General features: G+C 46.2%; 3 protein-coding genes across 3 annotated transcripts; 2 read left to right on the forward strand and 1 right to left on the reverse strand.

The window, feature by feature from the left end:
- The first annotated feature begins 14,561 nt into the window (after positions 1 to 14,561).
- LOC125536875 (cytochrome P450 84A1-like) lies at positions 14,562 to 18,709 on the forward strand. Its single transcript, XM_048700186.2, has 2 exons — positions 14,562 to 15,564; positions 17,874 to 18,709. Exons 1-2 carry the CDS (start codon positions 14,650 to 14,652, stop codon positions 18,516 to 18,518), a joined length of 1,560 nt encoding a protein of 519 aa, XP_048556143.2. The 5' UTR covers positions 14,562 to 14,649; the 3' UTR covers positions 18,519 to 18,709.
- Positions 18,710 to 25,040: 6,331 nt separating this feature from the next.
- LOC125542778 (putative thionin-2.3) lies at positions 25,041 to 26,352 on the forward strand. The gene is made up of 3 exons (XM_048705955.2): positions 25,041 to 25,443; positions 25,708 to 25,767; positions 26,001 to 26,352. Exons 1-3 carry the CDS (start codon positions 25,056 to 25,058, stop codon positions 26,087 to 26,089), a joined length of 537 nt encoding a protein of 178 aa, XP_048561912.2. The 5' UTR covers positions 25,041 to 25,055; the 3' UTR covers positions 26,090 to 26,352.
- Positions 26,353 to 45,524: 19,172 nt separating this feature from the next.
- On the reverse strand, positions 45,525 to 50,291 carry LOC125542789 (disease resistance protein RGA5). The gene is made up of 4 exons (XM_048705973.2): positions 50,061 to 50,291; positions 49,853 to 49,946; positions 48,899 to 49,757; positions 45,525 to 47,720 (listed from the first exon to the last, which is right to left on the reverse strand). Exons 3-4 carry the CDS (start codon positions 49,702 to 49,704, stop codon positions 45,761 to 45,763), a joined length of 2,766 nt encoding a protein of 921 aa, XP_048561930.2. The 5' UTR covers positions 49,705 to 49,757; positions 49,853 to 49,946; positions 50,061 to 50,291; the 3' UTR covers positions 45,525 to 45,760.
- Positions 50,292 to 72,089: the final 21,798 nt, after the last annotated feature.

The raw sequence follows: 72,089 nt of genomic DNA on the forward strand, positions 1-72,089 counted from the left end.
TATATTATTCATACCACATATATTAGCTAGCAATAATAAGCTCACATCGCATGCATGTGATTGGATTTTTTTTCATGTGATCAATTGAGTTAGATCTCGATTTTGAACTGTGTACTTAACACAATGTGCCTTGTCTATGTGTTTCGAGTGTCAGCTCTAGCTATCAACGTGAGCAAGGATATATATGGTTACATTGCATAAGATTATAACATTGGCGCCTTTTTTGAAATGGGAACTTAATGATAAGTTTTGTGACATATTACCAGTCTAATAAACAGTTAAAGTTGAACCTTAAATGATTTGATGTCTTACATTTGTGTTGGGGAGAGCATTTAATTTGTCTAGTCCTCACCTGCACATGTTTAATCACCTTGAAGCTTCAATTAAGTATGTCTGCATTTACTATATACACATCCACATAATACATGTTTATTATACACATCTCCATACAAATCAGCAGCCACCAGCCTGCAGATTTTTGCAAGGGAAAACAACACATATACATGTAGCTTAGCTTAATTAGTAGCTCCCTATAACTTACAATCAGCACTAGTTAGCAGCGGTAAGCTGTAGTTGGTGTACCTTTCTCTTCATCATCTGCATGTGCATCGACGTGCACCATGCTCAATAGGAGCAAGACAAAGCGTGCATGGTGAAAAAGCTGCAAAAGAGGAAATGTATACTAGCTAGACTAATTTTATGGAAAGTTGAAAGAGTTGAATGCCTTATGCGCATGACACGTCCCTTGCAAGGTAAGTTGCGGACACCATATATACTATAAGTGAAGTAACATAGAGCACAAAAGATTGAAACTGAAGAACACATGACCAAACACCAGACGAGAAGCGGTTGATCCACGCGACCAAAACACCACGTGATCTCTGGTGTTGGGCTTGTCGGGCATAGCAGCCGCACCAGAACGACAGGGAAATTAGCAGTGAAGCTTCTTCTATTTCGTGCAATCGCAGTCTTCACTACTGAGACCAGGTCACCAAGAACCACATATAACTTGAGACAACCAACCCCCCCCCCCCCCCTCCCCCGGCGCGTTGCCCTCCTATGGCGACACGGGGGGCGACTCCCACACACTGCCTAGGCTCTCCTTCCTCCGATCATCCACGTTCATCCACGTTCCGCCGCCGCTGGAGGCGCCACCGGCGAAGCCCGGGCGGGATCCAATGACAGCGGCGGCAGGACGGTTCCCCTGGGCAACCTCCGCTCCCGTTTCTCTCGGCCTTGATGGCGTGTGGCGGCGGCTCGGTGGCGCACTTCCGATCTGCATGGGTCGGCGGCAGGGTGGGGCGGAGGTCTTCGGCGTGCGTCTGACAAGGGTCGACGACGACATGGATGCTCAGGAACATGGTGGGGACGGAGCGTGACGTGGCTGGTGGTCCAGATTCGGGCATCGGCGGCCTTAAGATTGCCTTCGTGTCCGTCCTCGTTTCGGTGGTGCAGCACTTGCCCCTTGCGGCGAGTGTGGCGGTGGTGGATGGTGCCTCCGGCGGTCTTCCGGTGGTCATGTCGATCCAAGTGAGGTCTGCTCCATCTCCTAGCGCCGATCTTGCGCGACCCGGATGGTCTTGGGTGGATCGACGGCTCTACAACGTGGATGTAGGCTGGTGCGGTGGTGCTTGACGGCGCCGGCTGCTAGGCACCGTGGTGGTGCCGGCGCCCGGCCTGGCGGCGACAGGCTGGATCGGGGGAGCGTGGGGGCATGCTGTCCGCTGTCGTGATGATTAAGGTGGCGGTCCTCGTGCTCTTCTCGCATCACGGCAACACCCTACATGATTGTTCGTCCTTGATCTAGCCATCCACGTGTTCCGAGACGACCGCCGGAGATCTTGCTCATGATATCTGGATCGGTTAGATTTCGGTCGTGCACGCCCATATCAGCCTACGAGGTTCTGAGAGCGTGGCGCGAAGCTCTCTTCGTTGATGACACCTTGGGACATGTTGGTTTCTTGATTTTCATGGTGAATACAACGGTGGAGAAGGTCATGGTGGCCGAGATCGGAGGATCGGTTGGACGGATGGAGCCTTGGAGGCGATGGAGTCAGCCATGTGTCAAATAACTCTTAGTAGCAGCAGTGATAAGTGGGAGTGGCAACACTGACGGATTCCATTTTTGATGGAGTAAGGGCGGGGACAAAGGGGGTGGGGGTGGGGGTGGGGGGTGGGGGGGGGGGGGGGGGGCGAGCAGGGGCTAGACTCCTGCCAATCGCTCGCCCCCCTCAACCGTGTTCAGCAGGTTGTATACTGTACATCGCTAATGGCCGCAGCTAATGGCATCATTAGCCCATAAAAAATGCAATTATTACTCGTATTATTCATTGAACCACTGAATATAGAAGGCCAGAGCCCAATAGCCCATACATCTAGGCGTATAGTTGTGGCTGACTGGTGTTTTGCCTCTGGACACAATGTGATCGATCCGATCCATTGAGTGCCTCTTCCGTTGGACTCTTAGGGCTTTGCCGTGGCCGCTGGCCGCCGCGCATGCCATCCGCCGTCGTGCGTGTCCTGCTAGAGCGTTTGCCATTGCCGTGGCGGCCGCTCGTCACGATGACTACACCATCCACTGGTCTAAGTCCGCTGTCCGGATAGGACGAGACACAGGTGGATTAGATCATCAGAAATTCAGAATACAGGTAGAGGCTGCTAGCCAGGTGACTAAGATCGACGATATTGGCAGCTAGCAGGTACCACTACGCACCAGTAGTTCTTTTCATGAATTATGATCTTAGTCTGGTTAATTAGCATTGCGTACAAAGTAGAGCTTTTGACAATTTTGTGCATCTTTGGATCCACGACATGAGATATTTCACGTGTCTAATACATCCACAGTGGTGGAGTTCTGTATCCTGTAGTCTTTTCTAGTTAAGAACGGGCTTAATTTGAGTCTAAACTTACCCATTTCTAGCTGGATGCTTGCAACCATCTAAACCTAAAAATCTCATCTTTACTTGCCAATTTAATCATCAGATGGATTTAATCAAGTAAAACTACAACACACTCAATGGTTGATAGGTTGGTCATAACTCTTCTAATATCAGCCGCGAGAACTAAACAAGCTTTTTGGGTATGAACTAGTCAAGAAAATGTTTTTGAATCAAAATGAAGACGATTTTTTTGACATTATATGATTGTCTATACAGTTAGGGAAAAAATAGTTGTAAAGTTCACATTATCAACTTGTTCAACACTGGTGGTCGTAGAGTCAATTTTAAGTTAACAGAAATAAAACATTCTTTTGTAGTCTCAGATATACATTTTGATAATTTATCATCAACACTAAGCCTTAAAATATCGTGATTTTCCATGAATTTTTGTGAATGTTGGCTTTTCGCCCCCCTCATGACCAAATCCTGGCTCCGCCCCTGCTCCTCGGGTGCCAAGTTGTGACTTTCAGGGTGAAAACCTAAGGCCCGACCTTCATTGGTTGTGTCTAGCGATTGCCTTGCTGAAGGAATTGTTTTGAAAGCGCAGACTTTCTCCAGAGTGAAAACCTAAGATCTTGGATCGGGCAATGACAGCGCTTGTGCAATGTTCCCTTCTTGGAGGCGTTGCTTTTTGAGACCTTTTATGTTTTCCGGATGTTGTATTAGGTGGTGGTAGGTGTGCTGCTGTTGAGAGGAGTCGATCACTGTGGTGAGGCCTTTCTTTTTTCCTTCTTTTTATTTTCTCTTTTGGCTGTGTGCATCTTGGATGTCTTTATGACATCTTGTAGCTGCAGAGGCTGAGTGTAATGCATATCTTTGATATATATTCCTTTTAAAAAAAATGATAGAAATTAAAGCCTCACTAGAACGATTGTCTGTGTTTTTCTCCAGTTCTACAATGACAACCAGGCCCGAGGAGCAGCAGAAACAGGTACAAAAACTGAAGCTCCTCTCTGACAGTAGTGGTTGCCTTTTTTTTTAAGGTCACCGGGGGAGGGCAAATCCCTCCACCTGAATTTTTTTCATTTCTATTGATTCACACCCCCGGGGGGGGGGGGGGGGGGGAGACAACAAGTTTTACATTGGAGGGAGGGAGGGAGAGAGAGGGGGGGGGGGGGGGATTACACAATCCACATAGCACGGGCTACCTCCCAGGGTGCGAGAACACTTGCAGCCATCTATCGACGCAAGCCCGTTCAGCTACTTTCAGGCGTCCTCGCCACAGGGCCGAGTCTTCCCTACAGCACGCAAGAAGACGGGCGAGGGAGGGCACCGCCCCACGGAAGACCACAGCATTCCTGTGCTTCCAAAGCTGCCAGCAGCACAGAAGGGAGAAGGTAGCGCAAGCAGTATTGCCGACCACCCCTCGGACGTCAAGATCCTGAAGCGCGCCGACCTGGTAGCCTTTGTCGACCATGTCGACCACCACAGCCCGCCAGAACGATCGGGCGGAAGGACAATCAAACACCATGTGGTCCACCGTCTCCAGCTCGCACGAACAGACAGGGCAAACAGCCCCCTCCGTCGTGACGATGGTTTTCCGCAGCAGGACGTCTCTTGTGTTGACCCGTTGTTGGATCAGGAGCCACCCGAAGAAGCGAACGCGGGAGGGAGCAGCGCACCCCCAAAGGAACGCCGCGAACGACGCCTGCACGCCGCCAAACCTCTCCAGGGCGTAGACAGCTGCCGTTACGAGGCTCCCACGCGCGCCCGAGCACAACATCGGTCTGCGCTCATCGTCACCAGGGCTCGTAGCATTGTCGCCGATCATGACCAGAAGGGCAGCCCGCTCCACGGCGCCCGCAGTGGTAAGCCTGGGCACCAGCACACTGTCCAGGCCGCGCGCACTCACATGCCACACCGTGGCCTCCTTCACCGTCGTGTGTGAGTGTAGCACAGGAAGAGCCACCGCGAGAGGCCCACACGGGAGCTAGGAGTCGAGCCAGAAGGACATCCGCCTCCCATCGCGCATCGACACCCTGGTGACCCCGCGGTACAGCGGGAGCAGCCGCGCCAGTGCTTTGCTGTGCTCCCCCCATCCCCCCCCCCCCCCCCCCCCCCCCCCGCGCGCTCCTGCCGGCCGCTGACGAGAGAAGGGAGCGGCCGTCGAGCTCCGCCCACACCCACATGGCCCATCTCGAGGACGAGGAGGCAGTGTGGAGCCGGTGCAGCATCTTGAGCAGAAGACAACGATTCTGCGTGGCGAGGTCGCGGACACCCAGCCCACCCTCCGCCTTGGTCCTACAAACGCGCTCCCAAGCCACCAGACATTGAGCTCCAGAGGCGCGTTCGGCTGCATTCCAGAGGAAGGCCCGACGGAGCGGAGTCGAGCTCCTTGATCACCGCCGGCGGAAGCATCATTGCCGCCATGGCGTAAGTGGGGAGGGCGTCGAGAACAGCATTGATCAGGACCAAACACCCGGCTTTTGAGGGGATAACTCAAGTCATATCTGTTCATTTCTTAATCAAACAAAAACGCGAGCCTTAGCATTCTGCAAAACGCTAATGCCCTATACATGAACACATTGCTCTGGCTACACACTGCTTCTATTAGCACAAAAATATCAGCACTTCATGACCAACTAATGAAGCATATGCATGTACAAAAAAGTTTGGAACTTCTGCTTAACTAGCTAGAATCATCATGTTAAACCACAAAAGTCCCATACGTTCAGCACTCAGCAAGATGGTTAGCATGTGTTTACTCCAGGACTCCACTAACCCCAGCCACCGTACATACATGATATATACAAGCACCATCTGAATAGGCTATTAGGGACCATACTAAACTGCTAGTGCTGCAGATAACTAGTTAGTCTGGACTCCAAACACAGCTAGAAGGGACATCTAGACTACTAGGGCTGCAAGTGAGACACACACGCCACACATACACACATTACTTGATGGCGCTTGCTTTGGAGCTCCTCACGTTGTACCGCTGGTATACTTTCTCAGGGTTCTCTTTCCACCGGTTTTCAGCCCGACTCTCTGCAAAGTGCTTTCGACTGCAAACAAGAGATATTTCAAAAGAGGCAAGATGTCAAGGCCACTAATATTTTGCTAGGAAATATGGTACTGTCACTTGTCAGTAGAGATGAAGCTTAGCTGCTTAGGGCAGACTGCTCTCAGCTACAGACTGAAGCAAAACTAACAATTAGCCTGCTGAATAAGATTCAACACACAAACGCACCAAGAAAGACCTCATAAGCTTTGCATAGAGCCTCTGCTCCTTGGTGTACACACATGCGCTACATGTTTTCTCTAGCCCTCTCGGCCTTGTTTCCATTACTCAATGTAACACATACTCCCTCCATCCCAAAATAAGTGTGTTAACTTTGTATTAGCTTTAGTATAAAGTTATACTAAGATTAAGACACTTATTTTAGGACGGAAGGAGTATATATACAGAGGGACTAGGCACTTATGCCTCAGGGTGGACACGGTCCGGGCCGGTCCGGGCCTTGACCGAGCCACCCATTGGACCGGCCGCCGGCGGACCGAGCCGGACCGGACCGACCTGCCTCACGGTCCTGCTTGCACGGACCGAACCGGCGGCGCCGAAGCCCGGGCTGGACCGAGAGGACCGCCCATGGCGAGGTGGCGATGACCATGGCGGCGGTGTTGGAACATGGAGGTGGTGGGCGTGAGCTTCTGGGCGGCGACCATGGATGCCAGAAGCCACAGGAGCGAGCCGTCGCGGCCACGAACAGCACACCGGTGATAGCAGCAACGCGCACGCCGTGGTCGTCCAACGTGCCGCAGGTGAAGTGATCGGGCACAAGTCTTTATTGTGTTTCCTTAGCGTTTTCTTGGCCGCATGCAAATATGGTAAGACGTGCATGGGCCATCAAATTTTTTGGTGCGAGACTTCCGTGATTAGTGGATCAGCCGTGACGTGGAGTTGAGTCTTAGTCGTGGGCGTAGTGGAAGGAGAAACCGGATCAATTCCGTGAATCATGGGATGGCAGGAGAGACTTCCGTATCGGATCGACCCCGTCTTTCTTGTTCTTTCTGTTTCTGCAACGCTGCATGAAAGGAAAGGGAAACGGCAGAAAAACTCCCACGGTTTAACACGAAAAATACGACTGTCTCCTCTGCGTGGACCACATCGACGACCTTCTCGCCGCCGTGGTCGAACCGCCTCATCGCCACGTCCAGCTGCTCGTAGGTGAATTGTCTAGCGTTGCCCACGCCGGATTTAGATCTAGCCGCTGGTTCACCTCGCCGGAAGGCTGCCTGACGGAGAAACGGCCATGTACTTTTCGGTCCGACCGAGTTAACCGGGCTAAGACCGGACCGGACCGGCCGATTTTCGGGCCGAAATACACGGCTCGGACCGGCCATTTTTTCCAGCGAGCCAGGACCGATCGGTCCGGTCCCGAGCGGGCCATGAGCGGGCCGAAAAGCCCGCTCGGTACGTCCAGCCTGACTTATGCCACACACTCACGCAACTAGTCCGCTACTAACATCGTGCTCTCCTATCCTCTAATCACCCGGTCCACTTACATAACTAACACACGTAGCTAATCTCCTAGATTTGCTCTAGTCCAAACGACTAGTACAACAACTCACGCATAGCTAGCTATACTAGTACTTGCATGCAGCTAACAACCTGAACCGAACGCATACACTTACCACCACAAGAGCGTACCGGATGGCTCGGCTCAACCTGTCACGCTTCAGCCCTCTTGCGCCACTTGCCGCTTCACGCAGCACGATGGCTTCACATGCCGCATTGGCATCTCTCCATACTCGCCGCATCGCCTCTTTCGCACACCTTCACTGAAACTTGACAGGACTCTCTACTCCCTAGACCATCTAAGTTACATGCAGGACTCAAAACAAATATGCGGATGCATAATCAAGATTAAAAAGGCTAACAACCTGAACTTTTCGTTCTGTTAGTGTTAAAAAATTGTGCTCTAAGATATGATAATATACTACAGTGTCAGACCTCCTGTTGCATATTAATTTGTGGGACGGTAAGATACCATTCATTGATTAATCAAGCAACTAGCATTGCAATCATGAATATTCCATCAGTTGTTTATATCTTGGAGTAGAAAACTTGACAGAAAATAATTTAGATTACCTGAAGCGCACCCTCTTCAGATCCCGGGTCCCATCACCGTGGGTCTTGAGCGTTATGTAAACACCTGGTTCATAATTTTCCATCCATTCAGCCTGTACTTGCTCCGTGCCGTTTCGGTTCATGCTAGAGCAGATGGCATCATGAAGCTTAGCGATGGTTGGGGCATGTACTTGATTTGCGTCAATGCAGTCATAAGCTTCATGTTTTGGTGGTAGACTCTCAGCCATGTCCATGCAGCTATATAAGTACAGAAAAAAAGAGAAACAATAATACACATTTAACAATTGTTTCTGGTGAAAAATGTCTATCATGTTCCTATCAAAATAACCAAGGTGATAGATCTGGTGTATAAAAACAGCAGGAACCGTGCATTTGGGTACGGTGCTTATCTCCTTTTTCCTCTGTTTATATACACACACAAATACAGTTGTTAAGAAAGAAAGAAATCCGCTCACAGTGCCGCAAGGTATTCTGATGATGCATTGCCTAGAAACCTAAACTGTGACAAGTCACACACACCTCTACCCTAACGAAAAGGGTTGCACACCAGGTATCTAATTAGGCTTTTTTTATGAAGGAACTAGGCTTCACATAATTGGGAAGCATGGGTGGTTGCGCACCAGACAAGAAAAACAAAAAGAATTAGAGCTACCAGGGCATATTGTGGTGAATGGTCGTAGTACATTGCACATGTTGATCCGGTGAGAAGCATGATTTACTCAATATTGGGCCTGGAGATTTATAAGCAACCTAACCCAGATGATGAGTGAACTCGCGTTTTACTCTCTATGCGAGCTATGTTTTTTTTACAATGCACATCTGTAGTTGCTATCATTGTTTTATGTTTAGCCAAGGGTTGAGTGTCTCTAGTCAAAGTTATTTCGTCACATATCCCCTCCTTGATATATCATCAAGGTAATAAATTAACAGATAAAAAAAATCACTTTTTGGCCTTTTCATCAAAGTTTTATTTTAGATGCTTACTTTAAACAATATTTGTTTCAAATAAAATTCTTATCATTGATTTACACCATGTTTCATATACTTGTGATTTTAAACATCAAATTATTTGTTAACAGTTCCCGCGGCAACACGCAGGGTATTATCTAGTACCTATTAATGAAGCGACATGATTCGGTGGCAACGAACGGACCCTCCTCGCGTTGTTTGATCTGCATGTTTATTGTTAGGGCAATTCCAAAGGGCCGACCATTTTGGTGACTAGACCAACAACAAAAGTTTGCCTGTGTCCGCCGGCTCGCCAAGGCGCCCAACGCGAGGGTCATACTTAAAAAATATATTCCATTTAAAGAAATATTAGCCACCAAAAGTCCGTCCATTACCTTAATTGAATTAAAAAAGTTAAAATAAGTTAAACCCTAAATCTACTAGTCATCGTCGTCCTCACCGACCATGTCGTTGTAGACGAAGGATCCCATGGATATGGCCATGGCGTCAGTCCTGCCGCAGGCGCACGCGGTGGCATAGCTAGTGCCTCATGCTGCTCTGGCTCCACCCAATCGGACCTACAAGGGTCCGTGGATGTCCGTGACCGCGACGTCCCACTAGCGCTAGCGGTAGATCCGGATGCGGGTTCGACGGCGGCACAGTGGGTTGGCGGGGTGCCGCGCAACGTTGATGCATGAAGCACCAGTGGCAGGTCAAGCCACTGGGCGAGCTCATCCAACACAGAGTCCCGATGGCATTCTTGAGGGCCTAGTCATCCTATACTCCTCCTACCTCGGAGCATCTCCAACAGACGCCCCAAATAAAGCGCATGCTGGAAAAGATGCCTATATAGCGCGCACGCGACCAAAAAGAGTGCTCCAGCAGAAGTTGTACAATAGAGCACGCACAAGAACGAAGCTGCAAATTTAGTGCATGCGGGCTGTGGGGCTGCAAAATTGAGGCGTCGCCTTGTGCGCGCGGGCTGTTGCATATGGGACCGCCAGGTTGGGCGCCATGTTTTTGTGCGTGTGCTATACCTCCCGCCCGCAAAAACACTATTTCAGCGTTGCAAAACCTTTTTAGCGCGCCGCGCTAGCGCGCGTCTGTTGAAGATACTCTCATAACGCGCGGGGCCACTGGAGCATGCGCCCCGCAGGGACGCACGCATGGCAGCTCTGGTTGTGCTCGTCATAGAACCAAGTAACTCTGTGTATTGGGTATTTCAGTTTATAGGGTTCGGTTTATACGATTTTTCCATTTACATGGTATTAACACTTTGGTAAATACGATACGAAATTAATATGCAGTTCGGTTTTGATATATACCAAATTATTTATGACATGGTTTTGGTATATACCATAATAACCAAAGTTGACACGATTTGAAAATGAAACAATTATAATTTGCAAATTTACGAGTCAAAATTCAAAACACATACTTTTTTTACAAATAGTTTATAACTATATATATAAGTATATATGCATGCATGGGTTCATGCCTTGATGGTTATGGACATGCTTAGCAATTTTTTAAGGGAAAAATTATTACATTACAAGAAAATGGATGTGCTTAGCAGAGAATCTGTCTCCTGTACAAGAAAAATGACTACTTCTCTGGTTGTTCGTCTCAGGAAATAAATATATATATTTACTCTGTTTCTTTGGTTAACTTTTCGGTTTTTATTTATATACCATGAAATCTGAAATTAAAAACGGTATGGAAGGTTCATACCTTACCAAAACCAGAAACCATAAAAATCATAAAGTTGGTTCAGTTCAGTTTATTTTTGTATGGTTTTTGGTTCAGTTTTATAATGCATAGAGTGAGAACCATGTGTCCCAGTGGGGGAGTCCACAGCGAACACCGGATCGTGGCAAAATTGCTACACCGACGTAATGTCTTACGAAGCATTACGTAAATCCTTTGCAAGCTAATTAAACGCCCCCCTCCCCTCCCCCCCCCCCTCTGATTTTTAGGGTGGGCCCATGCCCCAAGTAATACCCAATATAAAACTGCCACGTCTCATTTTACATAAGGTACGTAATTTTTTTACATAGGTGTAACTTTGTCGCACGACGGTGGCAGATCTCCGCCTTCCACACAGGACTGGAGGCTGGAACGGCCGACCCAGGAAGCATTTGGTATGTGAGTGTGCACGACTGTCAACGCGTGCTGCAACGGTGATTTCTTCATTGAAATTGGGAGCGGTAGCACGGGGTGACTCAAGTTTGGTGGTACTACTGATCAATGGGTCTCAAGATTCGGAGGAAAAACTCTAGGTCTAACCTGGTTGTACCGGTCAATGGTGGTGTTGTACATTGATTATACCTTTGTTGAAAGCAGTGTCTGAAGTTTGCTCACACTTCTGGATGAATACCCAAGATCTAACCTCCATGTGTGGATCTAACAACGATGACGCTTATGTGTCATTTTCTTTCTAGAGGCATCGTTTTTTTTACACTTTTCACACAGTCCAGATGTTGTCATCGGTGGTGGTTGTTGTGTGGTTGAGTTTATTTCGACGTAGTTTCATAGGTTGCATTTTATTTTTTACGTTTATATTGATGTTAACTGTGTGCATCCTAATCGTGTAATGATCGAAGTGAACCTATGATCATGGTGCTTGTATTCTCTTAGTGCCACATCATGAGTAAATAAAATTCGTCCTTTATCAAATGGCTGCAATTTCAACAACAAGAGACAGGACGCATCTTGCATTAAACGAGAACTTGGGAGCTGTGCTAGCTGACTCCCATTCAATAGAAAACTGACATGCCAAACTGAATGCATATCCTATCTAATACTATACTACTACCATACTCTTGCGCATAAAATACTATCAAATGGCTACAATTTCAACAGCATGAGACAGGACGCATCTTGCTATAAACGGGAACTTGGGAGTTGGGAGCTGTGGATCGCTGACTCCTATATTCAATAGAAAACTGACATGCCAAACTGAATGCGTATCCTATCTACTCGTTCTGGGTCCGTTTCGGCCCCAACGCATCCTAGCTCTCTGGCTCAACATATACTATATCTTGGCTGGCCACAGTGGAAATAACATCACTAGTAACATCACACTTTTCAAGATAATTTTACTTACGTGGCATATATTTAATGATGAAAAAGGTGATGGTGGTAACTTAGCTAGTTGCTGTAACATCACACATACCAAGACAATATGAGTTTATAGGTTAATAAATGAACTATAACATAACACACATATATTACTACCCACTGTGAAGATAGTAATATAGCCTAGTAAAATGTGATGTTACTAGTCTAAGTTATTCCCCGTTGTGACTAGTCATGCAATCCTCTGCCGATCGGCTACGTGGCACTGCTAGCCCGCCCTGTTGGCATGATTACGTGTCTTATTATTCTAGTATTGATTAGAGTCCGGTCAGAATTAAAGAATCCTCAAGATAGCACGACGTGCAGGTTCCTGCATGCTGGGAATATTTAGAAGAAGAAAAAAATAATAATTTCTCATGATTGTGTTGACAGTGGCGACTAATATGGACAAGCTCGATCGATGATAAGCCTAGTCAGATGCTTATTAATAACCAATGCGACCGATGTCTGCCATAAATTGTCTGGAAACAACATCCATATCTTGCAAAATTATTTAGAACAACTACGATCTGACATGGATACTCTAATTTAGATCACAGTATCCCAGCATATGGGTACTAGTACTGCAAAAATCTCTGCTGGTTTGGGGCATTGGAATCTTGATCCAGATAACGAAAACGAGCTGGCTTGTGCGAAGCGGGAATTGCTCAGTCCGCTCTTGAGGCCGCCACTGATGGCACCGCGTAGGTTGTCGTTCTTGCGGCCTCCATCACAAACACAATAATACTACACTCACGGGCTCAGTACGGGTCTTTTACATGACCTTCCTTCCTAAACTTTTTAAACACCTCCCCCCCCCTCCCCCCCCTCCCCAAATTTTCAGCCCTTATCCTAATTTCATTCAATGCCCAGCTAAGCACCCCGTCAAACATGTAAGTATAATCCCGTGCGTGTAGCATTGTCGTCACCAACCTGGTCGGCCCGGAGAAGGCGAAGGAGATGACACGGAGCGGCACGGGTGGACGAGACGACTGAGGACAGATACCTTTTGTGCTCTAGGGCACCTAGCAAGCTAGCTAGCAGTGTAGTGTATAGGGGTTTTAGCTAGCTGTAGGTATTTTGGAGCTACGAAGAAGATCAATCGTACGCAGCTCGATCTTAATTCGGCTCATGTTATACCTTTTGACAGTCGATGGCTGCTACGCATCAGCCGGCGAATCTTTTTAAAATATCTATCGCCTTGCTAGCCGTCGAATATGAGACAATCTAGTAGCCAAATGTTTTCTTCTACTTCGTAACTAATATCTAGTTGCAGAAACATTCACAACAAATATCATGTTGCAGAATATATTTTTGTAACGTAAGTTGTGTTGTGGGATTTTTTTTTTGCGACATAGTCGTGTTACATATTTTTGTAACATAAGTTGTTTTGCTCAAGGAGGTCGATGTCTCGGCTGTTTACCCGCCGGCTGATCGCCATTATTTCCGATGAACTAAGTTTTGTCCATATAATCTAGCTATACTTGGTTCCGTACATGTGCATGTATGTGTCAATTACGATTTACAATGATATATTTATCCATTACATGAAAATTTACCAAATTTGATGTGTACTATAACTGTGGCATGCATGTGGGATTACCACCACCTTTACTGTGATGATTACCTATGGCGTTCGATTGTCGGTGGACACTATCAATGGCATTCGCCCTGAAAGGCATGCCACCGGTAACTTTCAGAATACGGAAGTCCATGCGAACCATGTTAGATGGATAGTGGTATCCTTGCCCATCAAGATTGTAGTTCCGATGATCACATTATTTTTAAATTTATTTCAGAATTTTCGGCGAATGCGCTTAATAAAATAAGACGTTCCTGTCGAATACAAGGTGCGTTTATGTGAGCGCCTATATGTATACTATGTTCGAAAAAAATACCAAAGTCCACATGCGAATGCCACTAGTTAGCAGATGGCGCTCGAGTTCTATGGCAATGCCATTGCTATTTTGACAAATTCCGAGTGCTGAATTCAAAGCACACCACGCCATTGTCTAAACTCTAAACCTACAAACTTACTTCATCGGTGCCTCCTTTTTTCAACTTTGAGCAACTGCTGGCCTGACTTCACATATGCACCTTTAATATGCGGACCACTCTGCGGTTGGATGGTTAGGAGAATAGCGGTATCGCCAGCCTATCAGGGTTCAAGTCCTAGACTTGACAGTAGTGCTCGCATTTTTCTAAATTTATTATAGGCCTTTCGGCGATGTATGTTTAGTGGGAGATGTTCCCATCGAATATGAAAGTGTATGTGACGATTCATCAATCTTAAAATGATATGTCAGCTCAGTTTCTCGAAGGTGTTCATAAGAGTAACGTGTGTGTGCATAGCGGTGAGTGTATGTGCATACGTATATATCTCAACTACTGCTCCAACTATATAGGCATCCTCCACTCTTCTCCTTACCCTCTACTCACGAGCGCTATAACACATCAACCTGAAATCCACAGAGTTGAGAATACCCCAAGAAAAAGAAAAGGTAGAGCTTCTAGTTTGAGTTTCAATCAGTGGTGGGCTTAGCCAAGATCGACATGGAATGGTTCCAAGAGCCAGTGAGATGGCTGTTCGTTGCCTCGGTCATCTTCGTGTTGCTGCAGCGGCGGCGTGGCAAGGCGCCGCCACTGCCCCCAGGGCCGTACTCGCTGCCGATCGTCGGCAATATCTTTATGATGCAGCAGCTGACTCACCGAGGCTTCGCGGCGTTGGCGAAGCAGTACGGCGGCCTTCTCCACCTCCGCCTCGGCAAGGTCCACACCTTCGCCGTGTCGACGCCGGAGTACGCGCAGCAGGTGCTGCAGGCCCAGGACGCCGCCTTCTCGCACCGGCCAGCGACCATCGCCACCACCTACCTCACCTACGACCGAGCCGACATGGTGTTTGCCCACTACGGGCCCTTCTGGCGTCAGATGCGCAAGCTGTGCGTGATGAAGCTCTTCAGCCGGCGCCGTCCCGGGACGTGGCTTGCCGTGCGCGACGAGTCCGCAGCGCTCGTCCGTGCCGTGGCCCGGCGGAGCGGCGAGCCCGTCAACCTCGGCGACCTCATCTTCAACCTCAGCATGAACGTCACCTTCCGCGCAGCGTTCGGCGCTGAAGCCGCCGCCAGCGACGGCGATGGCCGGAAGCAGGAGGAGTTCATCGCCATCATGCAGGAGTTCTCCAAGCTCTTCGGCGCGTTCAGCATCGGCGACTTCATCCCGTGGCTCGGCTGGGCGGACCCGCAGGGCATCAACGTGCGCCTCCGAGCCGCCCGCGCCGCCCTTGACGAGTTCATCGACAAGATCATCGACGAGCACATAAAGAGAGGCAAGAACCCTGACGACATGGACGCCGACATGGTAGACGGCATGCTCGCGTTCCTCCCTGAAACGAAGCCAGAGAAGACCGCTGGCGACGACCTGCAGAACACGCTCCGCCTCAACCGTGACAACATCAAGGCCATCATCATGGTACGTACACGCACGGCCAAACATCCATTATTTATTTCTAGCATCTACTTCCTTCGTTCTTTTTTATAAGACGATTTAGGCAGTCCGTTTTAGGGCGTATGTGAAATGTGCAAAACGGTCTTATAAAAAGGAACGGAGTATACCGTTGATTACATCTGCCGGCGACCGTGGTCTTTTGTTATTTTAATAAACTTTCAATCTATTTATTTTCAATTATAATAGTACAAAGAAGATCTAAAACAATAAAAATTAGGTGTGGCTAGATCTCAGTCGACTAAGACTTAATCAAGTCTCAGTCAAGTGACACGGCATATTAAAAAAATAAAAGAAAATTTTACACAATTCTCTATGTAAGATCTCGTGAATATAGAATCAACTCAGACTTCGTTAAGTCTCAGCCGACTGAGAATTAGCAATCCCGACAAAAAATATACATCTAGATTCGTAGATCACCTAGCGATGACTACAGTCACTGAAGTGAAGCGAAGGTGCGCCACCGTCATCGCCCCTCCTTCGCCGGAGCCATGCACAACATGTTGTAGTAAACAGTTGGGAAGTCGTCGTGCTAATCTAAAACACCATAATGACAGCGTGCGAGGAGTCGTTGTGCAATAGCGATGCGGCACGGATAGTAGCTTGGCCATTGTTCACATCTAAAACACCGTGCTCATTCTTGAGTTACACAGTATCAACATTTTGTCTTGTGCAACTTGAGTAATCACATATGTGCAATTAATTATTTTAACTTCCACAATTATTAATTCAACATTTTTATTATATATTTTTCTATTTTTTGAAAGCTTGTTATATATTTTTCTAATCTTACATGTAAGGTGCCCATTTTGTTATATGCAATTTAAATAGCGATTGTAGTTACCATTTTTTCTATCATAGATTTTTGTAATTTAGCTTCCAACTGTCAATTGCATAAAACACAAGGAAAAATGAAAGCAACAAATAAAGGAAAAAAATACAGGTTGGGTTTTACAGAAACGTAGCCTTTTGTTCTCTCTGAGAAAAAGTACTAATAAAGAAGAGCCATAAAGGCCAATATCAGCAGGCCCAACCAGCAAGAAAAAGAAGGAGACCAAAACAAACAAACGCCCTCCAAATTGCAATTCATTTTGTCTCAAAAAAATTGCAATTAATTTTTCGAGATTATTTATTTATTATATCTAAATATTTTAGTTGCTATAAAAACAAATTCTAAAAAATTTGGTTCTCATTAAAATTACATGAATCTTTATACAAAAATTTAAAATTTTAAAATTACGCATTTTAAAAATATCAAAACTTTTCAAAATTTAGACAAACACTTGTTTAAAGTAATGCAATTTTTAAAAATGCACAACCATTTTTTAAACCTGCAAACACGTTAAAAGGTGTGATTAATTTTAAAATTTCATGAACATTTAGAAAAACGTGATTACATTTTTTGAATTACATGAATCTTTTTTGAAGTACACAAACACTTTTTAAGATTTCCTGAATTGTTTCAAAAGTTATGAATGCTTACCAAAATTACCAATTTTTTATAAATGTTTAAACATTTTGTTCTTATTTTATGTAACTAAAGTATATATTATTATTGAAATTTGAAAGAAAGAAAATAAAAAATCATACATGTTAATGGTTCGAGCAGTGGCAGGCTGATTAAGACATCCTTCAGGTGGAGTGAGGCTATGTTTCTGCTGCGAGCGACACAAAGCATGCACAATCCCTATTTATGGCATTAAGCGACAAAAAAGTGGCCCTTCAGCACAAGAATCAGCACACGAACGAGCAAAGTGGGCTGGCCCACTTAACCAGTAGTATAGGATTACGAACTTGGGAATCTCCTAGATGGTATTTTCGTGGTTTCCCGGTTTTATCTTAGGTTTTTATTATCTTATGTCTCTATTTTTTTTTCTGAATTTCATTCCAACAATTGAATCTTCTATCAAAAGCGGTTTAGTATGTCATGTGAATGTGGTTAATAAACTGTATGTTTGACACCATTCCTGTTGAACTTTCTCGTAAAAAACGTTCCTGATGAACTGGTAGAATATTTATGTCTTCATTGCAACACACGGACAATTAATTAGTAATCAAAAAGGAATTCGTGCTATCCAACATATTTTTTTGGAAACAATTATAGAACCTTATAACTGTTCATCCAACAACATCCATTGAAATTTCGCCATGCACGTGACTGCTCTGGTTTTCAGTATGACATGATATACTGTAATTATGTCATATGACTATGTGACTGCTTTGTTTTCCTGTGTGTAATAATAAACTAACGTTGTGATGGGGCTGCGTGCCTGCAGGACGTGATGTTCGGTGGGACGGAGACGGTTGCGTCGGCAATAGAATGGGCAATGGCCGAAATGATGCACAGCCCAGATGACCTCTTGCAGCTGCAGCAGGAGCTTGCCGACACGGTGGGTCTTGGCCGAAACGTGGACGAGTCGGACCTCAACAACCTCTCCTTCCTCAAATGTGTGATCAAGGAGACACTCCGGTTACACCCGCCCATCCCACTGCTCCACCGCGAGAACGCCGAGGACTGCGTGGTCGGCAGCTACTCTGTGCCCCGGGGCTCAAGCGTCAATATCAACGTCTTCGCCATGGGCCGCGACGCCAAGGTGTGGAAGGACGCCGACACATTCCGTCCGTCGCGGTTCATGGCGGGGGAAGGGGAGGCAGCTGGGGTCGACCTCAAGGGCGGGTGTTTCCAGTTCCTGCCGTTTGGGTCTGGTCGTCGCTCCTGCCCCGGGATGGCGCTCGGCCTGTACTCGCTAGAGCTTGTTATTGCGCAGCTCGCCCACGGGTTCAACTGGGCGCTTCCCGACGGCAAGAAGCCGTCGGAGCTCGACATGGGTGACATTTTCGGCCTTACCGCACCGCGCGCCACAAGGCTCTGGGTCGTGCCCACGCCCCGACTTACCTGCCCTTTGGTTGTCGATGTCTGACGCCGCGTGCCTTGCGCGCACAGCTGATGCTATGTACCAGCCGCGTAGGGTGTGAAGGAGTTTGATTAGCGTGCTAGTTAATCTAGTTGTAGCTGTAGCTATTTTTCCCTTTTGTGTTAGATATTTCTTTGCTTCGTTTAAACAAGATCGCACCCCTACAAATCGGCTGCCTCGAACATGGAATAGCACGACCTGTTCCATGCGCCCGGTTGGAATCGAACCAAAAACATTGCCCCCAACATTTCACGTGCCAATAACTCAACCATGTGCAACTTTCTGTTAGTATTATATGTGTATACGTTCTTTTATATGACTAGGAAACAATTGATTTGAAGTCAAAATAGACACTGCAGGATGGTCTGAACAATTTTTTCTTTCTGTTTTTCGGTTTTATTCCGCCAGGGACCGGGAAATCGATTTCCAACAAAAAAAAATCTGAATTTCTGCTATTTTTTGTTTGAAATTTCGAAATGGATCTTGAATTCAAATTTTCAACAAATTTCAATTGAAAAATATGAGTTTTTGAGCGATTTCAAAAACATTGGGGGCTTACCGGATTTTTTGAATGAATTTTAAATACATGCATACAAGTTTATTTGACAACATCTGACCTTTTAAATTCAAAAAAACTTAATTTTTGAATGATGTCAAAAACATTGGGGGCTCACCAAATTTTAAATATATGCTTACGAGTTTATTTGAAAATATCTTACCTTTTAAATGAAAAAACTTCAATTTTATAACGATGTCAAAAACATTCAGGGCTCATAGAAATTTTTGGTAACCGATCGACCAAGGAAAAACACGGAGATGAAGATGCACACATGCATTAAATCCAGTGCAATATACATTTTGTGTTCCAAATCAATTTTCTGGTAAAATATAAAAGCATCAGTTAGTCTAGACTAACATAAAACCATAGTTGGTGCAGTGGCCAACTCACTGCAGCTTTGTCACTTGTTCGATCCCTGCTGATTGCACTTTTCTTTGCTATGTTTCTATTTATTTCTATACCACTGACAGGCAGGACCCACATGCTGGTACTGGGCTAGAGTTCACGGCAAACGACGGAAATGTACTTAAACGCACCTCAAACACAAGTTATAGCACTGCTTTGTGTCGGTTTTTTTTTCAAGTTTACATATGGGTTTGCACGTCGAGTGTAAGTTCTTATACTAATAGTGTAATTAACTTATTTTTTAAACAGAAACAAAAGACTTGCCTCCTTCATTAATCAAGGAAAAGAGTTTAGAATACATAACACGGACTTAACACATAGCCCATCGGTAAAGAATCAAATATGGATTACTCTCATGGCATAATGATGCTCAAGTGCATAGCTCCACACCAACCCAAAGTATGGCCTAGTCTTGGATAAGCTTGAGTATGAAATAGGGTGGCGTCGTTTTCTTCCTGAAAACTATAGCGCGCTGGTGGCATGAGGAGAGTTCCCATCATTGATATCACGTCCACCGGGATTGATAGGTTCACGGACTCCTCCGAGGATGAGTAGGCCATGAGAGGTGACGGGGGCTCTACTCCCAAATGGATCATCCGTCTCCCATGTTCTACTCTTTCTCGCGGGCGACCACACATTCACTTCACGGGTCTTGTTACGACCATTGATGGAGACGATAGATGAATGACGCGGGCACTCGAATGGAACAAGAAGGACTTGGACGACGGACTTCGCCCAGGCTAGGTTTACGCCCGGTCCCCCTTTTTTAGTGAAAACCCTCCAAAATGTAAATGTTTTCCTCAAGTTTGAATAAAAATCATCCGGTTTAGATGAATTTCATCTGATTTGTTAAAAGACGGTTTGAAATGTGTTCTGGTAGCTTTGGATGGTTGGCTTCTCCATGTCCGCATACTAGTCCCCTTATCAGCGGACAGATGCGCTATCCGTTTTGCAGGCCACCGCCGTTGGAAGTGCCCTAACGCATAGCAACTTGATGGGACTCATGAGCAGGAGCATGCTCCGACCAGCTCAAGATCATGGGCCAGATCCGTGATATTACCCGTGCAATCAAGATCTCAAAACACGTGGCTGAAAAAAAAAATCTTGCTTTCAAATTATAGGAAAGCTGCAATTTCTAAGACCAGGAGACACGGCGCATCTCGCTTTAAACAGCAACCGGGAAGTGTCGGTTGTTGACTCCCTATTCAATTAGCAAAATGCACATGCCCAAATGCATGCATATCCTGTAATATCCGATCTATTATATACTACTCTAGCACTCTGATGGATCTGGATCCGTATCGGCGCCAGCGCTTTTACTACGAGCACTGTGATCGATCTGGATCTGGATCTGGGTCCATGTCTATTATATCTAGCTCTCTCACACTGCTGGCCGGTCCAAGCACCACCACGACACCATAAGCACGGATGGGTTACCTAGTTAATGATCAAAGTCCTCTCAAAAAAAGGTTAATGATCAAAGAAGCAGAGTAATTAAGCAGCTGATGCACATCATGCAGCTTACAAGTTGAGATGTCCGCGACCTGAAGAACCATGTATAATGCAGCGGCGCAACCACTGCGGTAGACTCACCTCACTGAACGCTGGGAGTTCATCAACTATCTATAGGCTCTAAGAAAGTAAATTCAAGATTTATTTGAAATATTTCGCGTGAAATTTATGTGTTATTTTACCGCGGTAACCAGATATCGCCCACCCTCAGTAAAACTTGTCAGGTGTGTCTAGGGCACATCTAGATGTGCTCTAATTGTTGCACATCTAAATGAGTGAATTAAGTATAGAGAGAAAAAGAAAAAAGAAAAAGAAAATATCTACACGAATCTCAACATAAGATTAATGACATAGGACTTAGATGTGCAATACTTATAGCACATCTAGATGTAATTTAGCAAAACTGAAACTTGTCAATCTAACGGCTAAAACCTTGGTGGCGGTATCATCACACGTAGTTTCTCGCTAACATGGGTGATTGCGCACTGGTGTTGATGGAACTCGGGCATCTAAATAATCATTTTAAAGTAGCCACTAAGGGGGAAAAAGTATATGTCGAGTGGTGTTCTATTTGCGGAGTGTATTTCATCAGAGACTCAATAAATAGGTCATTTGCCGGCTGCCCACCATTGGCTGGGATCCTAAGGAAAGCCTGTGAAAGTGGTTAGGAAACTGAACTCAGATCCCCACCCCCCCGTGACCCCGAGCTAGGGTTCCTCCCCTGCTCCCCCGCCGCCGGCAGCCACCCCTCGCCCCCTCCCGCCGGCGCCGACCACAGTCACGCGCGCCCCCCAGCCTACCTCCCTCTTCCCCTCCTCCTCCCCCTTCCCCGGCGCTCCCGTCGCCCCCCCCCCCCCCCCCCGAGGCGGCGGAGCGCCCCTGTCGGTGTCAAAACCGGCGGATCTCGGGTAGGGGGTCCCGAACTGTGCGTCTAAGGCGGATGGTAACAGGAGGCAGGGGACACGATATTTTACCCAGGTTCGGGCCCTCTTGATGGAGGTAAAACCCTACGTCCTGCTTGATTATTCTTGATAATATGAGTAGTACAAGAGTTGATCTACCACGAGATTAGAGAGGCTAAAAACTAGAAGCTAGCCTACGGTATGATTGTCTGTTGTCCTATGGACTAAAACCCTCCGGTTTATATAGACACCGGGGGGGGGGGGGCTAGGGTTACACAAGGTCGGTTACAAAGGAGGAGATATGCATATCCGTACTGCCTAGCTTTCCTTCCACACCAAGGAGAGTCCCATCCGGACACGGTACGAAGTCTTCAATCTCGTATCTTCATAGTCCAACAGTCCGGCTGTCCGGAGACCCCTTAATCCAGGACTCCCTCAGCCCCCCTGCCCACCTCCTCGTCTCGACCCCCTCCTCCTCCATCTCCCTTTGCCGCCTCCGGCGTGCCCGGATGGCGCCGGCGCCGGCGCACGTCCATTCCCCGCGCGACTGGAGGGGGAGTCGGGGCTCCCTCCTGCTCGGCGGCGATGCTGCTCGGCTCGCGGTGGTGGGGCCCGGCGGCGGAGTTCTGCGGGCCTCGGGTGCTCTCGACGCGGCGGCGTGGCCGTTGGCGGCGGGGCGGCGTGGTGGGCGGTAAGCCGGCGGCGCCCGCTCCCAGATATGGGCCCTTTCGGGTCCCATCTGGGCTGGGGCGGGCTTGCGGTCCGGGTCGCGATGGCGTAGCTCCCTGGTGGTGCGGCGAGGCGGCCGTGGATGCAATGGTGATGGCTTCGGCGGCTGGCATGCTGCAGTATGGCTGCAGGCACTGTCCGGACCCGTTGGGGTCCGGCCGGGGCAGTGTGGCCTGGAAAGTCCCTGTTGCTATGTCCAGTCGGCTCCGCGCGGTGGTGGAGGTTGTTCCCTCTTGTCGGCTGCGTTGCCGTTGCCACCGAGCCCGGTGTCTTCTCGTCCTACCTCCAGGTCTCGTGTTGGTGGCCTCGGTGAGATGGTGATGATGGTGCGGTATGCGTAGTGGCGCAGGATGGTGGGCGACATGTTGGGCGGTGCGCTTCCATTTGTCTGGAGTGGCGGTGGTGGTTTCGGGGCGGGAGAAATCTCTGGCGGCTCGTTCGCCACCGGCGCGGCTGCGCCCATGGGCGTTGCCGGACCCTCCTGAGGGGCGTCGGTGATACCCCTTCCCCACTGCCATCCGCGTGCCGGGGGAAACCCTAGGACTTGTCCGAGCAGCAGCGTCGTCGTCGTCGCATTTCTTCATGAAGATGTTGCTTGGTACGCGAGACTTCGGAGTGCTTGGCGGGCGGTGGTACTTCTCCGGAGGGTGCAGCGGGTGTCGGCCATCTTTGCTTAATTGATCTGCCGGCGTCGGCATTTATTTCTTTTTTCTTTGTCTCTTTTTTTCCTTTTGGGATTGTTTGTGCCGCGGCCCCAGCAAGCTGATTGTATCGGTTGGATGTTGCTTTATAATCTAAAGCGGGGGAAACCCTTTTTCATAATAGGTCATTTGCCAAGTGTACCGGCGACAACACTCGGCAAACAGGTGCTTCCTGAACTGTTAAGTTTGGTAAACATGCCAAGTGTTTTTCTTAAGACACTTGGCAAACAATAAAAGAGATGAAAATAAGAAAATGAATAAATGCAAATAAAAGAAAAGACAGAAGAGAAAAAATTAAAGAAAATGAAGATAAGAAAGCACAAAAAGAAAAAGAAAGGAAGGAAATGACAAAAATGGAAAAAGGTGTTTGCCAAGTGTTACATACTATAGAACACTCGACAAAGTCTGCTCTTTGCGAGTGTTTACACTCCGCAAACAGACATACACACCATCCGCATGAAGCCTTCTGATTGGTCAGAACAAACCTCCCATGGATCATGCTCGTGGTTGCTAGATTATCTTAGATGCAACGGCCAGCCCATCTCCTCCCCCTCTCTTCTTATCCTTTTCCTCTCTTCCCTTTCTTCTCGCCGGTCCTCTCCCTTTTTGTCTCAATGATGCCGGCCTCTGCCACCTTACACTGCGCATTGGTGCCCCTTTCCACCTTGCTCAGCCATCCTGGCCTCTACCACTACGGATCCGACGACCCCAAGCATGGATCCATCAACGACGCGCCAAATCAAAGCTACGTGTTCACCTCCCCCGCATCCTCTCCCATCGACAAGAGGCAGCAAAAAAAGGGCAGCGGCGAGCTCGAATAGGCGACGACGCAACTCCCTCCCCCATGGCCCCCAACAACGTCCTCCTCCCCTCCACCCCCCCAATCGATGAGCGCAACCAGCAGCGCGGCTCGGGATGACCTCAGCGGTATGCAGCTTGCATTTGTGTGTGCAGACTGCCCATTCGCTTGCGTTCACCTCTCCAGCTACTATTTGTGATCGTGTGTCCTCCTCATGATGAGCTCATCACGATAACGCAGCTCCCTGGAATTTTTTTCCGTTCATGTGTATATGATTTGCCAAAGTCACGCCTTTGTCAAGTGTCTACACTTGGCAAATCGACCACTTACCATTGTTTCCATCCCCAGTTAGCTTATTGTTATCAAGTACAAACATTTGCCGAGCGCCCAAAAAATACTTGGCAAAATCTTTGCCGAGTGTCCGAGAAAAACAGCCGGCGAGCATGGATTTGCCAAAGGGGGTAAGACCAGTGCATTTTGCCGAATGCAACACTCAGAAAACCATTTACCGAGTATTTGCAGGCCTTTGCCGGGTATTCCTAGCACTCGTCCAGTGGATTCCAGTAGTGAGCCAAATCCACAATCTTATCCGTGAAATCGAGATCTCGAACAGAAATCAAGCTGTACATGCCCAATTGAATATGCATCTGATACAATACTATCCTCTAGCACTGCGGTCTCGATGTACCATGCGTATATATTGTATCCCGCTTGATCGATGCAGCATATCTATGTACTATATCTTATGTGATCCTCTATGACTGCTGGCCGGCTGAACCACCGACATGACACATGACACCACGCACGCACCGATGCAGCAACAATGTTAGAGAATGATCAATGGAGCAGAGTAATTTTGTGTGTGTGTGTGAATAAAGAAGCAGAGTAATTGAGCAGCTAGCACATGCACACCACGCAGCTAGCTTACAAGTTGAGATGCGTGGCCAGCTCGCTCCAGCCAGATCTCCTATAAATAGTGGCGATGCTAAGGTGTTGCTTCATCTCATCTCATCTCATCTCAGTGTCATTCATTTCAATCACCGTGTGTGTGTGAAAGAACTGAACATGGCCATGAGAGGCAACAATGTCAAGACCTTGGCGTTGATGCTCGTAGTTGTGGGTCTTGTGGCACTCCAGCAAACCCAGCAAGTACAAGCATCCCACTGTTGTTGCCATCTAGACTCCGTCCCTACCTATTTTAAGTGCCGCGAAAAATCTGATAGCACCGTCTCAGAGTGCTGCGGTTCTTCTGATGGCTATATATCAGACGCCGCTGGATTTGAATGCAAGTCCGGTTTTATAGATATAGAGACAACACTGCAAGGTATGTGAAATGACCCTTCTTTTCGTCGTACATATTAATTCGGTTTTGCATTCACCGTTTGCTTGCAACTCTATATCTGTCTACTATATTGTGGATGGTAGGAAGAAGAGATCGATGGATGGATGGAACCTGTTTTTAATTACTAGCTAGCTTGTGAGCTCCATTTGGATATATATTATGCAAGAGATGGATCGATATATATTTAATTTTTGCTTGTTTACATTTACCTGCATATACGCTGCTGTGCTGCCTACCGGGAATCAGCCGTCAACTACTGCAAGCTGGGGTGCACGGCTTCCTTGTGCAACAAAGTAACTCCATCTGGTAAGGTTCTCGAGATCTTGGTTGCCACTTGGTTTATCACTAACACCAACCCCCACCATCACGTGCGCATGCTGCTACAAATCTCTATGCAATAACCCTGCAATATACAAACAAAATGCATGGATCAGTCCCCCAGAAGTCTCATAGTACTAGTAAAAGTCCCACCTGTATAACTCATTGCTCGCATGTATGATGTATCACCTAATTAATATTTTTTTTTCATACCGATGTAGGGAAAGATGCCATGGAACACTGCACTAGTGGATGCCACGATCTCTGCACCAAGAACAATGCCGAAATTGCGCAAGTCGTCGCGGCTTAACTAGTTATGCCAAAGAGCTGCATCTGACAAGCCCGCCAAGGAGTGTTTATGTTGCCTTCAATAATTGGTGCCAAATCCAATAAGGATCATGAGCTGTATGATGCATCTTCCTGCGAGGATGTATAGTGCTCGATCATCATTTCTTGTTAAATGTTTTATGTTGTATCCTTGGCAAATGGCATGATGACGACATGCTTTTAGTGAAATCTTGTTTAGTTTGCAAATTATTATGGTGCTTTGTTCTATTGAGTCATCTTGCTTTTTGTTCTTCCTTTTCATAGGGTAAGCAATGTTGTGGTTGGCAAGGGGTCTTTTGAGGTTAATCAAAGCATGGGCGGTCAATTAGTGTTTCAGCCATCATGCATGTGTCAATAAGATACATGCAAAGCTAAAAAAAGAAGAAGAAAAAGATATATGCAAAGCTTTTGCCTCAACTTTCACAGTAAACTTCGTAAACTCTCGTCCACTTCCACAGTGGTGGAACTAGCACTTTATCGAAGCTCGGGCACGTCACATGCATCATTATCTCACTTGCCTACCGAGAACGTGTAAACAAAATCAGTAATGTTTCATAGATCCTAGATGTACAGAACACGAGATATGACAACAAATAACTCACGAAATTCTGTGAAATTTTGTAAATCTCGTCTTTGGAGACTACCAACTGTGAGAAATACTAGCCATACTACCAAACTTTTCGAAAACCAAGTTTCGATCGTAGAATTGTAAATCATGTAATTATGCCTTAAAACATAAACACATTTTCTGATGATACAAATATAAACATATTATTTATCAAAAAATATAAACACAATTGAGACCTATTTGGAAAAAAAATTGTTTTAAAAATGGTCATTGTGTATTAAACAATTATCATGTATTTCATAAAACATTCATCATGTTTTAAAAAATTATCACGTATAAAAAACTGTTCAACACTTTTTCAATTTGTGAATAATATATTTGTATGAAATACCTGTGTATTGTGATAATAGATTAAAATTTTTGAATACTTTAATATTAAATTTGTATGCACTAACTTTTCTAAACTATTTTTTTAACCTGTGACCATAGAACAATTGTTCTATGGTATTTTCATTAAAAAGAATATTTACAAAGTTCAAGACTAATACAAATCACCCAATGCCAGCTCTAGGTATCATTATAAAATAAATTACATGATCTGTTTCAATCCACTGTTCTATCTTTTCAGCCTTGGTTTGCTTAGTTCTGAGTTTAATGTGTTGCATACCTTCCTGAACATAGAATTTCCAAATGTTCAAACTGGGTGGAGTAGATCTGAATATCTTATCATTCCTGACCATCCAGATGCCCCAGCAGCCCATGATAATGATCTCCATAGCCAAATCCTGAGGAATATTCTTGATTGTCAGCCAAACCTCATCATAGGTCGAGATACCCCTCTGTCTATTTGGGAGAATACAGTTCCAGCAACTTAAGGCAAAATGGCAGTCCCAGAAGAGGTGAGTTAATGTTTCTTGGGTTTCGTCCAAACATAGAGCGCAGTTGTTATCTGGCAGGTACATGTTCTTTCTGTGAAGCAGATACCTTGTGCTAACTCTGTTGTAAAGTACCATCCAAAATAATATCTTGTGCCTTAGTCTGCAATTCGACTTCCACAACTGCCTGAAGATGGAGTGTGCTTCATTCTTGTCAATAAGAGTTTTGTACATCTTCATAGAATAAGAACTTTGGTGAGGCCCAGTTATATATCATTGTCTTCACTGCGTATCAGACTGTGCAGTTGATCTTGTAGGAGATTGAATTGGTTAAGAGCCTGTTGTGAAAGTAGTCGGTGAAAACAGACCTCAAGCTCCTGCTGCTCTTGCATCTGATTCAGTGTGATTTCTTTGTTGATGACAAAGGAGAATAGTTCAGGCATCTTTTGATTAAGTGGCAGGTCTGACCAATTATCATGCCAGAACAGTGTAGTGTGCCCCTTTCCTGGTATGCAGCTAGCATACTTCTTGAAGTCAGGCAACAAAATACCTTTCCACCAGAAAGAACCCACCATTTTGTCACTAGGAAGACAATCTTGATAGTAGGTTTCCCAAATAATCTTGACCCAAGGTGTGTCAGCTTTATTGAAGAACTTATGCAAGAATTTCATAAGCAGGGCCTGATTGTGTTTATGAATATCTAAGATCCCCAGGCCACCATGTGATTTGGGTTGACAAACCTTATCCCAAGAAACCAGTATCATTCCTCTATCCTTAATAACAAATTTCCTCCAGAAACAGTTCATAAGATATGTATTGATCTGTTTGATCACTGTTTTAGGGATCCAAAGTGTGCACATGAAAAAAGTGGGCATACTGGTGAAGACAGATTTAATGAGGGTCAATTTGTCTCCAGTGGATAGCATAGTAGAGCAGCTCAATAGCCTTGATTCAATTCTTTGTAGCATAGGGAGAAAATCCACAATCTTTGGCTTAATATGACACAAAGGAAGACCTAGATATTTGTGAGGCAAAGCACCAATCTGACAGCCCAGTAACTGTGAAAGTGTATCCATCTTGTCCAGAGGGGTGTTGATTGCAATGAGAGTTGACTTTGAGTAGTTTTGAGCCCAGTGTAAGCAGCTGTTACGGCATATCTCTCTCAAGGTAGTTTTGGTGATTGATGACAACATGTTGGCGGACTAATCTTGTGCTTTGAATTATTCTCAGATTCTCCCCTGGCATGAGACGCCTTCTTTCCCTCAGAGTGTATTTCAAGACGGTGTAGCTCTTTCGTTTCTTTCTTGGTGGACTAGTTGCGTAGAGGGCACCGTACTATCAAGAGGGGGTCCGCTGGGGTTTTGCATGGGTGGAATCTTCACGTACACATCAGCTTCTCACCCTCCGAGTTTTTTTTCCTGTCCATTGAAGAGATCTCTCCTCTCTTCCTTGTCCTGTCTGGGTTTGAGCGGCAGTACCGTGCACCCAGCGATAGCACCGCTGAGAAGCCACAAGCGGCAGTACCGCTCCACAGCGGTAGTACCACCGTGGCTCCACAGCAGTAGTACCGCTGGGGGCCCGACACCTCCGCCTGGTCCTCAGCTTCTTTGAGGGATCGTCTCTCCCTCTCTCTCTCGCCCCAGCAGTAGTACCGCACCGCCTGCGGTACTACGGCCGAAGGGTCACAAGCGGTAGTACCGCTCCAAAGCGGTACTACCGCCCTTGACCCCACTGCCGTAGTATCGTTGGGAAGTCTGGCTCCTACCGCCTTGATTCGAGAGGTCTTTTTCTCGTGTCGGGTTTTGCGGCACTAGTCACGGTTGTAGTGGCGGTAGTACCGTTCCTGGAGCGGTAGTACCGCCCTACCACCGCGGTAGTACCGCAGTTGGAGCTTTTCCCTTTTAGTCTCCTCAGCGCGGCAGTACCGCTGGATGGCGCGGCAGTACCGCTCCCCGGGCGGTAGTACCGCCCCCTCTCAGCGGTAGTACCGCCCTGTGCATGGCTGGTTGGTGGGGGGCAACGGGTTTGTTGCCCCCACTATAAAAGGGAGCCCCCTTCTTCCTTTCCACCCACCTCTTCTCCCCCAAGCTTCATTTATTGCTCAAGCTCCATTAAATACTCCAAGCTTCATTTTTTTCCCGATCTATCTCCCTAGCCAATCAAACTTGTTGATTTGCTCGGGAGTGGTTGAGAAGGCTCCGATCTACACTTCCACCAAGGGATTTTCGAATCCCCCACTCATCCCTAGCGGATCTTGTTACTCTTGGGTGTTTGAGCTGAAGGAAATATGCCCTAGAGGAAATAATAAAGTTATTATTTATTTCCTTATATCATGATAAAAGTTTATTATTCATGCTAGAATTGTATTAACCGAAAACATAATACATGTGTGAATACATAGACAAACAAAGTGTCACTAGTATGCCTCTACTTGACTAGCTCGTTAATCAAAGATGGTTATGTTTCCTAACCATGGACAAAGAGTTGTCATTTGATTAAACGGGATCACATCATTAGTTGAATGATCTGATTGACATGACCCATTCCATTAGCTTAGCACCCGATCGTTTAGTATGTTGCTATTGTTTTCTTCATGACTTATACATGTTCCTATGACTATGAGATTATGTAACTCCCGTGTGCCGGAGGAACACCTTGTGTGCTACCAAACGTCACAACGTCACTGGGTGATTATAAAGGTGCTCTACAGGTGTCTCCAAAGGTACATGTTGGGTTGACATATTTCGAGATTAGGATTTGTCACTCCGATCGTCGGAGAGGTATCTCTGGGCCCTCTCGGTAATGCACATCACTTAAGCCTTGCAAGCAATGCAACTAATGAGTTAGTTGCGAGATGATGTATTACGGAACGAGTAAAGAGACTTGCCGGCAACGAGATTGAACTAGGTATTGGATACCGACGATCGAATTGAAGGAAATATGCCCTAGAGGCAATAATAAAGTTACTATTTATTTCCTTATATCATGATAAAAGTTTATTATTCATGCTAGAATTGTATTAACCGGAAACATAATACATGTGTGAATACATAGACAAACAAAGTGTCACTAGTATGCCTCTACTTGACTAGCTCGTTAATCAAAGATGGTTATGTTTCCTAACCATGGACAAAGAGTTGTCATTTGATTAAACGGGATCACATCATTAGTTGAATGATCTGATTGACATGACCCATTCCATTAGCTTAGCACCCGATCGTTTAGTATGTTGCTATTGCTTTCTTCATGACTTATACATGTTCCTATGACTATGAGATTATGTAACTCCCGTGTGCCGGAGGAACACCTTGTGTGCTACCAAACGTCACAACGTAACTGGGTGATTATAAAGGTGCTCTACAGGTGTCTCCAAAGGTACATGTTGGGTTGACGTATTTCGAGATTAGGATTTGTCACTCCGATCGTCGGAGAGGTATCTCTAGGCCCTCTTGGTAATGCACATGGGAGGAGGTGCAGGACACCGTTGTCATGGGACGAAGTTGGAGACCGTCAATTCTTTGGACCAGATTTGATTAAGGAGTCTGAACGGAAGGTTAAGTTGATTTGCGATAGGCTCAAGGTAGCCCAGTCCAGGCAGAAGAGCTACGCAGATTCTAAACGCAAGGAGACAGTTTACGAAACTGGAGACAGGGTTTATCTTCGAGTATCCCCACTTCGAGGAGTTAAGCGCTTTGGAGTTAAGGGAAAGTTAGCACCGCGTTTCATTGGACCGTATAAGATCTTGCAACGTATGGGAGAAGTCGCTTATAAGTTGGAATTACCAGAGGGACTGTCAGGAGTTCATGATGTATTCCATGTTTCTCAGCTGAAGAAATGTCATGCCAAGATGGCGGAGGTACCGCTAAGAGATACAGTACCGCTTGAAGCGATTCAGTTGGAGGATGACTTAACATATGAGGAGAAGCCAGTCAAGATTCTCGATTATGCCAGCAGAGTTACCCGCAGCAAGGTTATCAAGTTTTGCAAAGTTCAGTGGAACCACCACTCAGAGGATGAAGCCACCTGGGAGAGAGAAGAAGATTTGCTCAAGGACCTCCCTCACCTATTTTCTAGCCAACCTGAATCTCGAGGGCGAGATTCATCTTAAGGGGGGTAGGTTTGTAACATCCCAAATTTGCAATTTGGAATGTTATACACTAGATCATCATGCATAACATATTTTTCTTGCATTTTGGTTGATCCTAGAAATTTCACGCAACTCAAGGACCTTCGAAGAGAGTTGGAGATTTCATTATTTTCATATTTGAGAGTTTTCTCGAATTTGAAAAGAGGATCATTTGATTTATTTATTTCATCTTCAATAATTTTTCCAATATCAAAAATATAAGAGAGGGAATAATATGACTTTCCCAAAATTGAGGAAAAATGAAGATTTAATAAATAGATCAAATTTTGTTTGCCGGAGTTGTTTGTTTTCTTTGGATAGGGAAAAATGCGCGTTTTCGAAAATTGCATTTTAGGCCCGGAGTAAAGTTCATTTTGTTCGACCCGTTGTCAGGAGTCGGGGAAAATTTACTTTAGGTTTTTCGGAGTTTGTTTAGTTAGTTTTCTTTTTGTTTTTCTGCGCGGAACCGTTAAAAAAACCTTCGCAGCGCCTTGGGCCAAGGCCCAGCCAGCAGGCCGGCCGGCCAGGCCCCAGCCCCAGCCGCGCGCGCGCCAGGCGCCAGGCGCAGGCAGCCGCCGCCTCTCGCTCTAGGCCGAGTCCCAGCGGGACTCTAGGCCGGTTAGCCCCCCCCTCTTTCCTTGTTTCTTTTCTTTTGCTTGCCCCCTACCCCAAGTCTCCTCTCCCCTCACCTATATAAATACCAACACCCCCCTCTCCTCACATCAAAACCCCAAGCCCCTCTCCTCCTAAGCCGCAGCAAGCAGCAGCGTGCAGCCCCAAGCCGCCGCCTTAGCCGCGCCACCCCGCGCCTAAGCCGCCGCCGCCGCCCTTAGCCGCCGCCGCCCGGAGCCCGCCTCCCGAGGTAGCCGCGCCTCTCTTTTTCTTCCCCGGTCTAGTTTTTCCTAAAAGAACCGTTCCGTTTTCTCTCCGATTCTTTTCTTTTTCTTCCGGTTTTGTTTCGGTTTTCTTCCGAAACCCTAGATCGGTTTTCCGTTTCTTTTTCGGTTTCTTTTCCGAAAACCCTAGATCGGTTTTCGTTCTTCTTTCGGACCGTTCGTCCCAACGAACGTGATCACCGATTTTTCCCGGTTAACAACGTCCGTTCGTTTAACCGCTCTTCGTTTTTCTTTCTCGTCAGTTTTATTCCGCGTTCTTTCCGATCGCGATCTCAGATCTGATCCTCGTTCTAGTCTTTCTTCCGCTCGTTTATCGGAATCAGGTGATTCAAGCGCTTGGAGTTTCGTTTCGAAACCTCCGTTGCGTCTAATCAACTTGAACAAGTTTTTGCCACAATAAAATTTGACCTAGTTTCAACCTTCTAGAACCGAGTTGTTTCTTCCGCCGTTTGTTTTCTGTTTCCTTGTTCGGTTCTTTCTTTCTTTGCAACCGGAGTTCTTAAGTTGAACTCTCTGGTTCGTTCTCTTGTTCGAGTTTTACCTGTGCATTAGATGAGTACTTATTGTGTGCTTGTTGTTTGTCTGCGATAGATCACCCGGATTGCGCCACTTGTTACTTCGAAACCCTAGGTCTCGCGGATCCTCAGCAAGGCAAGTAACACTTTGATCATACCTTTTTCTACAACCCATGTTTTATTGCATTAGATCGATCCTCTCACATTGCATGATTAGGATCTAATTAAATTGTGGGATGGGAAGTAGATGAGGTAGTACCTATTACCTGTATTATTATCAAACCTTTGGGAGTTACTTCTACGCTTGCTTATTATGCCATGCTATGCTAGTAGACGTGGATTGGGTGAGTGATATCCATGACAGATGTGAGATTGATAATTAAGGGTTTCTCTAAGGTGGCAACTTAAACACACATCTGGGTGGATTGAGGCACCTGATGTCTATCAGGACTTGCCTGTTTTTATTTCGGACTGCCACCCAGGCTCAAAGGGATCATAAGATCATTCATGCTAGTAACTTCCGTGTGCAGCCACAAGCTATTATGGGCTCTGGCATAGTTGACTAAGTCGTGCGAACTCTTACGCGTAGACTAGCAGATGTAGGGGAAAGTAGGTGTACCGGTCTACCCACATGTAAGGTGCTAGCGCTTCTGAAAGACTGTGTCTCGGTCATCCGTCTTCTCAAACACCATGTAGTGCGAGAAACCAAACGGAGGCGATCGAGTCTTGTGGGGAAAAGTGCGCAAACCTCTGCAGAGTGTATAAACTAATCATGGTTAGCCGTGTCCCCGGTTATGGACAACTTGAGTATCTAGTACTTGAATATCATGTGAATCTCATCATGTTACTTCTAATTAATGTTGTTGGGTTTTAAATTACTTAATTGGGATCGGAATGCTGTCAACCATTCTCGATGTTTAACAACCACCATGATAGTTAAATAAATTTATTCCTTTGCAGTAGGGAAAAACTGGCTTTACGCAAAACTGTAACCATAAAGCTTTCCACCAGCCATATATGCATATAGTATAGTTGTTTCATTCCATCATTCTCTATGTGTTACATTGCCAGCATATTCCATGTGTTGACCCGTTTTTGGGCTGCAACCTTCATGTTGCAGACTTTTCAGATGACGAGTAAGGTGCTTTTAGGTCGTGGTTCTATACTCAGTGATGCCGTTGGAGTTGATGGACCCATTTATCTTCCGAGTCTTCCGCTGTTACCGTTATTAGATGGCCTTAAGCCATATTTATTGTAATAAGTTCTCTTTTGAGACAACAATGTAATAAGTGTGTGATTGCCACTCTGCTATAAATCCTTCGATGTACTGTGTGGTGTCAGCATTACTGATCCAGGGATGACACCTGAGCACAGAGCACTTGATCCATTCGGGTCGGGTCGCTACAGAGATGGTATCAGAGCACACGCTGACTGTAGGACACGACCACTAAGTTAAAGCCATAGATCACCATTCTCTTCTCATTTTCTAACTCCTCATCTTTTCTACTCTTTTAGGATGACGAACGCGAAGATTAAGTATGCTCAACCGGATGAAGGCACACCATTTGGATTTCACCTGAAGGAAGTCACCAAGTACCTGAACATTGGATTACCAAGCTTCACGGGAACCTTCAACGCCACTCTGCCTGAAGAGGAGCGCTGGAAGATTCAAGCTCACGTTCCTGGAAGGACATTCGCACCAATCACGAAGCCCATAGATAGTGTTTTCAATGCACCAACCTGGAGTCTGGGAAGGAGCATGGCAGCTCATATCACCATGGGACGCATTGGAGAAGTTTATCAAGAAGACCTCAAGGACACTATCTACCAGATTTGCGGACGCCGAGACGAACAATGGGAGTTAGTCAGCACCAAGAAGGATAGATCCATTGCATCTTTCATCCAGGAGTTAAACCAGCACATTCAACGCCACGAGAACCAGATGTGCAATGATATGATAGTGTTGAAGAATGCAAAGGCAAGGATCATCGAGCTAGAAGGAGAACTGAAGTCTACACGCAAGGACTACATGGACGAGATCATAGCTCTAGCAAGACACAATGGCGATCTTAAGCAGGAGATTGAAGAACTCAAGAGGAAGTTAGCAACCAAGGAGGAAGACGAGTACGTCGCATGTCCGGACAACTACATCATCATCGACGACACCGATTCGGATCCAAGTGAACCCGACTTTGAAGACGAAGCTGGAGCAGATATCATGGAGTCTTCCACCGGTTCAAATTTCTAGATGACCACCAGATAGTAGTAGTATTCCCCCATGTAAACATCATAGTCGAGCACTTTTGCGATAGTTTTAGACCGATTGTAAGCCCTTGTTTGTTTGAATGAAGTGATTTTGTGTGCATTTGCTCATGTGCATTGGGGCAGTGTTTTCTCTTTAGACCTCACTCTATTCTTAATTCTCGTCTTTTCTAAACCCTCAGATGCCTCCGAGGCGTGACAATGGATTCCCACCGGAGCTCACTCAGTTGATCCAGCAGCAGAATCAATTGATGCAGATGTTAGTTCAGAACCAGCAGAACAACAACAACAACCCACCACCACCACCACCTGTTGACCACTTAGCCCGTTTCCTTAGGCTGAATCCGCCGGTGTTTTCCAGTAGCACCGAGCCAATAGTAGCAGACGATTGGCTCCGTAAGATAGGAAGGGAGTTGACCACTGCAGGATGCACGGATGGTGAGAAAGTGAAGTTTGCCGCACACCAGCTTGACGGACCCGCGGCAGCATGGTGGGAGAATTTCACAGCCACTTACCCAGTTGACACTGTCACATGGGATCAGTTTTAGCAAGCTTTCCGCACTGCCCATGTTTCAGCAGGAGCTATGGCCATGAAGAAGCGTGAGTTTCGCAACTTACGCCAAGGAGGAAGGACAGTTGGCCAGTACATTGACGATTTCAGCAAGTTAGCACGTTATGCCCCAGATGATGTTGCTACGGATGCAGCTAAGCAGGAGAAGTTTCTGGAAGGACTGAATGATGAACTAAGCATGAAGTTGATGGTAGCGAGTTTCAACAACTACCAGGAGTTGGTAGATCGTGCCATCATGATTGAAGGAAAGCAACATCAGATTGAGAACCGTAAGAGGAAGTATGGATAGGGGAAGTATAACTCTGGAGCCCAGCAGAAGCCCCGTTTTACCCCTAAATCGGGATTTCAGTTTCAGCATACCCATGGAGGAGGTAGTTCGCACAACCATAATGGCCACAAGAATGGTAACGGGAATGGAGGAAGTAATGGACAGAACCAGACCACCCCATCGACCCCAACCAAGAGAGACCTGAGTCAAGTCACCTGTTTCAAGTGTTCCAGGACCGGACATTATGCCAATGAATGTCCCGAAGGCCAGAATGGAAATGGCAATGGAATCTCTGGGAAGAAGCCTAACCCTTTCAATAGGGGACAGGTGAACCACGTTAATGTGGAGGAGGTTGAAGATCAGCCCGATGCAGTAATCGGTAAGTTTTTGGTTAAGTCATTTACCGCACTCGTTCTTTTCAATACTGGTGCATCGCATTCATACATATCAAGGGGATTTGTGGAAAAGTATAGCCTGCCCACTAGGATTCTTAAAACGCCTATGTTAGTAAGCTCGCCAGGAGCAGAGTACATGGCCAGACAAGGATGTTTCCAAGTGCCATTAAGTATAGGAAGGCATGTTTTCCCAACGGATTTAATTATTCTGGAGTCCCAAGGTCTAGATGTGATTCTTGGTATGGATTGGCTGTCGATGTATGGAGGAAACATCGATTGCGCCAGTAAGACAATTTTGCTTACCACACCAGAAGGAAGAAGGATCAAGTATGTATCCCGGCATGTGCCAAACAGGACACAAGTAAACTGCCTAACAGGAGTTGTGCAAGAAGAAGTACTAGTGGTGAAGGATTTTCCTGATGTATTTCCTGAGGAATTGCCAGGAATGCCACCGGATAGAGACATTGAGTTTTTGATTGAGTTATTGCCAGGTACCGGCCCAATATCGAAGCGACCATACCGGATGCCAGCAAAGGATTTGGTAGAAATTAAGAATCAGATTAAGGAGTTATTGGATAAAGGTTACATTCGCCCAAGTTCTTCGCCTTGGGGATCACCAGTACTTTTAGTGGAAAAGAAGGATGGATCATTAAGGATGGTTGTTGATTACCGTGGATTGAATGAAGTAACCATCAAGAACAAGTACCCACTACCAATGATCAACGATCTGTTTGATCGGTTGCAGGGAGCTAAAGTATTTTCCAAGATCGATTTGCGATCAGGGTACCATCAGTTGAAGATTCGAGAGCAGGATATACCTAAGACAGCATTCACCACGAGATATGGACTGTATGAGTATACCGTTATGTCATTTGGATTGACTAACGCACCTGCCTATTTTATGAACCTGATGAACAAAGTGTTTATGGAGTTTTTGGATAAGTTCGTCGTGTTCATTGATGACATCCTGGTTTATTCAAAGAATGAAGAGGAGCATAAGGAACATTTACATTTGGTTTTGGAGAAACTAAGGGAACATTAGTTATATGCCAAGTTCAGCAAATGTGAGTTTTGGTTAAAGGAAGTTGGATTTCTTGGACATGTTATATCCGGAGAAGGCATAGCAGTTGACCCCACAAAGGTTGAGACCGTAACCGAATGGGAATCACCAATGCCAGTTGGAGAGATCCGGAGTTTCCTTGGACTCGCAGGATACTACCGGAGATTCATTGAGAACTTTTCAAAGATTGCAAAGCCTATGACTGAATTGTTGAAGAAGGATACAAAGTTCAAATGGACTGAGGAGTGTGAGGCTAGTTTCCAGGAGTTGAAGAAACGCTTGGTTACCTCACCAGTATTGATTTTGCCAGATCAGACCAAGGATTATGAGGTGTATTGCGACGCTTCACGTCGAGGACTTGGAGCAGTGCTTATGCAGGAAGGGAGAGTTGTTTCGTATGCTTCACGGCAACTGAAGCCTCATGAATTGAATTATGCCACGCATGATTTGGAGTTAGCAGCCGTAGTGCATGCATTGAAAATGTGGGGACATTTCCTCATTGGAAATCATTGTGAGGTGTACACGGATCACAAGAGTTTGAAGTACATTTTCACTCAGAAGGAGTTGAACCTCAGACAAAGGAGATGGTTGGAGCTCATCAAGGATTATGACATGAGATTGCATTACCATCCCGGAAAAGCTAATGTGGTAGCTGACGCATTGAGCCGTAAGAGCCATGTCAATATGGTAATGACAGGAGAAGTACCAAAGGAGTTAGCAGAAAACCTTCGTGAGCTATGTTTGGAAATAGTTCCGAGAGGCTATGTAGCAGCATTGGAGATTCAGTCAACATTGATGGATAAAATCAGAAAAGCTCAGAAGTCTGACAAGGAGATTGCTTCTATAAAAGAGAGAATGAGCAAAGGAAAATCAAAGGGATTTCGTGAGGATGAGCACGATACCCTATGGTTTGAGGACCGTGTCTATGTGCCAAATGACCCGGAGATCAGGAAGTTGATTTTGCACGAGGCACATGATTCACCGTATTCGATTCACCCAGGGAATACCAAGATGTATTTGGATTTGAAGGAAACATTCTGGTGGACCGGAATGAAGAAGGATATTGCAACATATGTAGCAGTTTGTGACGTATGTCAGAGAGTAAAGGCAGAGCATCAGAAGCCAGCAGGATTGTTACAACCATTGCCGATACCCGAATGGAAGTGGGATAAGATAGGCATGGATTTTATCACAGGACTACCCAGGACGAAAGCAGGCTATGACTCGATATGGGTAGTAGTTGATCGTTTGACAAAGGTAGCACATTTCATTCCAGTTAAGACCACTTACACCAGTGCTAAGTTGGCAAAGATATACATGACCAGGATCATTTGTTTGCATGGAGTTCTGAGGAGTATCATATCAGATAGAGGAACCCAATTTACCTCAAAATTTTGGAATCAGTTGCATGAAACTTTAGGAACCAGACTAGAGTTCAGCACAGCTTTTCAACCGCAGACAGATGGACAGACCGAGAGAGTCAATCAGATTTTGGAAGATATGCTGAGAGCTTGTGCACTAGATTATGGATCTAGCTGGGACGATAACTTGCCGTATGCGGAGTTTTCCTATAACAACAGTTACCAAACCAGTTTGAAGATGGCACCTTTCGAAGCTTTATATGGAAGGAGGTGCAGGACACCATTGTCATGGGACGAAGTTGGAGACCGTCAATTCTTTGGACCAGATTTGATTAAGGAGTCTGAACGGAAGGTTAAGTTGATTTGCGATAGGCTCAAGGTAGCCCAGTCCAGGCAGAAGAGCTACGCAGATTCTAAACGCAAGGAGACAGTTTACGAAACCGGAGACAGGGTTTATCTTCGAGTATCCCCACTTCGAGGAGTTAAGCGCTTTGGAGTTAAGGGAAAGTTAGCACCGCGTTTCATTGGACCGTATAAGATCTTGCAACGTATGGGAGAAGTCGCTTATAAGTTGGAATTACCAGAGGGACTGTCAGGAGTTCATGATGTATTCCATGTTTCTCAGCTGAAGAAATGTCATGCCAAGATGGCGGAGGTACCGCTAAGAGATACAGTACCGCTTGAAGCGATTCAGTTGGAGGATGACTTAACATATGAGGAGAATCCAGTCAAGATTCTCGATTATGCCAGCAGAGTTACCATGCGGGAAAAGAATCTGTTATCTTTCAAGCCTTCAAGAAACGACTTGGGACTTCTGGGCGACATGAAATGAAGTTTGATTTAGCCCGAATTATTAAGAAGGTAGAGGATCTCGACCAACTCACGGTGCCCTTCACCCACCAAGAAATTGATGATGTGATTAAATTCATGCATGCGGATAGAGCTCCGGGACCAGATGGTTTCACAGGGCACTTCCTCAAATCATGCTGGCACGTGATCAAGGAAGACTTCTACAAACTTTGCAATCAATTCCATGAGGGTAACTTAAACCTAGAGAGCATTAATGAAGGTTTCATTACTTTGGTTCCAAAAATTAATGCACCTACTTCAGTTAATGATTACAGGCCCATCACTCTCCTCAATTATTGTCTTAAGATCATTACGAAACTCCTCGCCAACCATTTACAAAAGATCATCTTGAAAATAGTGCATCGAAATCAATATGGTTTTCTGAAGGGCAGGTCTATACAAGAATGTTTGGCATGGGCGTTTGAGTACATTTATCAATGCCAAACCTCAAAAAAACCAATTGTCCTCCTTAAGCTTGATTTTGCTAAGGCGTTTGACACGATTGAACATGAAGCAATGTTGGAGATTATGCAACACATGGGATTCAACGATAAATGGCTACACTGGATTAAGGCTATTCTGGCTTCAGGCAAATCCTCAGTCCTTCTTAATGGTGTACCGGGGAGACAATTTCATTGTAAAAGTGGGGTACGTCAAGGAGATGCGTTATCTCCTTTGTTTTTTGTGCTGGCAGCTGACCTCCTTCAAGCCGTCATTAATGATGCTTTTGCTCAAGGCCTTATTCAGCTTCCTTTCCCGTGTGCCACCCAAAAAGAGTACCCGGTCATTCAATATGCCGACGACACAATTATGGTTCTCCCAGCTTGTGAAACACAAGCTGCCACGATCAAGCAAATTTTGTCGGATTATGCTACTTCCATTGGCCTTAAAATCAACTTCCAAAAATCCACTCTCATCCCAATCAACTGTGATGACTCTCTCACTAACAACATTGCCCAAATCTTTGGCTGCATGACTGGCAAAATGCCCTTTACCTACCTCGGGCTGCCGTTGGGGTCCACTCGGCCATCTGTTCAGGACTTAATGCCATTGGTTTGCAAAATGGAGCGCCGCCTCACAGCTACTCTCAACATGATCTCATATGGAGCAAAACTTCCGTTACTAAACTCAATGATCACTTCGCTGGTAATTTTTGCTCTCTGCACACTCAAGCTCCCCATTACCATTATTGAGCTGATAGACAAGATCAGGAGGAAATGTCTCTGGACCAAAAAGACAGAGCAAGGGGAATCTTGTAACTCTCTGGCTGCTTGGAGCATGATTTGCAAGCCAAAAGATTGTGGTGGGTTGGGCATCTTAGATCTCAGAACACAAAGTGATGCCCTGTTGCTTAAATATCTTCACAAATTCTACAATCACTGGGATCTACCGTGGGTGGAACTAATCTGGAACACCTACTACACCACGAAAATCCCACATGCAACGGATGCATGTGTGTCCTTCTGGTGGAGAGACATTACAAAGCTTATGCCCATCTATAGAGGCATCACCAAAGTCACAATTCAGGACGGCCGCAACACTTTGCTTTGGAAAGATCTTTGGATGGATAGTATTCTTGCCTCTAGCTATCCCAGGGCCTTCTCGTTCACAAGAAATGAAGACATCTCTGTCCAAGCTCTCTTAACGGCGCCCACGTTGGGGGAAACCTTCCAACTTCCTCTATCTGAACAGGCACATGCAGAGTTGATGGATCTACAACAACTATTGACACCTATCACCTTGGCCCACGGAGAGGATAGATGGACGTGCATTTGGGCTAAAGGAGACTACACTGCCAGCCAATACTACTCCTACTATTTCAGAGAAATAAAAGCTCACCAAACATACAAATGGCTATGGAAATCAAAGGTCACCATGAAAATAAAAGTGTTTGGCTGGCTCCTCCTCTCAGATAGACTCAACATTCGAAACATGCTCAAGAGGAGACATTATAACATTGGTGACAATCACACTTGCCTCCTTTGTGATTCGCCTATTGAAGAAACTTTGGAACATCTATTCTTTACTTGCCCATTCAGCCAAGAATGCTGGTCACATCTACATATCAGATGGACGACACATGGTACAAGACTTCAATGGATTGAACAAGCAAAAATTACGTGGAATCGCCCTATGTTCATGGATATTTTCCTTCAGGCTGCTTGGAGCATATGGAAAGAGAGAAACAATAAACACTTTCAAGGGATCTCACCATCGAAATCATCCTGGCTGGCTAGGTTGAAAGAAGACCTCTTCCTTCTTCGCTACAGAGTGGGAGAAAAACTTATCCCCTTTTTTACCTCTTTTGTAGATAGTATCGAACTTTCTTTTTCTGCCTCTTTTGGGTCTTTTCCCCTTGTATCCACCCCCCCCCCCCTCCTCCCAACTGCCCCATGGCAATGGATGTAAGGTTATGACTTTGTAAGACTTTTTCACTTATATTAATACATACAGTAGGAGCCTCTCCTACTGTTTCAAGTGTAAAAAAAAAACCAAACAAACCCACAACACAGAAAAACAGGACGAAACAGTGAAAAAATGACAAAAAAAAAACAAAGATAGCAAAAAAACGAACTCAGTGCTATAGCGATGGGCCGGAGCTACCATCTTGCTATAAGCGAGATATAGTTCCCATGCTCAAGGCATCTTGCCATAAGTGAGATATAATTTCCACGCTCGAGGGATGCTCATTGATTAGTTTCTCCCTAGAAATGTTGTGCTGTTGTCAATCCAGACCAGTTGTAAAAGCCCAACAACCCGCAATGCCCTCGTGACAACAACCTTATGGGCTGATCCGCTGATGTAGCCGAGCAACCCTCTGGCATCTGCATTAGCATTTGCCTCAAAAGAAAAATCTGTATTCATGGAAAGTTAACAGAGATTTATAATGTAAGTAGAAGTTATAGCTGATGTAGCTGAGCAACCCTGTGGCATCTATATATGCACCTTTTAATTGATATATACTTGTATATTGCCATACTGTTCAGAACAAAATTTCAAGCTTTTTATTGTTTCTGAAGTAGCCAATTCAAGATTTTCTTAAAGCAGCAAGTTTCAAGGTTTATAAGCTGTAAACATCTTACCTAGAGCGAATGGGGGACTGGAGCCAGTTCCATTGCGGTCTTATATTCCGAATCTGAAAGAAACTAGCACAATAAGGAGGCCTCTGAATCAGAGTTCAGCACAAAGTACGACAGACGAGTTAAGTTCGTCGTGTATTAGGCTGTCCTCGTCGTCACACTCTAGTGTCGTGAGTCCTCTGCTTCGCTTTCTAAATGCTTCATTCGTCACACAGCCATCGACTCGCTCTATCAACGCATCGAGACACAAGCTCGTAATTTCTCAAGAAAGAAATGGATACAGTTTTTTATGCTTATTTTCGGAGGAGATTTGCTGGTATCATCCTTCTCAATAGATTTGTTAGGCACAACGAACACGATGATAGACTCAGTTAGATTGCCGTCCGCAGATGACCTCGGTTAATAGATCATCACTTGTCAAGTTTGTCTTGCTCCTCCCGCAAGGAAGGGATCGGATGAGTCGAAGAGAGCTGATAGTGGGCCATACTGGTCAGTGGGACAATTCGGGCAGGCCCACATGTCCGTGACTCTGGGTCGTTGTTGGAATCAATACAGTCAAAGAGTCTTGATCTCATGATAACGGTTGATAGTGGCAAAGACGGAAAATGAACCAACGGACTCATATCCATAAATAGCAGAAAAGTATGCAAGCTCGTAATTCCAATGTGAAGTAGTAGTTGCATTGATACAAAAAAAAAGGGAAGAAGAAAATGCAGAGACGGCAGGGACAACATATGGTGATCTGCATCCTGGTATCCTAGCACAGCACCACTCTACACAACTATACACAGCAGCAAAAGTAACAATTAACCTCATGAACAAGATACCAGAAACTGCTGGCAATCTACCGCGGTTACTGGTTAGTACAGCCATTTGTTCCGAAAGCTAACAGCCATCTACAACAAACATACCAAAACTAGACTTGTGATTGGTTTGAGGAACCCCTACATTTTTTTCCAAGTATTTAACAAAAAACTACCACATTTCGTGCAACCGTGCCTACAAACTACCACTTTACAAAATTTTATTGAAAATTACCACTTTTCGACTAATCATTGACTAAAAACTACCATGTGTGAAAAGTGTCCGGTTCGGCCAGTTTAAACCTGTTTATGACAGGTTGGGCCCACTTGTCAGAACTAAAAAAGTCTACTCCATTAACTTTGACCGTCAACCTGTGGGGTCCATATGTCAGTTTTATCTTCTCCCCGACCATGTTCCCTGTCACTCGTCTAGAGCGCGCTGCCGGTGTGGGTTCGCTCGCCGTCGTGGCACCCACCTCTCCGAGGGCTGAAACCATGTCTAGGAGCGCCACCTAGCCGCACCGCATCCTATTGGCAAAGGAATCATCCTAGAAGCCCCCGAATCGCCTCGCTGAGTTCGTGCTTCCCCGCCTCCGGTGGACCTCAACCTCGCCGGATTCGCCGCCTTAGAGTGCTTCTGGCCCCTCCCTCGACCTCCTCAAGTGAGTGCTCCTAAAGTGGTACACGTCGTCGTCCTCGAGCTGTTCATCCCCGAGCCATCTTGCCCATGAGCACCCGCTCCGGGAGCCACCGCGTAGCCGGAAGCTCCCGTCCTTCCCCGCCTCTCATGAGCCTACGTGCTGCTGGTGATCCCTAGAGTTCCCTTCCTCTGGCTCCGTCGGCCGCCACAATCGAATCAGCAGCTAGCTCCTGTACCTATACGTGCGCATCCGGCTGGGACAAATCAATCCACCTGCTTCAGAGGTTAGCTTGGCTAGTTTGTACGTGGTGATTTTCTGGGCCAAGAGCATCGTTCAGGTGCTAGCTTCAGTTCACGGAATCCCTAGAGGTTAGCTTCAGTTCACCGGAGATGCAGCGGCGACCACGGTCGCGAGGCAGAGGAGGAGCCATCGGTCCTGGTAGGGAGACCGGGTCAAGGGTGGTGCACCGTCGGGATCTAGGAGGTCGCCCCCCGCAGGCCATCAAGTCCGGCGAGGAGCTCCGGGACGGCCTAGGCACGCGCGCGGTAGACGGGGACTTCCCCTGATCTGATCTAGATCCTCCATAGAGAAGATATAACTGACATGTGGATCCCACAGGTTGACGGTCAAAGTTAACGGAGTAGACTTTTTTAGTTCTGACGAGTGGGCCCAACCTGTCATAAACAGGTTTAAACTGACCGAACCGGACACTTTTCACATATGGTAGTTTTTAGTTAATGATTAGTCGAGAAGTGGTAGCTTTCTGTAAAATTTTGTAAAGTGGTAGTTTATAGGCACGGTTGCACGAAATGTGATAGTTTTTTTTGTTAAATAATTGTTTTTCCCTTTAATTAAGAGAGGAAAGTGCGAGACACATGTCCGAACCAAGGTTCGAACCAGCGCCGGCTGTGAGGCGCCACTGTGCTATGAGCCTATGAGCCCAGCAAACATACCAGGACACCTGACTGTTCTAAGAGAAACCAAAGCTCACTCAGGAGCAGAGCAATACAGGCACAGCCAAAGCCTCGCGCAAACACAAGATGAAATAACTCCCATCAACAGCTTCACCCAGATCCGCCAAGGGAACAACCGCAATGAAGCGAGCAAAGTAAAATCACACATTGCTGATTGCTCTGCACTGCACAAAATACTTCAGCAATAACAGTACAGTTCACCATGAAACGGCATCAAATCAAATGGTTTTTTATCAGGTGTTACAGATCACCCAAGATTTATTGAGACTGTAAACAAGGGTGAAAATACAGAATACTAGAACAAAATGGAAACGGATCACTCAATAACTTCAATTATTACAGAGAACTGAGAAAGGGAAATGTAGACAGGTACATGATTATTCACCGAAACACCGACCAGCGCCATTTTGTCACTCATCCTGTGACATGAAGTCCGCAGATTCTCTAGTCATTTCCAGCATGGGCCGGTTGGGGTTGGGGTGTGCATTGACCATGCTCTTGAAAGCTCCCTCCGCTGCCTCCACATAGGCAGCACTGACGCCCTCGCAAAATATGACGATAGAAACGCAAGCAAGGCTGGAGAGATGCTGGATGCCAAAATCAAAACCAGCACCAACAGATTTGAACTTAGATAAATAAACATGGAGATCAAGTTTCTTCAGGTTAGGCATAGCGCCCACTTCAAACGTCAGCTGCGAAAAACTGAACTTCAACTCGAGCCTCTCTAACTGTTCAAATCCTGAACTTATGATGATAGGCCCTAAGCAGCCAGAGTAAAGCTTGAATTCAACCAGAGTTGGTATGCTTCCAACTGTACGCAGATCATCTTGCTCTATCTCATCCCCACCACTGATATATAATTTTTCTAGGTTGGCAAGTGAAAGCAGCCATTTGTTCATCCAACACATGCGTCCATGGCGGAGATAGACCTCTCGGATGCTATTGAGAGCAGGCAAGAACGGATGTCCTATGAAGCCATCCTTTTCTCTCAAATAAAATGTAACATAGAGGTTGCTAAGTCTGCCTGCATCCAGTTTAGAGAGGGAGGACACCAACCTTTTTTCCTTGGAACTTCCCTTGCCAGATTTAAGAATATCATTGGTGTCCCAAATAATTCCCAGCTTACGCAAACCCGTTAATTTGCCCAGCTCATTCAGAAAGTTAACTGATTGGCTGAAGGCATTTATATCACCAAGCTCTTGCAACCTCTTCATATTTCCAATAAGATCAGGCAATTTAGTTTCATCTGAAACAAACAGACGCTGCAGTTGTCTTAGACGAGTAATGGATCCAGGCATCTCAACTAATTCCGTAAATGATGCATCAAGTGTTTCTAGGAACCCCATATCTCCAATCTGTATGGGAAGCTCAGTTACATCTGTTCCAGAGATGTTCAAGTACCTTAATAGAGGATTTCTTCCAATATCTTTGACATGATGATTCCCCAACTCCGAGCAATCTTGTACGTCGAGCACACGCAGAGCATTTGACTTCACAGAGGAAATTAATTGCCCAAGATGCCCAGAAGCACCGAGAGATCGAGCATGCGATAAATCCAGTTGTGCGATACATGATGGATCTTTGTTTGCAAACAGAGAGAGACGACGTACTTTGTAATCTAGCCTTGATTGATTACTTGTCAAAGTACAAAAATTCTCTTCCATGGACTTTATCATGAGGAAATCAAGGATAACATTGTGGACTCTGTAGAACCGTGCCTTACCATCATATGGCACGCCCACTGATTCTATTAAACTTCTGTTAACAAGCTCATATAAATATCTCTCTCCTACTTCAACAAGATCTTCCCCATCTTCATTGCGAATGAAGCCCTCTGAAATCCATCTGTGTACTAACCGCTCCTTTTCAATCAAACAATCTTCGGGAAACATAGCCAAATACAATAGACAACTTCTTAGATGAGGGGGAAGGTCAAAGTAACTCAGAGATAATATGTATTTCATAGCATCAATGTCAGGCTTCTTGTGTCTTTCTGCAAAGACACTAGAGAGTCCCACGTGACCCCACTCTTCTTTGTTTTCCTCAGCAGCCAGCAATCTAGATATGGCATTGATGGCCAGTGGTAAACCACCACATTTTTTTAAGACATCCTTCGAGACTTCTTTCAATTCAGGGGGAAATCCCTTTTCGTGACCAAATACTCGGTTCAAAAATAGCTTCTCCGAGTCAGCAACACTAAGTGGTTGGATATTGTAGACAAGATCCCCGTTAGAAGAGCAACATGATTTAGCTACATCATAAATACGTGTTGTGGTCATTATTACACTGCCACAACTATTCTTGCATAACGCACATTTCAAAACATCCCATGTCTTCATATCCCATATATCATCGATTATCACAAAGTACCTGCAAAGTATAGGAAAAAATTATTCAATATTTTTTCTGACAAAAACAAATGCACAGTAGATGGCCCATCCATTTACCAAGGATAAATTTGGTCATACAAATTATAATAATTCTAATCTTAATTAGCGAGTTACTAGGTGTGTGAAAAGTAAGGTTATGAATTTTGGTACTCCTTTTCAATAAATTAGATTAATTCCTATTTTGGGTTCCTTGTTATGTTCCCATGACAAAGTTTACTCTCTTGTCTCTCTGCACACGGTCGCCCGTCAGTGCCTTCTTCCCCAACATCGAGAACAGTGGGTCCCAGGCGTGTTAGACGGTAGTGTGCGAGCAGGTGGCCGTGCATGAGCTCCTGGTGTGGAGTATGGTGTGGGAGGCGAAGGTGGAGGCAATGGCAGCAAAGCGGAGGCGGCGAGTCTGAACCCTGAACGCCCTTGCTGCCAGGAGGTCCGAACGCCTGGCCGGAACAGCAGTACGGTGACTGCAGCAAACGTCGTGTCGCACGGACGCAGACTGCAGCGGGTGTCGTGCCGCGCAGGCGAGGACTACAGCGAGTGTGGTCCGTGCCTGTCAAATTGCCTTTCATCGTAATCGTAGCCAACAACATCCCCCGAGCCATGCCAAATTGCCGTTAGGCTCCACCTCGTCTAGATGAATTCTCCCCGCGAAGGAATGCCAAGGGAGCTCCCATGCAGTTCTCGTCTTCTTTGTATCTGGTGGAATTCCACCGCTCTGCCGATCTACACATTTTGCCTCCCGTTCTCTTATGATGTCCACCGATGTCGCCAACTTCAGCAGGGTGGAATTTACTTAATAACTAAATAAATTATTCTCTCACTGACTCCCATCCGCACTAAAGGAACCATTTTGTTTGAATAACCAACTAACTCAACTGAAGTTCCTATCGTTACACATACTGCAGTCTCACGGAAAATAAATTTTACATAGCAAATCAAATACGTTTGTATAGATGAGAGAGCAAAATTAGAAGATATAAAAACCATTAGTTAGCCTCATTATGCTCCCCTGGTATCCAATCTATTTTAGTAGTACGACCAATCAAGTGTCCAAAAGAAAAAGAGTAGTACTACCAATCGCAACACGACTAAAATGTTATTAAAACTATCTTTTGAATAACGGACGTAGGCACTAGCTAGTGGCATTGCGTACATACATACCTTTTATCTTGTAGGAGATCTCTGATTTGATCGACGAGTTTTGGAATCTCGCTTTCATCGGAAGAATAATCTTGAGCGTGGAATTGAGACAGTACACATTTTAAAATGGTTGCCATATCAGGGCTTCGTGAAATTGATACAAAAGCCCGATATTCAAAGTTTATTCTAAGCTCGTCGTAGACCTGTTTGGCAAGAGTCGTCTTCCCTAAACCCGCACAACCAACAATAGAGACAACCTTCTGTTCATCCTCCCCGTTTCTCAGCCACTTAACAAGCTCATATTTCGGACCATCAATGCCTACAAGGTCGGCTGCACATGTATCGACTGTGCACAATCTAGGGTCAACGAATTCTGTTCTTGCGGGACAGACATCCTCAACCCTGCAGTATCTTTCACATCTATCATGGGCCTCCAGGATTTGGCTCTTGATGTCTCTCATATCTTTGGCTATCTGATGGCGGTTCTTGACGGGTAACAAATTATTGAATTTGATCATGTGCTTCTTGATGCCACTCTTGGGACAGGCGTGATGGAGCATAAGTGACATGGAGTTGTCAATCTTGTCCTCAATATCATATGAGAGCTCCCGCACAAAGTCAGCACAACTCTTGTCAAACTGTTCATGTTCCTCCGTGTCCGCCACCATGAGGAGGAATGATTGCATGGCCCTGAGGACATCATGGATGATAATGATGTCGCGGCCAACACCATTGAGCAGCTTGTATTCGTCATCTAGCATGGTTCGCAACTTTGTCTGGAGGGAACCCATTGCTCCCGTGGATGCGCTCACCAGACATGGTGCCATTGTTGCTCAGTGCTCACTCAGAGTTGTTCACTCTCCATAGTTCCGTATCAGCTCTGAAATGGCAAATTAACGCATCGGTGGTGTGGACGGGTAAAGATGCATGTTTCCTTTTATATAGGCAATCTGCTAAACAATTCAGAGTTCAGACCTCGGTGCATTGAACGGCATACAGGCAAGGGTCGTCGGTGGAGCTAGCACCAAACCGTCGAGCGTACAGTGAAGAGTGGCCCAAAATCAAGATCCTGGTACAACACAAAATGAATACCAAATCCACACCAATTAGAACCGAGGAAGCGCAAAGCAACCCCGAGCCGGGAACCAAGCACAAGAGATCCTAGCTAGACAAAGACAAGTACCTAGTGCTTGATCCAAGCTCCATGGGCGTGATGCTTGGAGCCGTCGTAGCTGCCCATCCGAGACCGTGGCGTATGCCCCCAAACAGGGGGCTCGGCGGCGGCGCTCGCTCGGGCTCGAGCTTCGCGGTCGTCTGGATCTAGCTAGAAGGGGGGAGCAGGACTGTTGGAAGAAAGGGGATTTTTTGCTGTACGCGACCAAACTGAATCGGAGACTGGAGACAAGGGAACGAGATCCCCTAACGTACACTGCAGAGAGACGTTGATGCGTCTAGGCCGTTCTTTTCGCATCCAACGGCAGGAGGTGAAAACACAACTCATAACAGCATCTCTACAGATCCAATAAAAGGGGCCATCCCGAATAATAACAGTGCTTCTTATGGAGCTGTCATTCGTTGCAGCAGCCGTTGCTCGAATGGAGCATGTAGCTGACGTGGTTACTACTGAATCGGAAGCGCCGCGTCAAGGACTTTTGCTCCTTCAGAGTCAGGGATGTGAGAAGGTTGTGGTCCAAACTGATAACGTGACTACTGTTGATGCACTAAATAAAAACGAGGGTTGCTCGTTGGTTGGTGGTTGCACCGATTCTCAATCTCAATGAATGTCCAAGTCTACTTGCCAATTCCGGAAAGGTCCTTACTGAACATTGTAATAGGGAGTTGAATATGGTTGCCCATGAGCTAGCTAGTTTTGGGAGGTCTAATCCATCGATGTTGTGGTCGGATACACCACCACGTTTTATTTTGTCTTTATTTATTAGCAGATGATGTACTTGTGATTTAATTTAATAAAGCTTGTCATGAAGGCCTTCCCCTAAAAAAAGGGTCATCCGGAATAATAACCGCAGATTTAGCGGACGAGAGTGTTTTTTCCGCCCCGAATAGATCCCGCAAAGTCGACCATCCTGTAAACCTTTTTGCGGGATCCTGCATAGTTCGGGTCGTTTCCGTCATATCTACGGGATTCGGCCCTTTTTTTCGGTTCCCCTATCCTTTGCGCCAAGAAAACTTCGGCCACCTTCCGTTCCTACCTCATGCACCGTCGACGCCTCCGATCTCACCTCCGACTTCGCCGTCCGGCCTCGCCGCGCTGCCAACCACCCGAATGGAGTACCCACAACATCGGGGTGCCCCATATCATGTGTCACCGCCAATAAGTATGCCAACACTCAGTCCTCTAGCACTTCCCGCGGTCGTGCATGCAGGTGCCACCCCAACATCTAACGTTGCCGACAGCAAGAGGAAGCGACACGGGAATCACCTCGTTCAAGGGGGCATAGCCGGCGCGGCACCATCTCCTTCCGTCCCCGCTCTGGTTCCTCTCGTCGTGGCCGCTGGCTCAAGGAAGAAGACCGCCTTCACCGCCCAGTCCAATGCGCTGGCGAAGCCCTCGAGGAAGAAGGTGGTCACGGCAAGAGGCCGGGCTCCTCCTCCACCTCCGGCAGGCCACATTCTCCCCGATCGCGGCCACTTCACCGGTCACGCTTACCATGTGTTCGATGAAACGTCCACGAGGTAAAAAAATATTTTGCTCGAAACGCTCCGGTGATCTTTGCTGCGACTTTGAAGCACCTGTTTGAGCTTTTCCCAATGAAATTTGTAGCCAAAGCATGCACTCAACCTATACCAAAATGTTGGCGAAGAATGCGGTGAATTTGTGTGCTCCCCTTGACGATTTTGCTACGCCTCACGTGAAGGTCGAGGTGGAGGTGGATCAAGCAAAGACAATGGTGATGAAGTGGAAGTGATTCTGGAGGCCGAGTACGATGCTAGGGTGGAGAGGACTGGCAACTACATGGAGATGGAGGATGTGTGATTGATTCAAGCATGGGAGAGTGTCTCACTTGACGCGGTGGTCGGCAAGTATCAAAGCTATGGGAATTATTGGCAAAGGACCGAGGACAAATACCACCAAATCATCACATTCCCTTCCGGTCGGTCCTTGAAGTCACTTCGAGGCCATTGTGATATCTCCTTTTTGTCCTTTTTGTTGACCTGGTATTGAAACTAAAAGGAGTATCCCGCACCAATTTCCCTAGAGGTGACCCTGGGTTATCGAACCCACGAGAGGAAGATTCCCTTGAAGCGATGGTCTCTAGCAAGCTTTTACTAAATTGTCAAATCCATCTTTTGACCGGATCTGTAAGCAAATAGTGATTCAAACACTTATAATAAAAAGAAGGTATGGGGATGAGGTCTTAATGCCCCCATACCTTATCGGACTACTCACACATGGAGATCAGATCGCGGGAAGAAATCATTAAAGAACACATCTTGAGATTGATTGCTTGATTGCAATATGTCTTACAATAGATGCTTGTGTGATGCACGATTACAAGTATGAACTAGATGAGAGAGGACTATGGTGGTGGAGATGGCTATGGAGGTGAAGATGGCGGCTGCTAGGGTTTTTGGATGATGAAGATGAATGAGTTGTGGATGTGCTTGACGCTCCTCCTCTGCTTCATTTGTTGACATTTCGACGGGGTCCGCTTAATAAAAATTGTTGGGGTGGACGAACTGCCTCGGTTTTCATGCCAAACGACTGCTCATGCGAGCGCTCGCGGTCGCATGGAACACCGTCTTCTGCTCTGGAGTCCCTCTGACGCCTCCTGATGATTTGTTTCTTCTCCATTCTCCCCCTTTCTTATCTCCCATGTTATATCTCCCCTTTTTAGCCCATTTCCTATGAAAAAATATTAAATAGAGGATTTGTGGAATCCTTTGCATTCATTAGTCATTAGGTGGCATTATCGGAGCGAATATCTCTACTTTAGTGAAATATCTCGGTTTAAACAAGGTTGAAATGAGTGTAAAAATATCAGTCATCAACTCCCCCAAGCCTAAACTTGATCATCCTCGATCAACATAAAGTGAAATCCGAATCATAAGGAACTCAGTTGTTTAAACTGAAATAACAAGAAGGTTTTGGTTCACTTACGATCAGTATGCCTAGATAGCCTCCCGCTTCTTGACCTGAAAACTTATCGTAGATATAGCGGTGGCATGGTTATAGTGCAAGTGTTAGTGAAGTAAATATAATCAACACAAAGTTTCTAATCTACTAGATAAAACAACTTTGCAACACTTCATTTCATTTAATCTAGACAACACTTGCTTGTTGGGAATGCACGGAAGAGTTTCTAAGATAGAGCCATGAAAACATAACTTAGGGAGTAGAAAGCATGTAGTGAAACATGATGCTCAAGTGCTCTTGAACACACCCACAATTGTTTCTCCCTCTAGGCTCTTAAACACTTTGTTTCAATCATTGTTTGTTGGAACTTTGATTGTTATGAGAAGGAGATTATGCCAAATAAGTGATCATGCATAGGTTTCCGCTATGGCTTAATGTTTGGGAACTTGGGACTTTAGCAATAATGTCTCTTTCGATCTCTTTTGACCAATCCCCTTTATTTACCACATACACACCCATTCAAGAGAAAATCCGAATAATATTTGTTTATAGTGTTGTCACTACATACGGTAACAAACTCATAGCCGAAAGCCATCACTCTTGGTGGATCATTCATTAGCCAGCGGAGTCCTCGGCATAACATCAAGAAGGGTAATGAAGCCACATTTACACACGTAAATGTGTATATAGTAGCATAGCCCATACTACCAGTCGGAGGCTGTAACACCATGTTGAGATTTACAACACAGATTTTTTGCATAATCTCACCCATCTTTCAACTAAGTTTCTCTAGACAATTTAATCCACAAGTGCTATCAAGTCCATTAAAATTAACAACATGGGGTTGAGCATGTTCAAACATCATTTCCCTGCAATTTCTCAAATCCCAAGTCTTGAAAAACTTTCTCTTGTGCAAAGTTACACTTGGTTAATTTCATTTCATTTTTAAAATTGTCCCACGACAAGTCTTAGTTGTCTAAACTAAAGAAAACAAAGGCTACAAAATTATTTCAGCTACTAGAGCAAAACCTTTGTATCAACTATCAAGACTCACTCCCATCCACACATATTACACATACTGCAACTACATCTACTCTAAGTGTCCAAGTGCAAAAGACGGGGGTTGTAGGACATACCTTCACAGCTGTGAATTTACACACTTCTCTTTCTTACTCTTGTTGTCCTTGTTGTTTTGGCATAGATCAACTCCTTTGAAAATAATGCAAATGAACTCCAAGGGGCTAAATTGAAGGAAATATGCCCTAGAGGCAATAATAAAGTTGTTAATTTTATATTTCCTTATTCATGATAAAGGTTTGTTATTCATGCTAGAATTGTATTGATCAAAAACCTTAATACATGTGTGAATACATAAACAAACACCGTGTCCCTAGTGAGACTCTACTAGACTAGCTCGTTGATCAAAGATGGTTAAGGTTTCCTAACCATAGACATGAGTTGTCATTTGATAACGGGATCACATCATTAGGAGAATGATGTGATGGACAAGACACATCCGTTAGCATAACATATTGATCGTTCAGTTTATTGCTATTGCTTTCTTCATGTCAAATACATATTCCTTTGACTATGAGATTATGCAACTCCTAGATATCGGATGAATGAAGGAAATATGCCCTAGACGCAATAATAAAGTTATTATTATATTTCCTTATATCATGATAAATGTTTATTCATGCTAGAATTGTATTAACCGGAAACTTAGTACATGTGTGAATACATAGACAAACTGAGTCTCACTAGTATGCCTCTACTTGACTAGCTCGTTAATCAAAGATGGTTAAGTTTCCTAGCCATGGACAAAGAGTTGTCATTTGATTAACGGGATCACATCATTAGAGAATGATGTGATTGACTTGACCCATCCGTTAGCTTAGCACGATGATCGTTTAGTTTGTTGCTATTGCTTTCTTCATAACTTATACATGTTCCTATGACTATGAGATTATGCAAATCCCGAATACCGGAGGAACACTTAGTGTGCTATCAAACGTCACAACGTAACTGGGTGACGATAAAGATGCTCTACAGGTGTCTCCGATGGTGTTTGTTGAGTTGGCATAGATCGAGATTAGGATTTGTCACTCCGTGTATCGGAGAGGTATCTCTGGGCCCTCTCGGTAATGCACATCACTATAAGCCTTGCAAGCAATGTGACTAATGAGTTAGTTACGGGTTGTTGCATTACAGAACAAGTAAAGAGACTTGCCGGTAACGAGGTTGAACTAGGTATTGAGATACCGACGATCAAATCTCGGGCAAGTAACATACCAATGACAAAGGGAACAACGTATGTTGTTTTGCGGTTTGACCGATAAAGATCTTCGTAGAATATGTAGGAGCCAATATGAGCATCCAGGTTCCGCTATTGGTTATTGACCGGAGATGAGTCTCGGTCATGTCTACATAGTTCTCGAACCCGTAGGGTCCGCACGCTTAACGTTCAGTGACGATCGGTATTATGAGTTTATGTGTTTTGATGTACCGAATATAGTTCGGAGTCCCGGATTTGATCACGGACATGATGAGGAGTCTTGGAATGGTCAAGACATAAAGATTGATATATTGGACGGCTATATTCGAACACTGGAAGTGTCCCGGGTGATTTCGGAGAAAACCGTAGTGCCGGAGGGTTACCGGAACCCCCCCCCCCCCTAGGGAAAGTTGGGCCTTCATGGGCCATAGGGAAGAGAGGAGGCAGCCCACACGGGGCAGCCGCGCCCCCTCCCTATAGGGAGTCCGAATTGAACTAGGGAGGGGGGCAACCCCCCCCCTTTCTTCTCATCTTCCTCTCCCTTCCTTCCTTCCCCTTCTCCTCCTAGTAGGACTAGGAAAGGAGGAATCCTACTCCTACTAGGAGGAGGATTCTGTTGGGTTTCGTAGTAATTTCAAAAATTTTCCTACGCACACGCAAGATCATGTGATGCATAGCAACGAGGGGGAGAGTGTTGTCTACGTACCCAATGCAGACCGACTGCGGAAGCGATGACACGACGTAGAGGAAGTAGTCGTACGTCTTCACGATCCAACCGATCAAGCACCGAAACTACGGCACCTCCGAGTTCGAGCACACGTTCAGCTCGATGACGATCCCCGGACTCCGATCCAGCAAAGTGTCGGGGTAGAGTTTCGTCAGCACGACGGCGTGGTGACGATCTTGATGAACTACAGCAGCAGGGCTTCGCCTAAACTCCGCTACAGTATTATCGAGGTATATGGTGGCAGGGGGCACCGCACACGGCTAAGGAATAGAGCACGTGGATCAACTTGTGTGTTCTAGGGTGCCTCTACCTCAGTATATAAAGGAGCCAAGGGGGAGGGGGGCGCCGGCCAGGGAGAGAGGCGCAGGAGGAGTCCTACTCCTTCCGGGAGTAGGACTCCCCCCCCAATCCTATTCCAACTAGGATTCCCAAGGGGGAAAGGGGGAGAGGGGTGGCCGGACACCTCTCCTAGTCCTAATAGGACTAGGGGAGGGGGGAGGTGTGCAGCCCCCTTGGGCTGCCCCTTTCTCCTTTCCACTAAGGCCCATGAAGGCCCATATGGCTCCCGGGGGGTTCCGGTAACCTCCCGGTGACCCGGTAAAATCCCGATTTCACCCGGAACACTTCCGATGTCCAAACATAGGCTTCCAATATATCAATCTTTACGTCTCGACCATTTCGAGACTCCTCGTCATGTCCGTGATCACATCCGGGACTCCGAACAACCTTCGGTACATCAAAATGCATAAACTCAAAATGAAACTGTCATCGTAACCTTAAGCGTGCGGACCCTACGGGTTCGAGAACAATGTAGACATGACCGAGACACGTCTCCGGTCAATAACCAATAGCGGGACCTAGATGCCCATATTGGCTCCTACATATTCTACGAAGATCTTTATCGGTCAGACCGCATAACAACATACGTTGTTCCCTTTGTCATCGGTATGTTATTTGCCCGAGATTCGATCGTCGGTATCCAATACCTAGTTCAATCTCGTTACCGGCAAGTCTCTTTACTCGTTCCGTAATACATCATCTCACAACTAACATATTAGTTGTAATGCTTGCAAGGCTTATGTGATGTGTATTACCGAGAGGGCCCAGAGATACCTCTCCGACAATCGGAGTGACAAATCCTAATCTCGAAATACGCCAACCCAACATCTACCTTTGGAGACACCTGTAATGCTCCTTTATAATCACCCAGTTACGTTGTGACGTTTGGTAGCACCCAAAGTGTTCCTCCGGTAAACGGGAGTTGTATAATCTCATAGTCATAGGAACATGTATAAGTCATGAAGAAAGCAATAGCAACATACTAAATGATCGGGTACTAAGCTAATGGAATGGGTCATGTCAATCAGATCATTCAACTAATGATGTGACCTCGTTAATCAAATAACAACTCATTGTTCATGGTTAGGAAACATAACCATCTTTGATTAACGAGCTAGTCAAGTAGAGGCATACTAGTGACACTTTGTTTGTCTATGTATTCACACATGTATTATGTTTCCGGTTAATACAATTCTAGCATGAATAATAAACATTTATCATGATTATAAGGAAATAAATAATAACTTTATTATTGCCTCTAGGGCATATTTCCTTCAGTCTCCCACTTGCACTAGAGTCAATAATCTAGATTACACTGTAATGAATCTAACACCCATGGAACTTTGGTGCTGATCATGTTTTGCTCGTGGAAGAGGCTTAGTCAACGGGTCTGCAACATTCAGATCCGTATGTATCTTGCAAATCTCTATGTCTCCCACCTGGACTAGATCCCGGATGGAGTTGAAGCGTCTCTTGATGTGTTTGGTCCTTTTGTGAAATCTGGATTCCTTTGCCAAGGCAATTGCACTAGTATTGTCACAAAAGATTTTCATTGGACCCGATGCATTAGGTATGACACCTAGATCGGATATGAACTCCTTCATCCAGACTCCTTCGTTTGCTGCTTCCGAAGCAGCTATGTACTCCGCTTCACATGTAGATCCCGCTACGACGCTTTGTTTAGAACTGCACCAACTGACAGCTCCACCGTTTAATGTAAACACGTATCCGGTTTGCGATTTAGAATCGTCCGGATCAGTGTCAAAGCTTGCATCAACGTAACCTTTTACGGTGAGCTCTTTGTCACCTCCATATACGAGAAACATATCCTTAGTCCTATTTCAGGTATTTCAGGATGTTCTTGACCGCTGTCCAATGATCCACTCCTGGATTACTTTGGTACCTCCCTGCTAAACTTATAGCAAGGCACACATCAGGTCTGGTACACAGCATTGCATACATGATAGATCCTATGGCTGATGCATAGGGAACATCTTTCATATTCTCTCTATCTTCTGCAGTGGTCGGGCATTGAGTCTTACTCAACTTCACACCTTGTAACACAGGCAAGAACCCTTTCTTTGCTTGATCCATTTTGAACTTCTTCAAAATTTTGTCAAGGTATGTGCTTTGTGAAAGTCCAATTAAGTGTCTTGATCTATCTCTATAGATCTTAATGCCTAATATGTAAGCAGCTTCACCGAGGTCTTTCATTGAAAAACTTTTATTCAAGTATCCCTTTATGCTATCCAGAAATTCTATATCATTTCCAATTAGCAATATGTCATCCACATATAATATCAGAAATGCTACAGAGCTCCCACTCACTTTCTTGTAAATACAGGCTTCTCCGAAAGTCTGTATAAAACCAAATGCTTTGATCACACTATCAAAACGTTTATTCCAACTCCGAGAGGCTTGCACCAGTCCATAAATGGATCGCTGGAGCTTGCACACTTTGTTAGCTCCCTTTGGATCGACAAAACCTTCCGGTTGCATCATATACAACTCTTCTTCCAGAAATCCATTCAGGAATGCATTTTTGACATCCATCTGCCAAACTTCATAATCATAAAATGCGGCAATCGCTAACATGATTCGGACGGACTTAAGCATCGCTACGGGTGAGAAGGTCTCATCGTAGTCAATCCCTTGAACTTGCCGAAAACCTTTTGCGACAGGTCGAGCTTTGTAGACAGTAACATTACCATCAGCGTCAGTCTTCTTCTTAAAGATCCATTTATTTTCAATTGCTTGCCGATCATCGGGCAAGTCAACCAAAGTCCATACTTTGTTCTCATACATGGATCCCATCTCAGATTTCATGGCTTCAAGCCACTTTGCGGAATCTGGGCTCACCATCGCTTCTTCATAGTTCGTAGGTTCATCATGATCTAGTATCATGACTTCCAGAACAGGATTACCGTACCACTCTGGTGCGGATCTTACTCTGGTTGATCTACGAGGTTCAGTAGTATCTTGATCTGAAGTTTCATGATCATTATCATTGGCTTCCTCACTAACTGGTGTAGGTGTCACTGAAACAGTTTTCTGTGATGAACTACTTTCCAGTAAGGGAGCAGGTACAGTTACCTCGTCAACTTCTACTTTCCTCCCACTCACTTCTTTCGAGAGAAACTCCTTCTCTAGAAAGGATCCATTCTTGGCAACGAATGTTTTGCCTTCGGATCTGTGATAGAAGGTGTACCCAACAGTTTCCTTTGGGTATCCTATGAAGACACATTTCTCCGATTTGGGTTCGAGCTTATCAGGTTGAAGCTTTTTCACATAAGCATCGCAGCCCCAAACTTTAAGAAACGACAACTTTGGTTTCTTGCCAAACCACAGTTCATAAGGCGTCATCTCAACGGATTTTGATGGTGCCCTATTTAACGTGAATGCGGCCGTCTCTAGAGCATAACCCCAAAACGATAGCGGTAAATCAGTAAGAGACATCATAGATCGCACCATATCCAGTAAAGTACGATTACGACATTCGGACACACCATTACGCTGTGGTGTTCCGGGTGGCGTGAGTTGCGAAACTATTCCACAGTTTTTCAAATGTACACCAAACTCGTAACTCAAATATTCTCCTCCACGATCAGATCGTAGAAACTTTATTTTCTTGTTACGATGATTTTCAACTTCACTCTAAAATTCTTTGAACTTTTCAAATGTTTCAGATTTATGTTTCATTAAGTAGATATACCCATATCTGCTTAAATCATCTGTGAAGGTGAGAAAATAACGATATCCGCCACGAGCCTCAATATTCATCGGACCACATACATCGGTATGTATGATTTCCAACAAATCTGTTGCTCTCTCCATAGTACCGGAGAACGGTGTTTTAGTCATCTTGCCCATGAGGCATGGTTCGCAAGTACCAAGTGATTCATAATCAAGTGGTTCCAAAAGTCCATCAGTATGGAGTTTCTTCATGCGCTTTATACCGATATGACCTAAACGACAGTGCCACAAATAAGTTGCACTTTCATTATCAACTCTGCATCTTTTGGCTTCAACATTATGAATATGTGTATTACTACTATCGAGATTCAATAAGAATAGACCACTCTTCAAGGGTGCATGACCATAAAAGATATTACTCATATAAATAGAACAACCATTATTCTCTGATTTAAATGAATAACCGTCTCGCATTAAACAAGATCCAGATATAATGTTCATGCTCAACGCTGGCACCAAATAACAATTATTTAGGTCTAATATTAATCCCGAAGGTAGATGTAGAGGTAGCGTGCCGACCGCGATCACATCAACTTTGGAACCGTTTCCTACGCGCATCGTCACCTCGTCCTTTGCCAGTGCCCGCTTATTCCGTAGTCCCTGTTTCGAGTTGCAAATATTAGTAACAGAACCAGTATCAAATACCCAGGTGCTACTGCGAGCTCTAGTAAGGTACACATCAATAACATGTATATCACATATACCTTTGTTCACCTTGCCATCCTTCTTATCCGCCAAATACTTGGGGCAGTTCCGCTTCCAGTGACCAGTCTGCTTGCAGTAGAAGCACTCAGTTTCAGGCTTAGGTCCAGACTTGGGTTTCTTCTCCTGAGCAGCAACTTGCTTGCTGTTCTTCTTGAAGTTCCCCTTCTTCTTCCCTTTGCCCTTTTTCTTGAAACTAGTGGTTTTGTTAACCATCAACACTTGATGCTCCTTTTTGATTTCTACCTCCGCAGCTTTCAGCATTGCGAAGAGCTCGGGAATAGTCTTGTTCATCCCTTGCATATTATAGTTCATCACGAAGCTCTTGTAGCTTGGTGGCAGTGATTGGAGAATTCTGTCAATGACGCAATCATCCGGAAGATTAACTCCCAATTGAATCAAGTGATTATTATACCCAGACATTTTGAGTATATGCTCACTGATAGAACTGTTCTCCTCCATCTTGCAGCTATAGAACTTATTGGAGACTTCATATCTCTCAATCCGGGCATTTGCTTGAAATATTAACTTCAACTCCTGGAACATCTCGTATGCTCCATGACGTTCAAAACGTCGTTGAAGTCCCGATTCTAAGCCGTAAAGCATGGCACACTGAACTATCGAGTAGTCATCAGCTTTGCTCTGCCAGACGTTCATAACATCTGGTGTTGCTCCAGCAGCAGGCCTGGCACCCAGCGGTGCTTCCAGGACGTAATTCTTCTGTGCAGCAATGAGGATAATCCTCAAGTTACGGACCCAGTCCGTGTAATTGCTACCATCATCTTTCAACTTTGCTTTCTCAAGGAACGCATTAAAATTCAACGGAACAACAGCACGAGCCATCTATCTACAATCAACATAAACAAGCAAGATACTATCAGGTACTAAGTTCATGATAAATTTAAGTTCAATTAATCATATTACTTAAGAACTCCCACTTAGACAGACATCCCTCTAATCTTCTAAGTGATCACGTGATCCAAATCAACTAAACCATAACCGATCATCACGTGAGATGGAGTAGTTTTCAATGGTGAACATCGTTTATGTTGATCATATCTACTATATGATTCACGCTCGACCTTTCGGTCTCCGTGTTCCGAGGCCATATCTGCATATGCTAGGCTCGTCAAGTTTAACCTGAGTATTCTGCGTGTGCAAAAACTGGCTTGCACCCGTTGTAGATGGACGTAGAGCTTATCACACCCGATCATCACGTGGTGTCTGGGCACGACGAACTTTGGCAACGGTGCATACTCAGGGAGAACACTTCTTGATAATTTAGTGAGAGATCATCTTATAATGCTACCGTCAATCAAAGCAAGATAAGATGCATAAAAAGATAAACATCACATGCAATCAATATAAGTGATATGATATGGCCATCATCATCTTGTGCTTGTGATCTCCATCTCCGAAGCACCGTCATGATCACCATCGTCACCGGCGCGACACCTTGATCTCCATCGTAGCATCGTTGTCGTCTCGCCAATCTTATGCTTCCACGACTATCACTACCGTTTAGTAATAAAGTAAAGCATTACATCGCGATTGCATTGCATACAATAAAACGACAACCATATGGCTCCTGCCAATTGCCGATAACTCGGTTACAAAACATGATCATCTCATACAATAAAATTCAGCATCATGCCTTGACCATATCACATCACAACATGCCCTGCAAAAACAAGTTAGACGTCCTCTACTTTGTTGTTGCATGTTTTACGTGGCTGCTACGGGCTTAAGTAAGAACCAATCTCACCTACGCATCAAAACCACAACGATAGTTTGTCAAATAGACTCCGTTTTAACCTTCTCAAGGACCGGGCGTAGCCATACTTGGTTCAACTAAAGTTGGAGAGACAGTCGCCCGCAAGCCATCTATGTGCAAAGCACGTCGAGGGAACCGGTCTCGCGTAAGCGTAAGCGTAAGGTTGGTCCGGGTCGTCTCGTCCAACAATACCGCCGAACCAAAGTATGACATGCTGGTAGGTAGTATGACTTGTATCGTCCACAACTCACTTGTGTTCTACTCGTGCATAGAACATCAACATAAATAACCTAGGCTCGGATGCCACTGTTGGGTTTCGTAGTAATTTCAAAAATATTCCTACGCACACGCAAGATCATGTGATGCATAGCAACGAGGGGGAGAGTGTTGTCTACGTACCCAACGCAGACCGACTGCGGAAGCGATGACACGACGTAGAGGAAGTAGTCGTACGTCTTCACGATCCAACCGATCAAGCACCGAAACTACGGCACCTCCGAGTTCGAGCACATGTTCAGCTCGATGACGATCCCCGGACTCCGATCCAGCAAAGTGTCGGGGTAGAGTTTCGTCAGCACGACGGCGTGGTGACGATCTTGATGAACTACAGCAGCAGGGCTTCGCCTAAACTCCGCTACAGTATTATCGAGGTATATGGTGGCAGGGGGCACCGCACACGGCTAAGGAATAGATCACGTGGATCAACTTGTGTGTTCTAGGGTGCCTCTACCTCAGTATATAAAGGAGCCAAGGGGGGAGGGGGGCGCCGGCCAGGGAGAGAGGCGCAGGAGGAGTCCTACTCCTTCCGGGAGTAGGACTCCCCCCCCCAATCCTATTCCAACTAGGATTCCCAAGGGGGAAAGGGGGAGAGGGGTGGCCGGCCACCTCTCCTAGTCCTAATAGGACTAGGGGAGGGGGGAGGTGTGCAGCCCCCTTGGGCTGCCCCTTTCTCCTTTCCACTAAGGCCCATGAAGGCCCATATGGCTCCCGGGGGGTTCCGGTAACCTCCCGGTGACCCGGTAAAATCCCGATTTCACCCGGAACACTTCCGATGTCCAAACATAGGCTTCCAATATATCAATCTTTACATCTCGACCATTTCGAGACTCCTCGTCATGTCCGTGATCACATCCGGGACTCCGAACAACCTTCGGTACATCAAAATGCATAAACTCAAAATGAAACTGTCATCGTAACCTTAAGCGTGCGGACCCTACGGGTTCGAGAACAATGTAGACATGACCGAGACACGTCTCCGGTCAATAACCAATAGCGGGACCTGGATGCCCATATTGGCTCCTACATATTCTACGAAGTTCTTTATCGGTCAGACCGCATAACAACATACGTTGTTCCCTTTGTCATCGGTATGTTACTTGCCCGAGATTCGATCGTCGGTATCCAATACCTAGTTCAATCTCGTTATCGGCAAGTCTCTTTACTCGTTCCGTAATACATCATCTCACAACTAACGTATTAGTTGTAATGCTTGCAAGGCTTATGTGATGTGTATTACCGAGAGGGCCCAGAGATACCTCTCCGACAATCGGAGTGACAAATCCTAATCTCGAAATACGCCAACCCAACATCTACCTTTGGAGACACCTGTAATGCTCCTTTATAATCACCCAGTTACGTTGTGACGTTTGGTAGCACCCAAAGTGTTCCTCCGGTAAACGGGAGTTGCATAATCTCATAGTCATAGGAACATGTATAAGTCATGAAGAAAGCAATAGCAACATACTAAACGATCGGGTGCTAAGCTAATGGAATGGGTCATGTCACTCAGATCATTCAACTAATGATGTGACCTCATTAATCAAATAACAACTCATTGTTCATGGTTAGGAAACATAACCATCTTTGATTAACGAGCTAGTCAAGTAGAGGCATACTAGTGACACTTTGTTTGTCTATGTATTCACACATGTATTATGTTTCCGGTTAATACAATTCTAGCATGAATAATAAACATTTATCATGATTATAAGGAAATAAATAATAACTTTATTATTGCCTCTAGGGCATATTTCCTTCAGATTCCTCCTCCCTTAGTGCGCCACTAGGGCCGGCCGGCCTCTCCCCTTGCTCCTTTATATACGGGGGCAGTGGGCACCGTAGAACACACAAGTTGATTGTTTCCAGCCGTGTGCGGTGCCCCTCTCCACCATAATCCACCTCGGTCATATCGTAGCGGTGCTTAGGCGAAGCCCTGTTCCGGTAGCATCATCATCACCGTCATCACGCCGTCGTGCTGACGAAGCTCTCCCTCGACACTCTACTGGATCATGAGTTCATGGGACATCACCGAGCGGAATGTGTGCAGATTGCGGAGGTGTCGTACTTTCGGTACTAGGATCGGTCGATCGTGAAGACGTACGACTACATCAACCGCGTTGTCATAATGCTTCCGCTTACGGTCTACGAGGGTACGTAGACAACACTCTCCCCTCTCGTCGCTATGCATCACCATGATCTTGCGTGCGCGTAGGAATTTTTTTTGAAATTACTGCGTTCCCCAACAGTGGTATCCGAGTCAGGTTTATGTGTAGATGTTATATGAACGAGTAGAACACAAAGGAGTTCTGGGCGTGGTTATATACATATTGCTTGCCGTCACTAGTTGATTCTTGATTCAACGGTATTGTTGGATGAAGCAGCCCAGACCGACATTACGCGTACGCTTACGCGAGACAGGGTCTACCGACGTGCTTCGCACATAGGTGGCTGGTGGGTGTCAGTTTCTCCAACTTTAGTTGAATCGGATTCAATGAACAGGGTTCTTTCTGAAGATCAAAAAGCAATCACTATACCGTGTTGTGGTTTTTGATGCATAGGTAAGAATGGTTCTTGCTTAGCCCGTAGCAGCCACGTAAAACTTGCAACAACAAAGTAGAAGACGTCTAACTTGTTTTTGTAGGGCATGTTGTGATGTGATATGATCAAGACATGATGCTAAAGTTTATTGTATAAGATGATCATGTTTTGTAACGAAGTTATCGGCAACTGGCAGGAGCCATATGGTTGTTGCTTTATTGTATGAAATGCAATCGCCATGTAATTGCTTTACTTTATCACTAAGTGGTAGCGATAGTCGTAGAAGCAATAGTTGGCGAGACGACAACGATGCTTCGATGAAGATCAAGGTGTCAAGCCGGTGACGATGGTGATCATGACGGTTCTTTGGAGATAGAGATCAAAGGCACAAGATGATGATGGCCATATCATATCACTTATATTGATTGCATGTGATGTTTATCCTTTATGCATCTTATTTTGCTTAGTTCGACGGTAGCTGAGGGAGTCCTGGATTAGGGGGTGTTCGGGTAGCCGGACTCCAGGACTATGAAGATACAAGATTGAAGACTTCGTCCCGTGTCCGGATGGGACTTTCCTTGGCGTGGAAGGCAAGCCTGGCGATGCGGATATTCAAGATCTCCTACCATTGTAACCGACTTTGTGTAACCCTAACCCCCTCCGGTGTCTATATAAACCGGAGGGTTTTAGTCCGTAGGACAACTTCATCATACAACAATCATACCATAGGCTAGCTTCTAGGGTTTAGCCTCCTTGATCTCGCGGTAGATCTACTCTTGTACTACCCATATCATCAATATTAATCAAGCAGGACGTAGGGTTTTACCTCCATCAAGAGGGCCCGAACCTGGGTAAAACATTATGTCCCTTGTCTCCTGTTACCATCCGCCTAGACGCACAGTACGGGACCCCCTACCCAAGATCCACCGGTTTTGACACCGACATTGGTGCTTTCATTGAGAGTTCCTCTGTGTCGTCGCTTTTAGGCCCGATGGCTCCTTCGATCATCAACAACGATGCAGTCCAGGGTGAGACTTTTCTCCCCGGACAGATCTTCGTCTTCGGCGGCTTCGCACTGCGGGCCAATTCGCTTGGCCACCTTGAGCAGATCGAAAGCTACGCCCCTGGCCATCAGGTCAGGTTTGGAAGCCTAAACTATACGGCTGACATCCGCGGGGACTTGATCTTTGACGGATTCGAGCCACAGCCAAGCGCGCCGCACTGTCTCGATGGGCATGATATAGCTCTACCGCCGAACAGCGCTTTGGAGGCCGCACACGCACCGGTTCCGACCATTGATTTGGAGCCTACTGCGCCGATCGAGGATCAGCGGTTGGACGTTGCCTCAGGGGCTGCGATCTCAGAGGCGATCGAGCCGAACTCCAGCCCCGCACTCCGCACGGCCCGTGACTCCGAGGAGCCGGATTCCTCTCCGAACTCCGAGCCCCCCGCGCCCCTGCCGATCGAATCTGATTGGGCGCCGATAATGTAGTTCACCGCCGTGGACATCTTTCAGCACTCGCCCTTCGGCGACATCCTAAATTCTCTAAAGTCTCTCTCTTTATCAGGAGAGCCCTGGCCGGACTATGGTCAGCAAGGTTGGGATACGGACGATGAAGAAATTCAAAACCCACCCACCACCCACTTCGTAGCCACTGTCGATGACTTAACCGACATGCTTGACTTCGACTCCGAAGACATCGACGGTATGGACGACGATGCAGGAGACGAACAAGAACTAGCACCTGTAGGGCGCTGGAAGGCCACCTCGTCATATGACATATATATGGTGGACACTCCAAAGGATGGAGACGGCGATGGAACAGCGGGGGATGATACCTCTAAGAAACAGCCCAAGCGCCAGCGTCAGCGGCGCCGCTCTAAATCCCGCCAAAGCAAAAACGATGATTCCGGCACGGGAGATAATACTACTCCGGATAGCGCCAAAGAACACCCCCTCCAGCAAGAGTCAGCACAGGAGGACAGAGAAGCCAGCCCTCACAAGAGGGCGGCGGACAAAGAGGTTGAGGACGATAATCATATGCCACCCTCCGAAGACGAGGCAAGCCTCGACGACGACGAGTTCGTCATGCCAGAGGATCTCGCCGAACAAGAGCGTTTTAAACGCAGGCTTATGGCCACGCCAAGCAGCCTCAAGAAAAAGCAGCAACAGCTTAGAGCTGATCAGGATTTGCTAGCTGACAGATGGACTGAAGTCCTTGCGGCCGAAGAGTATGAACTCGAACGCCCCTCCAAGAGTTACCCAAAGCACAGGCTGCTACCCCGACTAGAGGAGGAAGCACCTACATCACCAGCGCATGACATGGTCGACCGGCCACCTCGTGGCCACGACAGAGAGGCCTCTCGGCCCTCCACTCAAGCCATGCCCCGGCGCCGCGTCAAGCATACTAAGGCACGGGAAAATGCGCCCGACCTGCGTGACATACTGGAGGACAAGGCAAGGCAAACAAGATCGATCTACGGATCGCGCAGGCGCCCCACGGCACGTGACGGTGATCGTCACTCCGGATGTAATGAATCCGGCCGGGCCGAACTCAACAGACAAAGCTCCTTCGAGCTGCGTCGTGATATAGCCCAATATAGAGGCGCCGCACACCCACTATGCTTCACAGATGAAGTAATGGACCATAAAATCCCTGACGGTTTCAAACCCGTAAACATCGAATCATACGATGGCACAACAGATCCTGCGGTATGGATCGAGGATTATCTCCTTCATATCCACATGGCCCGCGGTGATGATCTACATGCCATCAAATACCTCCCACTCAAACTTAAGGGACCGGCCCGGCATTGGCTTAACAGCTTGCCAGCAGACTCAATCGGTTCTCGGGAGGACCTGGAAGCCGCATTCCTTGACAACTTCCAGGGCACTTATGTGCGACCACCGGATGCCGATGACCTAAGCCACATAATTCAGCAGCCAGAGGAATCGGCCAGGAAATTCTGGACACGGTTCCTAACAAAGAAAAACTAGATAGTCGACTGTCCGGGCACAGAGGCCTTAGCGGCCTTCAAGCATAATATCCGTGATGAGTGTCTTGCCCGGCATCTGGGACAGGAAAAGCCGAAATCTATGGCAGCCCTCACGACACTCATGACCCGCTTTTGCGCGGGAGAAGACAGTTGGCTAGCTCGCAGCAACAACTTAACCAAGAACCCTGGTAATTCGAATACCAAGGAGAAAAGTGACAGGTCACGTCGGAACAAACAAAAGCGCCGCGTTAACAACGACAGCAACGAGGATACGATAGTTAATGCCGGATTCCGAGGCTACAAACCCGGTCAACGGAAAAAGCCATTCAAAAGAAATACTTAGGGCCCGTCCAGTTTGGACCGAATAATCGACCGCTTGTGCCAGATACATGGCAACCCCGAAAAGCCAGCCAATCACACCAACAGGGATTGTTGGGTGTTCAAGCAGGCAGGAAAGTTAAGAGCCGAAAACAAAGACAAGGGGCTGCATAGCGACGACGAGGAGGAGCCCAGGCCGCCGAACAACAGTGGACAAAAGGGATTTCCCCCGCAAGTGCGGACGGTGAACATGATATACGCAACCCACATCACCAAGAGGGAGCAGAAGCGTGCGTTACGGGACATATATGCGATGGAGCCAGTCGCCCCAAAGTTCAACCCATGGTCCTCCTGCCCGATCACCTTTGATCGAAGGGACCACCCCACTAGCATCCGTCACGGCGGCTTCGCCGCATTGGTTCTAGACCCAATCATTGACGGATTTCATCTCACAAGAGTCCTCATGGACGGCGGCAGCAGCCTGAACCTGCTTTACCAGGATACAGTGCGAAAAATGGGCATAGATCCCTCGAGGATCAAGCCCACCAAAATGACCTTTAAAGGCGTCATACCAGGTGTAGAAGCCAACTATACAGGCTCAGTTACACTGGAAGTGGTCTTCGGATCTCCGGATAACTTTCGAAGCGAGGAGTTAATCTTCGACATAGTCCCGTTCCGTAGTGGCTATCACGCACTGCTCGGGCGAACCGCATTCGCAAAATTCAACGCGGTACCGCACTATGCATACCTCAAGCTCAAGATGCCAGGCCCTAGAGGAGTAATAACGGTCAATGGGAACACTGAACGCTCCCTCCGAACGGAGGAGCACACGGTAGCGCTTGCAGCAGAAGTACAAAGCAGCCTCTCTAGGCAGTTCTCCAGTTCGGCCTTCAAAAAACCGGACACTGTCAAGCGCGCCCGGAGTACCCCACAACAAGACCGCCTGGCATGTTCTGAGCTAGCGTAGCAATGCGGCCCCAACCCTAGCCCTCGCGATATAGCGAAACCAGTGCTTCGCGTACATAACTACGCTCTTGAAATACCATGGGCACAGGGGAAGGGGCACTATCACGGCACACCCGAAATACGGCTTAAACTGCACCAGGGGCTGCCGAATTCTTTTTTTCTTTTACTCTCAGGACTCCATACTTCGGACGACCCGTTCGGCAATTCAACTGCCGCACAAACGATGCAAGACCCAGGAAAGCAGACAAGCCACGCCGCATTATGGAACTCCCAGGTGGTCTCTATTGCGAGCAGTATACCTATTTTTAATACAATTCCGCGGCCTGCCCCTGGCCAGGACATGTTAAATAATCCAATTTCTTTTGCTTATCGCACTATTTGTATCGTTTCGCTTTCATAGCAGCCTTTCTATAAACAATGCATAGCTTCTTGTCTATTTTTTGCATTGTCCTCTTTTTTATATATATGTTTATTAATAACATGTTGCATCCGTACACTGTGGTACGGCAAAAATACGCCAGGGGCTTCAGTACCCATCAATATGGCGTGAGAAGTCCATACACTTTCACAAGTGCGGCACCCCAAACTTATAGCACTATATGCATCGGCTCCGAATCATGATTTGGGTCAATAGTTGGGTTTGCCCGACTCCTATGTTTTAGTGCCTTACGTTCCGCTATATCGGCTAAGGTAGCACTAGGAGAACTACTGCGATTGTGCCCCGGTTGAGCTGGGCTGAGCACCTCAGTAGAGAAAGCTAAAACTGACTGTCATGATGAGGCGAGAGACCGGTCGCTGTTCGAGAGGTTTTTTCGAGTCCTTAAAGACTTATGCCGCTTCGAGCGAGGAACCGGCTTTGTCTGGCCAAGGGGTGGATAGCGCCCCGAACTCGGTCTTCCGAATACTAGGGGCTTCGCCGAAATTTTAAAATTATAGAGTTCTATGGCTAAGTGAGAGTGTTCAAGCATTATAGTCCGATTGCCTTGTTCGTTGTGCTGAGCGCCTCCCTCGACGGACCCAATCATGGGAAAAAGAGCGCTCAGGTTTATCCCAAACACCCCAGCACTAGTGGCATGGGGGCAGAAGCCGACGAGTGGCCATCTCTCAATTTTTTGTTAAGCGGCCGCACAGAAAGTAATATTTTAAATTCAAGCATTGCTTAGCGCATATGAACAAGTTTTCAGCGCACAGGATAACACGAGCGAGTTCATTCAAAAATTACATCCTTGGTACATTCATCCGCCATAAGGCGGGCACCAGCCAGAACATCCTTGTAATAGTTCTCGGGCTTGCGATGCTCCTTCCCCGGCGGCGGCCCGTCCCTCACAAGCTTCTCACCGTCCAGCTTACCCCAGTGCACCTTTGCACGGGCAAGGGCCTTACAGGCACCTTCGATGCAGACGGAGCGCTTGATGACCTCGAGCCTTGGACAAGCCTCCACCAGCCGCCGCACCAGTCCGAAGTAGCTCCCAGGCAGGGCCTCTCCAGGCCACAGCCGAACTATGAAGCCCTTTAGGGCCTGTTCAGCCGCCTTGTGGAGCTCGACCAGCTGCTTCAGCTGGTCGCTCAAGGGCACAGGGTGTCCGGCCTCAGCGTACTGAGACTAGAACACCTTCTCCGTTGAGCTGCCTTCCTCGGCTCGGTAGAATGCGGCGGCATCGGATACGCTGCGGGGTAGATCTGCGAATGCCCCTGGAGAGCTCCGGATTCGGGTAAGTAACAAGTAGTTTACTTTTATATGTCTGCTTTGCATAGAGAATGCCTTACCCGCCGCTATCTTTTTCACCGCATCCAATTCCTGGAGGGCCTTCTGGACTTCGGCCTTGGCAGATTTGGCAGTTTTAAGGGACGCAGCAAGCTCGGACGCTCGCGTCTTCGAGTTGAGCTCCAAACTCTCATGTTTTTTCATGAGAGCCTGAAGCTCTTGCTGCACCTCACCGACCTGCGCCTCAAATTTCTCCCACTCGGTGCGCTCCGTGGCCGCCTTCTTCTCGGCCTCGGACAGCGCCTGCTTGAGGGTCGCCACCTCAGTTGTGGCCCCTACAATAAGCAGTGTACTCCTGTCATCTTTTGCAATTGCGTCTTCTTATAGGCATTTTTTTCTATAAGGTATCTCTTACCTTCTTTCTCCTCGAGCTGCCGTTTGGCAAGGCCGAGCTCTTGCTCGGTCCGCTCGAGGCCCTGCTTCAGGGCACCCACCTCCGCAGTCAGTGCGGCGGTGGCCAGCAGCGAAGCCTGCATACGTATATTGACTCCTTTTTAGTTAGACTCCTGCGATATTTAATAGATCCTCTATTCGGCTTTTCTTTCCGAACGCCAAACAGAGCATCAGGGGCTACTGTCTATGCGGTAATATTTTTACATATCTTTTACTTACCTCAAAGCCTGTTAGAAGGCTAGCACAAGCTTCAGTCAGTCCGCTTTTGGCGGACCGAACCTTCTGGACCA

The sequence above is a fragment of the Triticum urartu genome, chromosome 1A, assembly GCF_056163025.1.
Source record: "Triticum urartu cultivar PI428250 chromosome 1A, HENAU_Tu73, whole genome shotgun sequence".
Lineage (NCBI taxonomy): Eukaryota > Viridiplantae > Streptophyta > Magnoliopsida > Poales > Poaceae > Triticum > Triticum urartu.

Bases quoted from the DNA above. Each gene is read 5' to 3' on its own strand.
- LOC125536875 (XM_048700186.2), top strand. From the start codon at position 14,650: ATGGAATGGTTCCAAGAGCCAGTGAGATGGCTGTTCGTTGCCTCGGTC. The intron at 15,565-17,873 runs GTACGTACACGC...GCGTGCCTGCAG, and splicing joins ACATCAAGGCCATCATCATG to GACGTGATGTTCGGTGGGAC.
- LOC125542778 (XM_048705955.2), top strand. From the start codon at position 25,056: ATGCGTGGCCAGCTCGCTCCAGCCAGATCTCCTATAAATAGTGGCGAT. The intron at 25,444-25,707 runs GTATGTGAAATG...ACCGGGAATCAG, and splicing joins TATAGAGACAACACTGCAAG to CCGTCAACTACTGCAAGCTG. The intron at 25,768-26,000 runs GTAAGGTTCTCG...ATACCGATGTAG, and splicing joins CAACAAAGTAACTCCATCTG to GGAAAGATGCCATGGAACAC.
- LOC125542789 (XM_048705973.2), bottom strand. From the start codon at position 49,704: ATGGCACCATGTCTGGTGAGCGCATCCACGGGAGCAATGGGTTCCCTC. The intron at 47,721-48,898 runs GTATGTATGTAC...TATACTTTGCAG, and splicing joins GATCTCCTACAAGATAAAAG to GTACTTTGTGATAATCGATG.